The sequence below is a fragment of the Poromitra crassiceps genome (assembly GCF_964638095.1).
Source record: "Poromitra crassiceps genome assembly, chromosome: 27".
In the NCBI taxonomy this organism is placed as follows: Eukaryota; Metazoa; Chordata; class Actinopteri; order Beryciformes; family Melamphaidae; genus Poromitra; species Poromitra crassiceps.
This window is the reverse complement of record NC_139650.1, coordinates 10,159,532-10,231,620: the sequence shown is the minus strand read 5'-3', so window position 1 is coordinate 10,231,620 and position 72,089 is coordinate 10,159,532. Positions and strand designations below refer to the sequence as shown.

General features: G+C 44.3%; 2 protein-coding genes and 1 pseudogene across 3 annotated transcripts; all 3 read left to right on the top strand.

Annotated features, from left to right (window-relative positions):
* Positions 1-4,445: 4,445 nt before the first annotated feature.
* Positions 4,446-8,898, top strand: LOC310799033 (solute carrier family 2, facilitated glucose transporter member 1-like; annotated as a pseudogene). Its single transcript, XR_014553986.1, has 7 exons — positions 4,446-4,451; positions 4,993-5,197; positions 6,140-6,329; positions 6,827-6,931; positions 7,289-7,390; positions 8,044-8,247; positions 8,617-8,898. The product of XR_014553986.1 is annotated as a solute carrier family 2, facilitated glucose transporter member 1-like (transcript).
* Positions 8,899-17,596: 8,698 nt separating this feature from the next.
* On the top strand, positions 17,597-22,663 carry LOC310799431 (solute carrier family 2, facilitated glucose transporter member 1-like; the record flags this gene model as incomplete). Its single annotated transcript, XM_083662013.1, is given in 9 exon segments — positions 17,597-17,609; positions 19,813-19,895; positions 19,897-19,914; positions 19,917-19,988; positions 20,490-20,594; positions 20,951-21,052; positions 21,694-21,897; positions 22,267-22,428; positions 22,640-22,663. Coding segments are annotated over 9 exon segments (783 nt in total).
* A 25,414-nt stretch (positions 22,664-48,077) lies between these two features.
* Positions 48,078-71,279, top strand: LOC310799021 (protein-arginine deiminase type-2-like; the record flags this gene model as incomplete). Its single annotated transcript, XM_083661592.1, has 11 exons — positions 48,078-48,281; positions 49,362-49,533; positions 50,437-50,506; positions 50,974-51,035; positions 52,558-52,675; positions 56,428-56,580; positions 60,426-60,616; positions 62,550-62,653; positions 67,562-67,673; positions 68,991-69,098; positions 71,124-71,279. The coding sequence occupies exons 1-11, from the start codon at positions 48,190-48,192 to the stop codon at positions 71,277-71,279; spliced, it is 1,338 nt and encodes a 445-aa protein (XP_083517718.1). The 5' UTR covers positions 48,078-48,189.
* Between the last annotated feature and the right edge of the window lie 810 nt (positions 71,280-72,089).

The following is a 72,089-nucleotide window of genomic DNA, read 5'->3' as shown; positions in this document are numbered from 1 at the left end:
AGTCAGAGCAGGTGTGATGGGGGTGGCTCTCTTGCTCCTCCTGGTGGGAGTCCGGGGCTTTTCAGCAGAGATTTGCTCAACCACCTCACTCACTGTGCACCTCTGGGCGGTTGCATGACGTCTTCTCTGGGGTGTTGAAGTTGCTTCAGATTCGGCAGGCTGTTCAGTTGGCTTGTTCTCTTCTGCGACGACGAGTCCAGTCTTCTCAGAAGTAGGAACTTGGACGGACTTCCTCGGCTTCTTCGCCGAGTTCGGAGTCACCACGCTGTTGTTTTCATCTTCGGCATTGCCCTCAATCGCAGCGATTCCACAAGAGGCTTCATCTTCCACCTTTTTAGGTGTGCTCTTGGCTTCTGTGGAAACGACCGGCTTTCCAGCCACTTTGCTGACGGACCCGGGTTTGGGTGAGCAGAACCTTGAGGCTGGCGTTTGAGGCACGCTGACAGGTTTGGGTGTGCAGAAGCTTGAGGCTGGCGTTTGAGGCACGCTGACAGAAGGTTTGGGTGTGCAGAAGCTTGAGGCTGGCGTTTGAGGCACGCTGACAGAAGATTTCTGTAGAGCGATCATTTGTTTCATCATATGAACGAGGTCACTGAATAGGTCACTGGATGGTGAGGTGGTCTTGCTTTGTAGCAGGCTACCATCCTTCTTTGACTCCACCTCAATGTTTTCCTCCAGGGGGCGCTGGATGTTGTCATTGTTGCATCGTTGTGTTGTTCCATCTTTCAACTGGGGGTCTAGAAAGCAAGCAAGAACAAATTATTATTTTTTAGATCAAAAGGCAAGTCTACTTGACAGTCATTTTAATACAACTGAACTCCACAACAAAAACAGAGATGGTATAGCCTAGAGAGGTTTGAAATGCTTCACATTTTAGTTGTCAGAGATATGTAATGTCCAACACTCAGATATGAAGGGGAAGTTGAGTGCAATGACACTCAGGGATAACTTGACCCTACTGACAGCAGGACTGACTTCAGCTGACAGTCAAGGATTTTCTCTCATAACTGAATTGGATATAAAGTATGTCCAGAATATAAAATTGCAAGCGTTTTACAGCATTGCACATTTTTCCAATGGGAAAATTTTAAAACATTTCTAAGGTTTTGGAGGTAGGGAGCACAAAGTTCAGTTGAAGCCTTTGCTGATTAGACTCATGTTAAGTTCTTTAAATTAACAACACTGACACTGTGTGCTTTATAGGCTGTGTACCTTTTGGGGACATCTTCACAGGTGATGGAGTCTTGAGAGAAGGGGTCCGACCTTTCACCTTTGGGCTGCTGGCAAGGGCTGGATGCTCAAGTTCAAATTCCTATGGAGATTAAAATCCATTAAAATAAATGAATAAATAAATACATAAATACATAAATAAATAAATAAATAAATAAATAAATAAATACATACATACATACATACATACATACATAAATAAATATATAAATAAATAAATAAATAATGATAATGAGAGGTAAAACCCAACAATGCTCCTTCATAATCTTACCGTTATCGGGCCAATGGCAGATGCTGGTCTGAGGCACTCTGGGATCAGGTGACCTCTAAATGAAACCTGCTTCTTCTTCAGTTGGTTCAGGTGACCTCTAAATGAAATCTTCTTCTTCTTCAGTTGGTTCAGGTGACCTCTAAATGAAACCTGCTTCTTCTTCAGTTGGTTCAGGTGACCTCTAAATGAAATCTTCTTCTTCATCAGTTGGTTCAGGTGACCTCTAAATGAAGCCTGCTTCTTCTTCAGTTGGTTCAGGTGACCACTAAATGAAACCCGCTTCTTCTTCAGTCGCGGACTAGCCACGACTTCTCCACGTTCTCCACTTCTCTTACGTTTTTTGGCTGTCTCACATTTTTCTGAAGAATGAATTGAAAACATGTTGTACATCAATACACTGCAATACCATTTAAGACTAAATAAGACATAAGATGCATATAAAGCAATGGCATTTCAAATGATAGGTTGGAAAAGAGCTATTGAACACTGCAAAAGCCTTTTAAACAAACATGCTGGGATAAGTGTAATGTACAGACTAATTTAGTGACTTAACATAATTCAAATTGTGTGTGAAAATACAAAGATTACAATGCGTGCCGTTTACCATTTTTGAAAGGAGCAACATCCGGTTCACGAAGTACATCGTGGGTTTTGAGATTCTTCTCTTCGCTCCTTGGTGACGTCCTTCGTAGGGGCTCCGTTTTGGAAGCATCTGGCTTTCCAGCGACTTTCCTGACTGACCCAGGTTTGGGTGTGCAGAACGTTGAGTCTGGCGTTTGAGGCACGCTGACAGAAGATTTCTGTAGAGTCTCCACCTCAATGTTTTCCTCCAGGGAGCACTGGATGTCATCATTGTTGCATTGCTCCATCTTTCAAAAGAGAAACAAGCAAAGAACAAAAGATTTTTTTAGATGAAAGGCAAGTCCACTTGACAGTCATTTTGAATGTCTGCTTTGAATATATAAATTAGCCATTTTCACTTCCCACCCAATTCACCCATTCAGTTTGTGTAACACAGGTGGTCCAGTGCCATGCAGGGACCTCGTGAGTTTTGCTTGCATCTTAGACACAAAATGGGTCAATTGGGTGGGAAGTGGAAAAGGCTAATGGTATATTATAGGCTAAATAGTATGATGTCAATATTGATATGTACACAAGATAAAGTAAATACATTTTAAATGTAATTTAGAATATCGTAGGTTGCATTACGCTACAGCACACATGTTTATGCTGGTCTTTTGCACATGCTTCATTTGACTTCATTTGATTACATTTTTTTACTCTTGTGTTTGATAGGCCTCCATGCCAGACGGCTATTCTTATCATGTGTGCCGTTACTGGACTGGAACAGGGATTACAGAACAGCTGCCTGGACTGGGGAAAATGTAGAAAAAACTGTGGACTGGATTTTTTTAAATTAATTGTATATTTGATTTTAGAGAGATAAAATGTCTGCTTGTTGAAGCTTGGGGCTAAAGCACCTGGATTTTTTCATATTTTAAAATAAAGATGTTTGAAAAACGATTGCTTGTTACATGTTCAGTGCTGTACTTTTTCTCTGGGTAAGAATTGAGCTTGAAATTAACTGAGCCGCTCATTTTTGGGGACTGTGAGCTATAGCTCAAAGCTCAAAATATGAGCTATGAATGTGAACTTGTTCATTATAATCTGTGTGAGCTGAACTTTGAGCTAGCTCTAGTGAAGTGTGAGCTTGCACAACACTGTTTATATTATTGCATGTTGTTGGGACTTCACTGGCCTGGAACAATGATTATTATGCTTAAAAATCGATTGTTTTTGGTTTTGGTTGTAATTTGGTTAATATACTGGAACGTATGTGACCATGGATTCGAAATAACGCGTCAACATCTCTTTTGGTAAAACACAGACATAGCTGAATAAAGTGATCGGGTACTGCCCCCTCGTGGCGCCGGCCGACACTGCGGGCAGCCGCTATCATTTTGGGGGAAAACCCCCATCCACCTGTTTAATGCACATCTTCAAATTGCGCACACAAAACCTGCTAGAAACGCTGCAAAAACCGAAAAACTTCAAAATGCCGCAAAAAGGTTGGTAGAGGCAGGTGGAAAAGTTGCATTTTGAACAAACCTGACGATATTCTCCAATCAAAAACCATGCACTTTGCACGATGATACTGGGCGAGCACTTCCAGAATTGAATTAGTCTAGCGTTAGATGTGTTGAAACGTCCCAAAATACAGCTAAACATGTGTATCACGCAACTGCTCCGTGAGAAAGTGTTGATATTTAAAGATATAAACGTCGAAATATCGTCTAACCGTCGAGATATATCTTGCTGCTTGCACGAACTGCCTCCAGATGTACAGTAGAATGCCCGCAGCTTCGTTCTGATTCTGAATTAGTCTAGATGTGTTGAAACGTCCAAAATGCAGCTACACATGTGTCTCACTCACCTGCTCCATGACAAAGTGTTGGTTTTTCAGATATAAACGTTGAAATATCGTCTGAGCTGAAACTTGATGCTTGCACGTCCGCACGACTGTCTCCTTCAGGTGTCCTGTAGAATGCCTGTAGTGGACCGGCGAGAGGGGCATTTAAACCAGAGCGGGAACCGACCAATAAGTCGCGTCTGGTCAGACCAATCGGATCAGACCAGACGTCTTACGTCAGCTGAAGCCGGAAGGATTTTATTACTGGAGCAGGAAGCTAGCTAGCGTTAGCAAAACAGAGATCGATAAAATACTGAGGGATGCTTTTGCTCTTGTTGTGTCAGTGTGTAACTATCAGTCGAGTCGACTCATCCACTGACTTGGACAATTCTGGACTAGTAACTCGCTTGTTCACAGATAAGCAGTTGTCTGCCTGCAGCAGCAGCCAGTCCAAATGAGCAGCAGCTTGTCTGGTCAGAGAAGATGCTGCAACTTCTCCGCAGAATGAATCACTTCTATTCACCAGGTAGGAGCATGGATGTAGGCCTGACATCCGCATTAAAAAGTATGCTACTCCTGTGGTACTCGTGACAGTTCTGTCACAAAACAGTAGTTTCCAGTAGTACTCAAGCAGAGTTTTGCTGCTTGTTGTTAGTGGAAGAAGCTGTCAAAACACTACTGCTTTACTAGATAGCCTACTATTGTTTGTATAGTGGTCACAACACTACAGCAAGACTACACATTTTAAGTAGTGATCAATAGTGTTCTTTATTGAGTTGTTTATACAGTCATAAACTCATTCTTAGAAGCCATAACCATTTTGGAGAAAACGTTAATGTTTCCAAACTACAATGAATCAAATAAGCAAAGGTAATTTCTCATATATATCATCTCATTTATCTGGTAGATGTTGTTCATGCACCGATCATTCATATGCATTTTACAGTTCAATCAAATTGAATATAATTTGTACCAATGAGTGTTGTAGCACGACCACATAAAGCAAGACAGATAAAACAGACACAGGAGTAAGTGTCACAAGATTAGCGTCTGCCCTTAACTGTTCTGCCCGTCTCCACAGGCTCCTGTCATGCCAGCTGTTGTCGCTTTGAGGTCGCCGGACAACAAGTGGGTTGGATTCCTCCCCAGTTTGCAGTTTGGTGTTCGGCCCGACACAGGGCGGTGCCATCTTTCAGAGGCTGTGGATGCTGTGCTGCAGACTGTGAGACAAGAAGCCTCACTGAGAGCTGCCTCAGAGGATGGAGAGATGAGGTCAGCATGCAGGGGTGAACTCATCAATTAAACTGAGGAATTGGACTTGTGGCCAATGTGGGGGGGGGGGTCTACAGGAAACATAATTGAACAGGAATATCAGGAAGTTTAATTTAATTCTGTGTATTATTTTTGTGTTTTTAATACATAGATCTGAGATTATCAATACTATTAATTAATACACAGGACAAGATGTTACTATCCCGTGTGCCAAAATCCGAGGAAAAACACATTTAGAAGCCCATTCCAGAATAAAACAAGCTAACAGGCTAACAAACTAATAAACAAGACACAAATCACCAGTTACCTACCCTAGCCAACAGCAGTATGAAGCATGTCATTGGGGTTTTCAAGTGGGCACAATTCCTTCACCGATGTTTCGTTAAGTTAGGCCCACGACACCTCAAGAAGGCTTAACGGTGTAATACAGCGTCCTGCAACACCCCCCTCCATGCTACCACCGCACAACTGCATATTACCTCACTATCTAAGCCTTACACATGTGTCAAATTCAAGGCCCTGGGGCCAAATCCGGCCCGGCACCTCAATTTATGTGGCCCGCGAGAGCTAGCAAAGAATACAAATTTGCACAATACAATTCTCCGCAATACAGCTAAAAATAGCGATTGTTAAATAAAATAAAATTGTAGGCTACTAGTTGTCTGTTTGCCATTGTTTTCCCTATAATTCTGCTTTCAAAGCGAGTTAAGTTATTAATTTAAGTTATTAATTCAGTTATTACTAATGAACAATAATAATCGAATCAGAGGCAATATGAAATATGTAGGCTAGATACAATTATATCGCATTATATTTACGACCGGCCCTTTGAGGACAACCATAATGCTGATGTGGCCCAGGATGAAATTGAGTTCGACACACCTGTGTTATGGCATTATGATTATGACCAAGTTGAAATCCTATGTTTGTTTTTTGCTTTTTCCCCCTGCTCCCAGTCTTAGCGAAGCTGCGGGGCAGCGAGCAGGTGAGTGCAGCCATACAGGAGATGAAGGAGGAGAGCCAGCAGATGATGAGGGAGAAGAAGGTGACCATCCCTGAGTTGTTCCGCTCCCCCCTCTCTACCACCAGCCCATCTTCATCACTATCATGCTGCAGCTCTCGCAGCAGCTGTCTGGAATCAACGCTGTAAGTCAACGGGACAAAGAGAGGCCATTTACACCTGGCATTAACATGCGTTTTCTGTCATCAGATTGCAATCAGATTGTACTTGACCACTTGAAAGTACAGGTGTAAACGCCCCCCCAAGACACATTGAAGACGGATTGCAATCTGATCGGCCAAACCACCTCCGGAGGTGGTCAGGGACGCATTGTGTACGCATTGAACACAAGTGTAAATGCAATGTGTCCTCTCAATCTGGATACAGCAACTGTATGCAGATTGAGAGGACACCCATTTTGGGTGATCAGATTGCAATCTGCAATCAACCCAGATTGCAATCTGATGACAGAAAACGCATGTTAATGCCAGGTGTAAATGGCCTCTCTAGGGTTGGAAACTGTTACATCTTACTTCAATGCCAGATGAATGAGAGCCAGACAATGTACACAATCACAAGAACGTGTTTGAGTCTTTCAGTTTTGTTCTGAAACTAAACAAGTTGTCTCTGTGGTCGGCTGTAGGTCATCTACTACTCCACTGGGATCTTTGAGCGAGCAGGAGTGTCTCAGCCTGTCTCTGCCACCATCGGGCTCAGCGTGGTCAACACCGCCTTCACTGTGGTTTCTGTAAGTCCAAGGAGGAAGATGTTGACATTTAAGGGGCACGGTGGCGCAGTGGTAGCGATGTCGCCTCACAGCAAGAAGGTCCTGGGTTCGATTCCCGCCTGGGATGCTGTAGGCACTGAGGATGTGTCCCCATCCCCATGTCCTCAGTGCCTACTGCCCAGGTGGGCTCGTCAAAAGGGCCTTTCTGTGTGGAGTTTGCATGTTCTTCCCGTGCTCCCCTGGGGTTTCCTCCAGATAGGAACCCCCCGGCTAAAAACATGGCAAAAAAAGAAGATGTTGACATTTGAGGTATAAAATACATTAAACATTTCACTTCTCCATTTTAAAATGCTAATTTCTCCCTCTCTGTGTGTCCAGTTGTTTGTGGTGGAGCGTGCAGGCAGGAGGTCCCTCCAGATCATTGGTCTATTAGGAATGGCTGGGTCAGCAGTCCTCATGACCGTTGCCTTGGCATTGTTGGTAAGTGTGTGACAGTGGAGGTAAGACGACAGCATTATGTGCCAAAATATGCATCAAATTAAGTCACACTGTGCTGGTGCCGTGTGAATCTCTAATAGATAGTATAGCATGAATTTCCCCTCAGAGGGCTAGTATATATACTTTCCAAATTACAAACACTTTAGATCAGGCATGTCCAAAGTCCGGCCCGGGGGCCAATTGCGGCCCGCGGACAGATTTTAAGTGGCCCTCGGCTTGTCTCTCAAAATATACTCTATGTGGCTCCTCCTCCACACAGTATTGGTTAATCAAGCAAGTTCAATTTGCATTTTCTCCCTTCACCTAACAATGACAGCACTATCATACAGTTTGTACAACAAGCACCAAGTAGGAACAGCACATGCAGAACTAATGTTTTCAGATGGTAAACACAATCTTTAAAGAGTACATTTGTATGTGATTTTTTATTTTATTTTATTTATAACCCATATGATGTGAGAAGCACCTGGCCCCCCGGCATTTTCACATTATCTAATCTGTCCCCCATTCAAAAAAAAGTTTGGACACCTCTGCTTTAAAGGATGTAATTATCGATAAGACAAACTACTTTGATTTGAATCAAGCCCTTCATATCAAGTGGCTGAAGGCATCACTGTTGTTTCTGCCCTCCTCAGGACCAGTTCAGTTGGATGTCCTACGTCAGCATCGTAGCCATCTTCTGCTTCATAGCCTTCTTTGAAATCGGCCCCGGCCCCATCCCCTGGTTCATCGTAGCCCAGCTCTTCAGCCAGGGCCCGCGGCCGGCAGCCATCGCACTCGCTGGCTTCTCCAACTGCTCTGCCAACTTCACAGTGGGCATGGGCTTCCAGTACGTTGAGGTAAGGAGGCGCAAGGGTCAAGTCTGAAATATATGTATATTTTTTATATATTTGATCATAACCAGGTGGACTGCAACTCTAATTCTCATGTACTCTAACTTGTTTTGTGGATATAATGATATTAGAATGACTAAGTGGGTAACGGCCAATAATAGAACAGCTAGAACAATGGTTACAACACTTTGCTGTAATGCAGCTTTTAAAATGAGGAAAAGACAACATTTATGCCATATCACCATATATGATAATATCCCAAATCTAAGACAATATGGAGTCTCATATCACAATATTGATATCATATTGATATATTGCCCAGCCCTACCCAAAAGTGTAACAGTGGTTGTCCTTTGCCTGTGACCTTGCCTGTAGAAACTGTTCATCTTGTTCACCGTCCTGCTGCTGGGCTTCTTCGTCTTCACCTACTTCAAGGTGCCAGAGACCAGGGGCCAGAGACCAGGGGCCGCACCTTCGACGACATCTCAGCGGGCTTCCGTCAGGCGGCCGGTCAGTCCTCTGTGACAAGTACTCTGCCCCTGAGGAGTTCAACACCCTCACAAGAGCCGACTCCTCACTTTAAAGCTCCACTATGTTACTTTTGTTTTACCAGCTTTTAAATCGTGTTGATGCTACACTGACTTCTAATAGGGACAATGGCGCCTCTATCATTCCTACTCTGCACCCTGAACGCCTGTTACTGCGCCATGTAACTTTGAGGCTCCGTCCCAGAGCATGAAAGTTGGCGGCATGTAAATCCATTTCCTGCTGCGGCTCCATCACAATAAAAGCTTTCCGCTACCAAACTAACGGGAGGCTTTATTGTGAAGAACATATAGGAAGTGAAAGCGTGATTTTAGCGTGACTTGTTTTATTGAAACAACATTTGGGGATATTTGGAGCTATTTTCTTTGCAGCGAATCAGTTTAAAAACTGCAGAAAGTAGGAGTAGAGAGTACAAGCAGGAACAGTCAGGCTGATATCTGAACGTAGAAATGTGGAAGTGTAGTAATTATTAGCATCTGTAATTACCACTTGTGGTAGCAGAGGCAGCTGTTGCTGCTGCTCAGCATAAAGTTACATATTGGGGCTTTAACACATACGCTCTTTCATATGGATACAGTGGCATTTTACATTTAAATCTTTTTGATGGATTGTAAAAATGCACTGACGATGTCACTGTTTCCTATGGGCGGAGTTTGAAGTCCAAGAAGTCTGATTTCCACACCAATCATAGGCCTTTGGCAACATTGATGCCTTGTGCCGTGATCGTCAGTTCCAGTCCTCGAAGGCCAGTGTCCACCAGGTTTTTGTTTGAGCCACACCTGGTCTCAGGTAGACACAAGACTGTTTATAGAGAGCTATTCATCACGATTTGGTTCACCAAGAATTAGCCTGTGTTCACTTTGAAGTTGAGCTAGACTACCTCAGATCTGCCTCAAATAAATTATATCTATCAGCTGTAATAAGTTTATTTAGTCTAAAAAGTTTTTTGCTTATATATACATTCCACATTTCCAGTGTCAGTTCTTTTAAATTATTAAGAAACATAATTTATTTTAAATGTATTTTCTGTTGCTTTATGAAATGTTTTATTACCTGACTTGGCTTGTACAAATGCCATCTTACATTCATCTAATAAGGAACAATAATATGAACTGTCAACATGAATCTATTCATAAATGTATGAATACATTCAGGAAATTTTAAACGTATTATCACCATCTATCAACGTGATATATCATTTTGTAGTGACTAATGTATTAAGTTATTTGTTTCATAAGGTAGTCTACTTAATGACAGGACACACATTTGTAATACTTGTCTTAGGTTGTCATTAATTTTCTGTTGTGAGAAATTCCAATGACACATTAGTCATTAAGACCTGAATGGCCTCGTCATAATCTAGTCACTTTACTGAGAAACGCGAGTGTATTTGTTCAGCTGGTATTGATGATCGATCGTCACTCTTTAAATTCAGGTCAGTTTTTCACATACTGGTTCTGAAACACTGACTTCACCATGGCTCTACTGATGGAATCCAAACAGTGTGATTCCTGTGGTCATTCATCTTTATATATATATATATATATATATATATATGCGGGTGACAAAATTAAATACATTCCTGGGTATGAGTATCCCTGTGAATTATTATTTAGATTTATTAAGATTTTCAGAAAAGGGTTTAATCTGTTTATCATATTAAGTATTAATATAATTGACTGATATTTCTGCACCTAAAGGAGATTATTATGGGGTGTGTTTATTAAGCTTCTTTGAGTTTATAAAAGCGCTATATAAATCCAATCTATTATTATTGATATCATCTATTCTTTGAGTTAAGGATGGAATTTGACCCTGCACACTAACATCTGTGCACTGATTTGGTTTTGTTTGAAGAATGTACTTTTGTAGTTGCTTCTCTTTTCCTAATAAACAAACACTGTACGGGTAACAATCATAAGATATATTATAGATGTATTATATCATATTTTTCTGAAGTTTATCTATAGTGTTTACAGGGCTGTTTTGCAGAGACAGCTCATGCATTGAACAGTAAAGGTCTGTGCATGTAGCCTACTTTCAGTTACTCAATACTGAGCCAATGCTTTCCTGAGTGAGCATGATGTGTTAAAGAAGGGTCGTTTACTGCAGACAAAGGGCAAAAATATGAATCTATGCTTTAAGAGGGATGTGTAATAACTTTGTCAAATAAAAGTGCCAATATGTTTTGTTGTCATGAAAGATGAGTTGTATTGATAGTATAATAAATCAAAGAATCCACACACAAAATCTTGTCATTGCTGGTCTTGTTCCTGTAGTTAGCATGTAGGCTACTTCCTGCTGCATGTAGGCAGAGAAGGCCCAGGCAGCATGGACCTTGGCTGAGGAAAATGGCGTTTTACACTTTTAAGTATATAACAAGTTTATAACTGACACTGCTTCTCTAGCAGTCTGTGTAACAATATAGAGCAGTGGTTCTCAAACCGTTGCACGTCAAGGACCCCTAAACTGACAAATTAGACCACAGACCCCCATTGGATAAGCCTTTGTCCCAGGGTCCCCCATCTGATAACATGTTAGCGTTTGTGATGACTCCTGGCCCTGTCTTGCAGGAGCCATGGTTGGGGTTGTTAGGCTGTTTGGGTGAGCCTGGGCCTGGTGTACTCATTGGGCTCAGAGTGATATAGAAGAGAGAGTGGTAACAATGGAAGTCTAAAATGCGTGGCTCACTCGTGTGTTCCAGGAGGTATGTTTGAATGCATAAAATCAAGCTGATAATATACAATTTGATTCTTTAAATGTATATGTGCACTTTGGGGGTAACCTTACTGTAGGAGCCATTTATGTTTGTTGTTAGCATGTCACATTATTTTATTTAGATTATCTTGCAATATTATTTTTAGACACTTGGTGGCGACGTCATTAGGCACAGGTGAGGGAGAGCTCACAGAGTTCTCACCAGACCAGACAGACCTCAGACCAGAGCAGCATTGGAAACTTGGATTGGAAACAAATTGATATGTATATGTCTCTACAATACTGACTAAACTGCAATCATTGTCTGGAAAATCAGTTTGTTATTGGGTGTTAGATCACTCCAACCTACCTGTGTATTATGGGGAGTCTAATGGACATTGGAAAGTTCATAAATGGCCATAACACCCCAAAATGAAGGTGAGACATGGTATGACATGGTAGGTGAATAGGGTCAAAAGAAAAAAACGATATCAGCATGACACATCCCCAGTTGATTACTTACATTAAGACAATACTTTTTCAATAAAAGTTTTCTGAAAGCTTATGTTTAAATATGCAAATGAGACATCTACTTAAATATGTGCTAATTTGCATACATTTCCAGAACAGAAATGTGAACATTGGATGAAGCCAGGTTCAAAATTATTATTTCATTTAGTTGACATATTAGAGCCAAGGGTTTTTACAGAGGTAATCTCCTTTTATCTATCAAACAGAAAATACTGTCAAAAGTTATTAAAAAAAACACACATTTTCAAATGTTAAAATGGCCTGTAAAAAATCCAAACAAAGTCAATCAAATTAGTGAATTCAACAAGTTATTTATAAATTTTAAATAAATATATATTTACAAATTTACAAACAGGGCAGGGAATAGTGACTCATACAATACAATTACAAACACATTACAAAACTATTTACATTGGAGCAGTGTTGAGACTTAACTACTTTTTGCAGTAACTAGTAATCTAACCAATTACTTTTTCAAATGTATTAACTCAATTACAGTTACTGAAATAGTAACTGGGCTAGTTACTAGTTACTTTAGGACATGAAAATAATGGACAACTTCATAGGATTATCCACTTTCTGATCCTTAGACCTAGTCCAGAGAGAGAAGCCACCTCCCTGCCTGGAAAAAATGTTCCACACGCTGCAGCTGCAGCCAGAGCCCCAGAGGCTAATGACCTTGAGTAGGCTATAAGCCTCCCCAATAAGCAAATGTTCAAGTATCCCATGCAGGTACAATGATAGATACAATTTGACAGTATGTCTTGTCGCACACTGTGCCACAGCAACACTAAATAATGTGTACATTAATAAGACAATTTAACAGTATGTCTTGTCGCACACTGTGCCACAGCAACACTAAAATAATGTGTACATTAATAAAACAATTTAACAGTATGTCTTATCGCACACTGTGCCACAGCAACACTAAATAATGTGTACATTAATAAAACAATTTAACAGTATGTCTTATCGCACACTGTGCCACAGCAACACTAAATAATGTGTACATTAATAAAACAATTTAACAGTATGTCTTATTGCACACTGTGCCACAGCAACACTAAATAATGTGTACATTAATAAGACAATTTAACAGTATGTCTTATCGCACACTGTGCCACAGCAACACTAAAATAATGTGTACATTAATAAGACAATTTAACAGTATGTCTTATTGCACACTGTGCCACAGCAACACTAAATAATGTGTACATTAATAAAACAATTTAACAGTATGTCTTATCGCACACTGTGCCACTGCAACACTAAATAATGTGTACATTAATAAAACAATTTAACAGTATGTCTTATTGCACACTGTGCCACAGCAACACTAAATAATGTGTACATTAATAAAACAATTTAACAGTATGTCTTATCGCACTGTGCCACTGCAACACTAAATAATGTGTACATTAATAAAACAATTTTAACAGTATGTCTTGTCGAACACTGTGCAACAGCAACAGTAAAATAATCTGTACATTAATAAGACAATTTGACAGTATGTCTTGTCGAAAACTGTGCCACAACAACACTAAAATAATGTGTACCGGTACATTAATAAGACAATCAAAGCAGACTCTTAAGAGTAACGCAGAAGTTACTTTCCCTAGTAACTAATTACTTGAAGTAACTAGTAACTCTAAAGTAATTAAATTACTTTTTGAGAAAAGTAACTAGTAACTGTAACTAATTACCCATTTTCAAAAACTATTTACATTGGAATATGTCCACATGTGGGAAAGGGGGGACACAGGTGCAGCGCACAGCGGCAGCACCTGGTGAGACGCAGGAGAACTCCAGGCATTAAGTGCCCCACAGCACTGGAGATCTCTCAGTACCTGTGTCACCTCAAGTCCTCAGGTGGAATCCACCTGATACCTCTCCAGAGAGCCAAACCTGCCCTGCGAGGGAACGAATCAAAATGCCCGAGATGAGCAACACCAAGGAATGGAACCAACTAGACGAAGACCTCGACAAAGTGCTAGGGGCCACGCTAGCAGGAACAGCTGAGCAGAAAGTCAATACACTAATGGCTCATTTCCACCGCAGGTAGAAGCGCGATCCTGCTCCGCTCGACTCGATAAATTGTCTCATCCCACCGGTTTAAACTGTCCCAGCCCGGGTTGTATTGGAGTCGAGTCGTGCTACTTTTCGTACCTGCCTCGTCGGGGTTCTATTCTGTCAACCTGGGTTCATACGGTGACGTGAAAACATTGTAGACGACTGATTGGCCAGGCAGAATCGTGTTTACTCTATCTACTGACTGTCAATGCGCTGCATACCAGTTTAGTGGGCTTACATTCTCTTCTGTTATGTTATTTCCATCAGTCTTTGTGTTGCTGCCTTCGCCTTTGTGAAATAAAGTCGTGGCGGTGGTTTCAATTGTTTTCAGAGTGAAAAAAGTCCGCTGCTCAGCAAGCTCCTGTAGTTAGTTGAGCTGCAGCGCTCCGCTAGGCCGCAGCGGGTGTTTGGTGAAGCCGCGGTCTTGCCTGAGAGGCCGCGGGGTACAGGGCAGGCTTCACTCTGTTGCGCCTCTTCCGTCCGCGCGCAGCGCAGCGCATGCCTGAGTTTGACTAACTACAAAGTGATATCCATTTTCCTGGCCGATTGTCACATTCGCCCATGTCCACTGTAGGTCATTTAGAGAGGTGGGTGGGGGCAGATGATCCGCGGTGGAAGCAAAACGTCCATCGAGCCGAAACGATTAGAGCCGAGTGGGGACGAGCTGTGCAGGGCTGTTAAATGTGGTGGAATTGAGCCATAAAGGATGGCGAGCATGGCTGTTCCCGGTCGAAGTCGGCTGCAGAGGATTCCCTGCCCAGTCGGTAGGGAGAATGCTCACAGCCTTGGGAATAACGGGGAAGGAGAGAAAGACAGCAGCTGGCAGGATGGGGGAGGCAGCAGAGAGAGCCTCTTGCTGGCTATGGAGCAGGAGAGAGGAGCTGAGCCGGAAGCCAGGAGGAGGGGAGGGGCAGTGATTTGGACACCACTGACGACCCACCAGCGGGAGGGTGTCTCCCGGAGGGTCTCCATCGGTTCAGGGTCTAAACACCCAGTGACCTCAAGGACGGGGCTGATGCAGGATTGAGCTGGCGTATTTCTCCCTGATTGCCTGGAGGGACATACAAGGCATTAGATTAGGTCACACACACACACACACACACACACACACACACACACACACACACACACACAAACACACAAAACATTTCATCTTATCGACACTGCACTGTTGGCAACCAGCTCACCTTGAACCCTGGTTCTCCCTGATTCGCAGCCACGACATTTCCGGTGATGCGCCGCATGATCGGTCTGAGGTGGGCGTCATCGTAACCCGAGTAGTGCTGGTCTGTGGGAGACTGCAACAAGAGAGGAGAGATCGAATCACTCGTGTGTTGGTTGATTCTTTAAAATCCTATAATTTACCTTGTGAACTAATGTTTACTTGCTTCAGTCAACCTTCGCCTCCATATGTAGCCCTATGAACTTCAGTATAAACTCACCCATGAGCGGCGTTCACGCAGCAGCTGGGCGAGGCAGAGCGAAGCTGCGGCTACTTCCGAGGGCCGGTAATGCACCATCTCGTAGTCTGGCAGGGTTAACTCCATCAGGTATTCTGCCAGCAGGTGCGTCTCTAGAGAGGACTAGACAGACACAAGACAGTCATAAAGTACTAGCCTGGTAACCAGCCCAAATTAATCCTATTCATTGTGTGTGTGTGTGTGTGTGTGTGTGTGTGTGTGTGTGTGTGTGTCTGTGTGTGTAACTGTTGTAACTATTTAGTAGACAAACTCACCTGTGCAGCCTTTGAAGCCCTCTTCAGGAAGTGTGTTGGCAGAGGGCGTCCGAGGTCAAAATGTAGGGTCCTCAGTATGATCCGCTCCACTTGGCGAATCTGTGGCCCTGTGACCGTGTTTTTGGTCATGGAGGCAAGTTCCTTCACCTTTGGCCTGGAGATGCGCAGTTCCTCGTATTTCGAGGCCAGCAGCATGGCGGCCAGACCAACAAGCTCCAGCTTATTGGGAGCCACTTGCTTAACCTGCAACACATTAAAAAAGAGTGTTAGCTAGTTCACAGAAACATAGTTGACAGAAAGCGAAACCAGAAACCTTTTTAAAACAGTTTGTAGCCTACCTGTAGAAAACGGTCCAAGATGGCAATGGTGAGATACAAAGTCTCCTGCTGCAGCCCCAAGTTGTAGTGACCCTGGATCAGCCAGTTAACTAGATCGGCTCGCATGCGTTCATTGATGAGGTGACCCTGCAGATAGTCAGCCCGCACAGCCTGCTGCTCCTGTGTGGAGACACAACCAAATGGTCATATAAAATACACCGTCCACATCTGAAGAAAGAGCATAGCAGCTCAAAATAAACTCATCTGGGTGGTATTAGATTATAAATAAACTAATCATCCATCAATCAATCAATCAATCCATCAATCCATCAATCAATCAAAAGCAAAGTAAGGAGCATGACTTACCTCAAGGAGGTGCAGATGGTCATAAATGTCTTTGACATATTCCGAGCAGAGCTGTGGCATGTCTGCATCATACTCATCAATATCCATTATGACCGTCTCATCGTGCTTCATGGCCACGTCAGCTGTTTCCCCCTCCGCCACCGGGGGCAGCGGCTCTTCCCGTGCTTCCACCTGGACTTGACCATGGACGGGTTGAACCCGTTTTCGGTGGACTTGGACTGGTCTGCTCTTCTGAAGGAGCAAAGTACAGTTAAATGTCACCCAGAGTCAAACATGCATACAACATACTGCTAGCTAGTTCAACACCACACATGTTACTGTTCTGTGCCCCTAAGCTGTTAGGAAGAACCATTCAAAACAAAGAAAAGTCAAAAAAATACTGTCAGGATATGGCAGCTTTTCTCAACACATAGGGTGACCAGAGACAGACAGAGAGAGAGAGTGTGTGTGTGTGTGTGTGTGTGTGTGTGTGTGTGTGTGTGTGTGTGTGTGTGTGTGTTTGCGTGCGTGTGTGTGTGTGCGTGCGTGCGTGCGCGTGTGTTCTCTACCTGGCATTGCTTCCTGCCTTGATGGATGACCAGGCCTCTGGCGCTGGTCATCCTGGTCCAGCCACATGAACAGCGCCGCAGGACGAAGGAGCCGTCATTAGGCCTCCTGGCACGTCTCTGAGTCTGATGAGGAAAGACAACAGCACAATGACAAACACTTCCACTGCATTTTGACATTTCAGCTACGCAGCAGCTACATCTTCCTCACAATAAACCCTTTCCACATGTTACATCCACAGTAGGCTATACACAGAGAAGCACATACAAAGTTAATTTAGCCTGAATAAATTAAAATCACTCAAAAATAAAGTACATGAAAGTAGGCTGCATTAAACAGATAGCCCCCTGTGTCAACATCTCTTTTGGTAAAACACAGACATTAGCTGAATGAAGTGATCGGGTACTGCCCCCTCGTGGCGCCGGCCGACACTGCGGGCAGCCGCTATCATTTTGGGGGAAAACCCCCATCCACCTGTTTAATGCACATCTTCAAATTGCGCACACAAAACCTGCTAGAAACGCTGCAAGAGCCGAAAAACCTCAAAATGGCGCAAAAAGGTTGGTAGAGGTAGGTGCAAAAGTTGCATTTTGAACAAACCTGACGTTATTCTCCAATCAAAAACCATGCACTTTGCACGATGATACTGGGCGAGCACTTCTAGAATTGAATTAGTCTAGCGTTAGATGTGTTGAACCGTCCAAAAATACAGCTAAACATGTGTATCACGCAACTGCTCCGTGAGAAAGTGTTGATATTTAAAGATAAACGTCGTCTAACCGTCGAGATATATCTTGCTGCTTGCACGAAGTACAACTGCATCCTTCCATCTACAGTAGAATGCAGGCAAAATAAACTTCCATCCACCTGTTTAATGCACATTTTCAAATTGCGCGCAGAAAACATAAACGCTGCAAAAATCGAAAAATATGCCGTTTGGACGATGCAACGCACTTCTACAATTTAATTAGTCTAGATGTGTTGAAACGTCCAAAATGCAGCTACACATGTGTCTCACTCACCTGCTCCATGACAAATTGTTTATGTCTAAAAATAAAACCGTCGAAATGTAGTTGAAAAGTCGAGCTGTATTTTGCTTCTTGCACGAAATCGAGCTGTAGGGAGCTGCTTGCAGAAGTGACTGTCTTCTTCAGGTGTCCTGTAGAATGCCTGCAGCTGACCGGAGAGAGAGGCTATTTAAACCAGAGCGGGTTAGGCGAGCCTGGTCAGACCAATCAGCGCGCTTCCGGCAGCTGAACCCGGAAGGATTTTTATTACTGGAGGCTGTAAGCTAGCTAGCTAGCGTTAGCAATAGAGATTGATAAAAAAAATATTGCGATAGGCAGGAAACCGTAGAACATGTAATGATTGATTGTCCATACTACCAACAGGAAAGACAGATACTCAACAACAGATTGGAGAGCAATCGTATCAAGCTAGATTTAAAAGAAATATTGCAGTTGAATTCAGGGAATGTGGGATATAGGGATATATTTTTATTTCTAGAAGAAACTGGACTGTAGAAGAATATAGTCAGGATAGTGTAGTGTTTCAGAAAGCCATTCTGATCCACACTCCATTTCAGAAGGTGGCGGTAATGCACCATAAGTTGTTTGCCAACCGCCATAAAACGCTAGAAGAAGAAGAAGAAGAAGAAGAAGAGGAGGAGATTGATAAAATACTGAGGGATGCTTTTGCACAAAAGTTTTGTGCAAACTCAGACAATTGAGTGATAGTATGGACAATAATGTATTATGATCTGGAGCACGTTGGGTGGACACTTTATTTTTTATTTTTGGCATATAATTGAAATCTTTCACCTGTGGAGGGCAGATACAGGTGGCGGTAATGCACCATTTAAGGATGCTAACCGCCATAAAACCCAACAGAAGAAGAAGAAGAAAGCAAAGAGCGTGGAAGGAAAGAGACGTCACTCCGGCCATTTTTGGAAACCGAATGCGATGGGGCAATATGGCGATGGGGCAATATGGAGCTGCCATTTCTTTCCATAAAAGTTCTTTGGCGTTAGCAAGCAGTGCCAGCCGTAGGTGATTAGAAGTTGATATTAACTAGTAACTATTCAGCAGAAAGGAATCAGATGAAATGGGATTTCACTGAAATGAGTTACTGTATTTTCGTTTAAAAGGGAAGGGAAAAGACTGAATTGGAGAGAGAAAATACTGCACAATCCAAGATCAAATTAATGAAGTAGCCTGCGTTATCCTGTCTGTGGAGGGCAGCAACACTCCCAGTCTACCGCAAAATAAGGCAGAAGAAGAGGCCAAATATGGAATAGAGTAGACAATACACCTAGACACGTATCAGTTTTGTTATGATATAATATCTGTTGTTCGATATTCTGTGTATTATTTTTGTGTTTTTAATACATATCTGAGATTATCAATACTATTAATTAATACACAGGACAAGATGTTACTATCCCTTGTGCCAAAATCCGAGGAAAAACACATTTAGAAGCCCAATCCAGAATAAAACAAGCTAACAGGCTAACAAACTAATAAACAACTACCCAGTCGAGGTGATACAGGACCACCAACTTGGACACACCACATGAACATTGGACAGGTAATTGTGAGCCCACAAACAGAAGGAGAACCAACCAACCAAGAACTGTTTTGCACCTGTGTTAAGAAATTCACCCTTTGCTGTTATACCTGAGCAGCTGGTTCTTGTGTTATGGCATTATGATTATGACCAAGTTGAAATCCTGTTTGTTTTTTGCTTTTTTTCCCCTGCTCCCAGTCTTAGCGAAGCAGGTGAGTGCAGCCATACAGGAGATGAAGGAGGAGAGCCAGCAGATGATGAGGGAGAAGAAGGTGACCATCCCCTGAGTTGTTCCGCTCCCCCCTCTCTACCACCAGCCCATCTTCATCACTATCATGCTGCAGCTCTCGCAGCAGCTGTCTGGAATCAACGCTGTAAGTCAAAGGGACAAAGAGAGGCCATTTACACCTGGCATTAACATGCATTTTCTGTCATCAGATTGCAATCAGATTGTATTTGGCCACTTGAAAGTACAGGTGTAAACGCCCCCCAAGACACATTGAAGCCGGATTGCAATCTGATCGGCCAAACCACCGGTGGTCAGGGACGCATTGTGTACGCATTGAACACAAGTGTAAATGCAATGTGTCCTCTCAATCTGGATACAGCAACTGTATGCGGATTGAGAGGACACCCATTTTAGGTGATCAGATTGCAATCTGCAATCAACCCAGATTGCAATCAGATTGCAATCTGATGACAGAAAACGCATGTTAATGCCAGGTGTAAATGGCCTCTCTAGGGTTGGAAACTGTTACATCTTACTTCAATGCCAGATGAATGAGAGCCAGACAATGTACACAATCACAAGAACGTGTTTGAGTCTTTCAGTTTTGTTCTGAAACTAAACAAGTTGTCTCTGTGGTCGGCTGTAGGTCATCTACTACTCCAATGGGATCTTTGAGCGAGCAGGAGTGTCTCAGCCTGTCTATGCCGCCATCGGGCTCGGCGTGGTCAACACCGCCTTCACTGTGGTTTCTGTAAGTCCAAGGAGGAAGATGTTGACATTTAAGGGGCACGGTGACGCAGTGGTAGCGCTGTCGCCTCACAGCAAGAAGGTCCTGGGTTCGATTCCTGCCTGGGATGCTGTGGGCACTGAGGATGTGTCCCCATCCCCATGTCCTCAGTGCCTACTGCCCAGGTGGGCTCGTCAAAAGGGTCTTTCTGTGTGGAGTTTGCATGTTCTCCCCGTGCTCCCCTGGGGTTTCCTCCAGATAGGAACCCCCCCGGCTAAAAACATGGCAAAAAAAAGATGTTGACATTTGAGGTATAAAATACGTTAAACATTTCACTTCTCCATTTTAAAATGCTAATTTCTCCCTCTCTGTGTGTCCAGTTGTTTGTGGTGGAGCGTGCAGGCAGGAGGTCCCTCCAGATCATTGGTCTATTAGGAATGGCTGGGTCAGCAGTCCTCATGACCGTTGCCTTGGCATTGTTGGTAAGTGTGTGACAGTGGAGGTAAGTGTGCCAAAATATGCATCAAATTAAGTCACACTGTGCTGGTGTCGTGTGAATCTCTAATAGATGATATAGCATGAATTTCCCCTCAGAGGGCTAGTATATATACTTTCCAAATTACAAACACTTTAGATCAGGCGTGTCCAAAGTCCGGCCCGGGGGCCAATTGCGGCCCGCGGACAGATTTTAAGTGGCCCTCGGCTTGTCTCTCAAAATATACTCTATGTGGCTCCTCCTCCACACAGTATTGGTTAATCAAGCAAGTTCAATTTGCATTTTCTCCCTTCACCTAACAATGACAGCACTATCATACAGTTTGTACAACAAGCACCAAGTAGGAACAGCACATGCAGAACTAATGTTTTCAGATGGTAAACACAATCTTTAAAGAGTACATTTGTATGTGATTTTTTATTTTATTTGATTTATAACCCATATGATGTGAGAAGCACCTGGCCCCCCGGCATTTTCACATGATCTAATCTGTCCCCCATTCAAAAAAAAGTTTGGACACCTCTGCTTTAAAGGATGTAATTATCGATAAGACAAACTACTTTGATTTGAATCAAGCCCTTCATATCAAGTGGCTGAAGGCATCACTGTTGTTTCTGCCCTCCTCAGGACCAGTTCAGTTGGATGTCCTACATTAGCATCGTAGCCATCTTCTGCTTCGTAGCCTTCTTTGAAATCGGCCCCGGCCCCATCCCCTGGTTCATCGTAGCCGAGCTCTTCAGCCAGGGCCCGCGGCCGGCAGCCATCGCACTCGCTGGCTTCTCCAACTGCTCTGCCAACTTCACAGTGGGCATGAGCTTCCAGTACATTGAGGTAAGGAGGCGCAAGGGTCAAGTCTGAAATATATGTATATTTTTTATATATTTGATCATAACCAGGTGGACTGCAACTCTAATTCTCATGTACTCTAACTTGTTTTGTGGATATAATGATATTATAATGACTAAGTGGGTAAAGGCCAATAATAGAACGGCTAGAACAATGGTTACAACACTTTGCTGTAATGCAGCTTTTAAAATGAGGAAAAGACAACATTTATGCCACATCACCATATATGATAATATCCCAAATCTAAGACAATATGGAGTCTCATATCACAATATTGATATCATATTGATATATTGCCCAGCCCTACCCAAAAGTGTAACAGTGGTTGTCCTTTGCCTGTGACCTTGCCTGTAGAAACTGTTCATCTTGTTCACCGTCCTGCTGCTGGGCTTCTTCGTCTTCATCTACTTCAAGGTGCCAGAGACCAGGGGCCGGAGACCAGGGGCCAGAGACCAGGGGCCAGAGACCCTCAACGACATCTCAGCGGGCTTCCGTCAGGCGGTCGGTCAGTCCTCGGTGACAAGTACTCTGCCCCTGAGGAGTTCAACACCCTCACAAGAGCCGACTCCTCACTTTAAAGCTCCACTATGTCACTTTTGTTTTACCAGCTTTTAAATCATGTTGATGCTACACTGACTTCTAATAGGGACAATGGCGCCTCTATCATTCCCACTCTGCACCCTGAACGCCTGTTACTGCGCCATGTAACTTTGAGGCTCCGTCCCAGAGCATGAAAGTTGGCAGCATGTAAATCCATTTCCTGCTGCGGCTCCATCACAATAAAAGCTTTCCGCTAGCAAACTAACGGGAGGCTTTATTGTGAAGAATGTATAGGAAGTGAAAGTGTGATTTTAGCGTGACTTGTTTTATTGAAACAACATTTGGGGATATTTGGAGCTACTTTCTTTGCAGCGAATCAGTTTAAAAACTGCAGAAAGTAGGAGTAGAGAGTACAAGCAGGAACAGTCAGGCTGATATCTGAACGTAGAAATGTGGAAGTGTAGTAATTATTAGCATCTGTAATTACCACTTGTGGTAGCAGAGGCAGCTGTTGGTGCTGCGCAGCATAAAGTTACATATTGGGGCTTTAACACACATACACCCGCGTACAGCAATGTGTCCTTGCTCTGTCATATGGATACAGTGGCATTTTACATTTAAATATTATTGACGGATTGTAAAAATAGGTGTATTGTATGCACTGAGGATGTCACTGTTTCCTATGGGCGGAGTTTGAAGTCCAAGAAGTCTGATTTCCACACCAATCATAGGCCTTTGGAAACATTGAAGCCTTGTGCCGTGATCGTCAGTTCCAGTCCTCGAGGGCCAGTGTCCACCAGGTTTTTGTTTGAGCCACACCTGGTCTCAGGTAGACACAAGACTGTTTATAGAGAGCTATTCATCACCATTTGGTTCACCAAAAATTAGCCTGTGTTCACTTTGAAGTTGAGCTAGACTACCTCAGATCTGCCTCAAATAAATTATATCAATCAGCTGTAATAAGTTTATTTAAGAGTCTAAAATGTCTTTTGCTTAGATATACATTCCACATTTCCAGTGTCAGTTCTTTTAAATGGTTAAGAAACATAATTTATTTTAAGTGTATTTTCTGTTGCTTTATGAAATGTTTTATTACCTGACTTGGCTTGTACAAATGCCATCTTACATTCATCTAATAAGAAACAATAATATGAACTGTCAACATGAATCTATTCATAAATGTATGAATACATTTCAGGAAATTTTAAATGTATTATCACCATCTATCAAGGTGATATATCATTTTGTAGTGACCAATTTATTAAGTTATTTGTTTCATAAGGTAGTCCACTTAATGACAGGACACAAATTTGTAAACTTGTCTTAGGTTGTCATTATTTTTCTGTTGTGAGAAATTCCAATGACACATTTGTCATTAAGTCCCGAATGGCCTCGTCATAATTTATTCACTTTACTGAGAAACATGAGTGTATTTGTTCAGCTGGTATTGATGATCGATCGTCACTCTTTAAATTCAGCTCAGTTTTTCCACATACTGGTTCTGAACAGTGTTGGGAAAGTTACTGAAAATTGGTAATTAGTTACAGTTACTAGTTACGTCTCTCAAAAGGTAATTTAATTACTTTAAAGTTACCAGTTACTTCAAAGTAATTAGTTACTAGGGAAAGTAACTTTTGCGTTACTTTTAAAAGTCTGCTTCGATTGTTATTAATGCACACATTATGTTAGTGTTGCTGTGCCACAGTGTGGCGTTGAACATTCGCTTATTGGGGAGGCTTATAGCCTATCAAGGTCATTAGCCTCTGGGGCTCTGGCTGCAGCTCTCTGCCCGGACTAGGTCTGAGGATCAGAAACTGGGTAATCCTCTGAAGTTGTCCATTATTTTCATGTCCTAAAGTAACTAGTAACTAGCCCAGTTACTATTTTAGTAACTGTAACTGAGTTACTGAATTTGAAAAAGTAATTAGTTAGATTACTAGTTACTGAAAAAAGTAGTTAAGTTACAGTAACTAGTTACTTAGTAACTAGTTACTCCCAACACTGGTTCTGAAACACTGACTTCACCATGGCTCACTGATGGAATCCAAACAGTGTGATTCCTGTGGTCATTCGTCTTTATATATAGATATAGATATATATAGATATGCGGGTGACAAAATTAAATACATTCCCGGGTATGAGTATCCCTGTGAATTATTTATTATTTTAATTCAGGTAATCATGTGCAATATTGAATGGCACTGGAGTGTAAGATTTTCAGAAAAGGGTTTAATCTGTTTATCATATTAAGTATTAATATAATTGACTGGTATGTCTGCACCTAAAGGAGATTATTATGGGGTGTGTTTATTAAGCGTCTTTGAGTGTTTAGAAAAGAGCTATATAAATCCAATCTATTATTATTGATATCATCTATTATTTGAGTTAAGGATGGAAATTGACCCTGCACACTAACATCTGTGCACTGATTTGGTTTTGTTTGAAGAATGTACTTTTGTAGTTGCTTCTCTTTTCCTACTAAACAAACACTGTACGGGTAACAATGATAAGATATAAATGTATTATATCATATTTTTCAGAAGTTTATCTATAGTGTTTACAGGCCTGTTTTGCAGAGACAGCTCATGCATTGAACAGTAAAGGTCTGTGCATGTAGCCTACTTACAGTTACTCAATACTGAGCCAATGCTTTCCTGAGTGAGCATGATGTGTTAAAGAAGGGTCGTTTACTGCAGACAAAGGGCAAAAATATGAATCTATGCTTTAAGAGGGATGTGTAATAACTTTGTCAAATAAAAGTGCCAATATGTTTTGTCATGAAAGATGAGTTGTATTGATAGTATAATAAATAAAAGAATCCACACACAAAATCTTAAATCAATCTTACCCCATCCACTCACTTCTCCCCACCCCACTCCCTATCCCCAGAGGTGCACAATGGAAGTAAGCCTTTTGGCTTTATTGTCTTTTTAACCTTGATGATTCTGTATGTATTCCTGCTGGGCAGATGTATATGTTATCTTTTTATAATGATCAAATAAATCCAATCCAATCCACTGCTACTGTAGGACTTGCCTAAACCTAACCTTTGACCCTAGCTCTACCCTAAGCTAGACACCCAGGACCTACTCACACATCACAGAGTGTCATACCTGAACCCTTAACCCCCTTACAGACTCGAATTCAAAGGCTAGGCTCATAGACCCCCCATCTATATAGCAACTACTCACTACAGTGCAAATCAGGAACTTTTTCAGTGTTCATTTTGGCTTTTAATAGCGCAGCCTATGGGCGTAGTAGTGATCTATTCCAAGGGTTCCCAAACTTTTCAGTCCCCGACCCCCCAAATAACGGTCCTCAGAGGTGCTGTTGAAGGATACAAACGTTTGTGCGCACTTGCACCAAATAGAGTCAACAAAACAAACAAAAACCTCACAATTATGGTTAAAATGTGCTATTTTTAATAGTTTTGACATTATGTATTGACATGTACTTCACACATTCCCACCCATCAGTGTCCCGCGACCCCCCCCCCCCCAAAGTGGGGGTCCCAACCCCCACTTTGGGAACCACTGAGCTATTCTTAATAGTAGTTATCTATTCTCTTGTACAGTATGTCTATTTTTATTTGATAAGCCTATCTAAAGAATTATTGCACTGTTTAATATAATCAAAGAATGGGCTATGTTGTGTAGGCAAGCGTAGGCCTGGAGAGTAATAGATGGTTGTATTTTTGTAGAGGTGGACATCAGTCATCAGTCTAGCCAAGGCTATGTCTTGTAGGCTAGAGACAATTAAATGTGGTACACAGTTCACAGTGTATTTTTCTCTGGCTATGCCAAAGCTGTCTTTGTGTTCATATTTTCACTTACTTTGACATTTCTCTGACATGTTTCTTGAGTGACTTGCCTTAAAAGAAAATGTCAAAGCAAACATTCAACAGCAAAATCATCCCCCCCCCCCATTTCCAAAATGACTGGTGAAAGTTAGCTGCCCGTTTCTCTCTCTCTCAATTTCCAAGATAGATGATTGGTTTGAAGTGGTTGGCTCTCACACTGAAGCAGTGGTAAACATGGCCTGTAATAGGCAGTGTGTTAAAAACACACACACGCACGCACACGCACGCACGCACGCACGCACGCACGCACGCACGCACGCACGCACGCACGCACGCACGCACACACACACACACACACACACACACACACACACACACACACACACACACACACACACACACACACACACACACACACACACACACACACACACACACACCCTGACCCTGTTCCAACCAATACAGTATAAGGCGGCACGGTGGCTCAGTGGTTAGTACTGTTGCCTCACAGCAAGAAGGTTCCGGGTTCGAACCCCGGTCCGTCCCAGGTCCTGTCTGTGTGGAGTTTGCATGTTCTACCCGTGTTCATGTGGGTTTTCTCTGGGTGCTCCGGTTTCCTCCCACCACCTAAAGACATGTATGTTAATACTCCTGTCAGTGCTCCTGACCCAGGCACTGGCAAAAGAACTGGAGTTGGTCCCCGGGCGCTGCACTGTGGCTGCCCACTGCTCCTAGTTCTAGGAAGGTTCCTAGTAGACTAGAGGATGGGTCAAATGTAGAGGATGAATTTCCCCATGGAGATAAATAAAGGATAACTTCAGGCCCGTAGCTACCATTGAGGACACCGAGGTCATGACCTCGGTATTTTCCACACCAGATTATTATTATTATTATTTTTTGAAAAATAGCCCCGGTCCCCAGATCTATTAATCTGTCATTGATGTTTTAATGCGACAGTTGATCGGAAATGCAACAATTTGCTTCCTCTCTGTGTGCTATAGAAGGAAGAGAGATAACTCACAACATTCAGATTTTGCATTGAGGCTAGATTGGGGCTAGACTGGGGCTAGACTTTGGGGACAGTTCTATTGAAGTGAATGGGTAAGTAACTCCCCTGTGTGTGATGTTTGTGTATATGGGCCATTGTATTTAATTGAGCAGTATTCTGCCATGTGACCTGTATGCAGAATATCAATTATATCATATGGGGAGACATTTATTTTTTTGTATCATTTTAAAGCAAAAGCACAGTAAAGAGGATATTAATCTAACATGATGTATGTAGTTCTTTATAGATCTAGCCTCTTCATTTTGCCTTCAAAGTGCACCAGATCGAAGCATTTTACTTTAAAATTGACAAAATGTTCTATCTGGGGGGGCACAGCCCCCCCTGGGCCCCCCACGTCGTGCAAAAATGACCTCGGTATTTCTCAAACCCTGGCTACGGGCCTGCTAGCAGGTGATTTGATTTCAAAAGAAAATAGTTCCTATACATGAAACTGCTCGAAACAAGATCTGTGGATTATCTGTTGTAATCTATACATCTCTACGGCCGATATCTCCTAAACTCTGCAACGCGCACCAAAACGATCTAGAATGGAGCACTACAGGTAAGAGGAAAAATATGTATTTTTGATTTTTGTGGTAAACTGTCCATTTAAGATGGGGCAACAACCTGATGTATTGGTTCTATGGGTTGACTTCCTGTACTGATGACCAGGTGGTGCATGACGTCAGTGCTGAGAAGCTCTTCTTGAGGGACCTGGCGGCTGCAGGAGCTGTGACCGACCTCACAGGAGCGCTATAGAAGATGGTATAATGAACTCTACATGCACTCCTCCTCCCCTCTCACTGTGAGCCTGTACAAAAAATTTACATTTCAAATGTAGCTGTTTTTTTATTTTGTTTTTGTAGTTTAGTCTTAGTCTTGTGGTGCTTTAGGGCTCTCTCTCTCATTTATGTATTATGCAGAGCGCAGCAATTCAACGTAACATTTGAGTCTGGGGAGGGGAGAGACTACGTTTAGGATGGAATTTTCCTTTTGAAAAGGGACACTCACCAGCTACCTAGAAGCTACACTCACTTGAATATTATCTGGATTCATAGGCCTATGTATAGTCTGCTGCCCAAGTCTGTCTTGCACTGTCACTTTGCACAGTAGCCTATATGTAGGTCCATGATGTCACCTCCAGACAGATCCTGTACTTGACTGGAATTTGTGCCACGGTCGGCAGCTTTGCTGGGATGCATGATCATACTAGACTAGTCCTCTGTAAGCCATCGATAATTTGGTGTGCCTTGGATGTAGTTTGTATACAGTGTGGGGGGTAACTCATTACAAAAGTAACATATTACATGTAATATATTACTTTTAGCAGTAACTCAGTAATATAACTTATTACCAATAGGATTCCAGTAATATTATACCAGTTACTTTGTCAAGTAACACAAGTTACACATTGAGTTATTTAAAAAAAAATCAAAGCACATATTTTAAATAAAGATACAATCATTTCCGAATCAAATTGTGTGTTTTTATGCAAATAAAAACACTATAGATGACAATAACAAAGGAAAAGGATAACATTTACAATTTTGGATGCTGTTATTACGGTGAAAGTAATGCAAAAGTAGTGTAATAAGTAACAAGTTACTCTACACAGACGGTAATATTGTAAAGTATTGTATTACTTCCAAATTAAAGTAACTAGTAATATGTAGTATATTACATTTTGAAAGTAACTTGTAAAGATGAAGATTAATCATTTTATAAATGTTTTATAAGCATGCAAAAAACAGCCAAAAATGCATCGATTGTATCCCTTTTATTGAGTTGGATATGTGCACCTATAAATGCTGTTTTGATATTGTAATAAAACCAAAATGTAAACTTGTACTTGAGTAGCCTACTTGTATTTGAGTTATTTCCACCTCTGCTTAAAACATTACTTTTAGAGAGCACACACACAAACACACACACACACACACACACACACACACACACACACACACACACACACACACACACACACACACACACACTTTAGTATTGTTATGAGCAGGTTTGAGCCAATGGCAGATGTAAAAGGCGTCATGATAGCGATGCTGCTATGAAACATGTATTGCTGGATACCTAACAGGAGTGTTATGCTGAGTAAGCTGAACTGGCCCTCATGGTGCTGGAGGTGACTGGGTCCATCGCGGCCCCTGCAGAATAGCAACATAACACATATTACAAACTGTTATTCACACACTCAATAAAGCCCCCGATCAGTTTGACAGCACAGGTTGTTATTGATTACCGGGGGAAGAGCTGGGCCCAGCGGCTGTTGGCGAGGTCCTCAGAGGCCCAGAGATGCACCAGAGATGGAGGTGGCGAAGAGAGGGGGTGGCCGCCGAGCCTCCGTGGGACCCCCACACACCCAGGACAGCCCCGAGAGCGCGAGGGGGGGGAGGTGCGGCGGAGGCGCTGGGCCCTGAGGTCTGACTCTGGGGGGGTGGAGGCGGTGGCTGGCGGGATGGAGCGGGGCTGAGACAGAGGCAGAAGGAAGCCGGGGTACGGTGCGGCGCCCTGCTTCTGGGCCAGAGAACCCAACGCGCTCAGCACGGTACTGAGCTGACCTGAGATCTGCTGCAGGGACTCCACCAGCTGCTGGACACGCACTCAGCACGGTGCTGAGCTGACCTGAGATCTGCTGCAGGGACTCCACCAGCTGCTGGACACGCACTCAGCACGGTGCTGAGCTGACCTGAGATCTGCTGCAGGGACTCCACCAGCTGCTGGACACGCACTCAGCACGGTGCTGAGCTGACCTGAGATCTGCTGCAGGGACTCCACCAGCTGCTGGACACGCACTCAGCACCGCGCTGAGCTGACCTGAGATCTGCTGCAGGGACTCCACCAGCTGCTGGACACGCACTCAGCACCGTGCTGAGCTGACCTGAGATCTGCTGCAGGGACTCCACCAGCTGCTGGACACGCACTCAGCACGGTGCTGAGCTGACCTGAGATCTGCTGCAGGGACTCCACCAGCTGCTGGACTTTGGCCGGGACGGTAGGATGGCCTCCTGATGGGGGTGGGGGGGGGGGGTGGAGGCACAGAGTCAAGCGTGGGAATGGTGTTGAAGGACAGGAGGTGAAAAGCAAGCACAGAAAAACTTATTCTCTAGTGAAATAGATGAGTTAACAGACAACAAACAAAGCAGTACTACTGGATTTAATCATTAGGTAGATAATGCCAAAACAGATATTCCACAGTTTCCACAACATTTGCTCTCATATAGTAGAGTTATGAATCAATATTAAAAAATAACAGTACTGTAAGGAATGTGTTTGGCTCCAGTGTTAAAGCACAGAGCATGGAGCAGGTGATTCTACTGTGAACAGCTGTGTATTTGTCCATGTGTTTTGGTCAATCCCAGTGAGTCTTACCTGTCCCATCCTGCAGGTCCACGGTGCTGCTGAGGTCCGACTCGCTCACCTTCCTGCCTGCTGCCAGCCGAGACAGATCCTCAAACAGAGAACAACAAGACACACTAGAACAGCAGCTAACAGCACCTCTATCGTTTATGATTCATGCACTTGATTTGTCTTTGCAAAATACTGGGAATGACAGAAATGAATCACGTTCACAGAATCAAACGCAGCTCACGTTGATCAAACATTCTATATGAATTCAATGGCCCGCCCATTCTGTATCAACTTTAGTGTTGAAGTGATCTTTGTTGTTGATATAACCATTTTACTCTTCATCATCGCCACAGAGACCCTGGGCATTTCCTGTGAACACATGACTTCAGCTGCATTCAGACACTAGACCCAGAGCAGCCAGTATTGGTGGTAGAACATGCCCAACCAAAGTGAGATATCACTTTAACGATACAGTCAATGCTTTAACCTGAGACTACAAATACACTTTTTTAGACAATCTTTTCTGCTGACCTCCTCGGCTATAGACAATCTTTTCTGCTTTTTTCAAAATCACATTCATAAATCGAAGTTTTCCCTTCAAACTTTTTGTGAGAAATCTATCAAAACAATACATTACAACAACCCTATTCAAAAAAATATGAAAGCTATTAATCAATCATAAAGATAATTTAGGCTTAGTCTGTAGCTATAAGCGAACCTACATTTTGTGAAGTGTGTGAAGCACTGCCAAGCTGGGCCTGGCAGTGTGTGTGTGTGTGTGTGTGTGTGTGTGTGTGTGTGTGTGTGTGTGTGTGTGTGTGTGTGTGTGTGTGTGTGTGTGCGTGCAACGAGGGGAGACGCCTCACATTTGCTCACATGTGCAATGATTGATGGATGGAGTTGTATTTGGCTTATAATTGACATTCACAAAGCTTTATTGAGTTTAGTCTTGCACTTCTAACGACTTAAACATTGATACTAATGTACAAAATAGGCTATTGATATATACATCACCACACGGCCATCTTGGTAGGAAAATAACAGGTGATTGTAATCGATTATCAAGTGATTACAATCAAATGACACGACAACAAATCCGACTTCGGGTGGACTCTGCGGTGTGCGAACCACAGCGCAAATCCATACAGGAAGTTGCGTCACGGCGGCGTCACGGCATCTGTGCGTGAGAACCAATCAACTCATGCACGCGCATCACCCGAGATTTGAATTGAGTGAAGGAGAGACTGACGACACAGCTGCCCAGGAGACGACTAGACCTGCCCAGGACCTGTCGTTTTTTTTCTTCTTGTACGCTAGTTTAGATAAGAAGATTGCTCTGGGATTTAATGTACGATTGTGTTATGGAGCTGCAAGAGGTAAGGCAAATATTGTTCATGTTGTCATTTTCAGATGCAACTAGTTTAGCTAACTGCTTTTTCTTGTTGGGTTCAGCTAGCGAGCAGCGAGCAGTCACCTGCCGTTACCGTTAGCTAGTTGCTCGGTAAAGATGGACGGGGGAAGAGTAGCCGCTTTCGGGACTGTTTTTCGGGCAATGTTTTTACGTGTCGAATTTGCCGAGAATGTGCAGCGTGATTTAGCGCTGGCAGGGAGTTAAAAAGGGATAACCGTCGTCTAAAATCTCTTTCTTGGATTTACGGACGGGGGCGCTGCTGTGGGGAAATGGCGGCCGGGGGAGATCAGAGCCGGGGCGCTTCTTTACGGGCGCTTGTAGCCACCGTGTGTGAACTGTAGGCTGGCTGTTGTTGCACCGAACGCGGTCCAGTTTTTAGCAGAAAATTCTGCAAAATGTAAAGCGGCAGAAAAGAGAAAACCCTTGTTGAGAGCACTTAGCAACAGCAGGCTCAAATTGCTGACTTAGCTCAAAAAGTGTCTTTATGCAAACAACGAAATGGTAAAGATGGCGTTTTGCCAATCTCCACTTCAGCACTTTGGTTAACTAGCGTTAACCAAACTTTCCCGTTTCATGGCTAACTGACGTTTTTCTTTTTCTTACTTTTGACTGAGGGCTTTGCTTTTCGGGCTTTGCTTTACGTGACCAATTTGCAGAGAATGTGCAGCTTGATGATTTAGCGCTGCGCAGAAAAAGGCTTGTCCGTCGTGTCTGTCATCATCACTTTCTTCCATTTACGAACGAGGCGCTGCTGTGTGTGTGGGGAAGACAGCCAGCCAGGCAGGCAGGCAGGCAGGCAGGCAGGGGGAGGTCAGAGCCAGGCAGGCAGGGGGAGGTCAGAGCCAGGCAGGCAGGCAGGCAGGGGGAGGTCAGAGCCAGGCAGGCAGGCAGGCAGGGGGAGGTCAGAGCCAGGCAGGCAGGCAGGGGGAGGTCAGAGCCAGGCAGGCAGGGGGAGGTCAGAGCCAGGCAGGCAGGGGGAGGTCAGAGCCAGGCAGGCAGGGGGAGGTCAGAGCCAGGCAGGCAGGCAGGCAGGGGGAGGTCAGAGCCAGGCAGGCAGGGGGAGGTCAGAGCCAGGCAGGCAGGCAGGCAGGCAGGCAGGCAGGGGGAGGTCAGAGCCGGCGGGTAACGAGGCGCTGCTGTGTGGGGAAGACAGCCAGGCAGGCAGGCAGGCAGGCAGGGGGAGGTCAGAGAGGCGCTGCTGTGTGTGTGGGGAAGATAGACAGCCAGGCAGGCAGGGGGAGGTCAGAGCCAGGCAGGCAGGGGGAGGTCAGAGGCAGGCAGGCAGGCAGGCAGGCAGACAGGCAGGCAGGGGGAGGTCAGAGGCGGCGGGTAGCCACCGTGTGGGAATTGGGGGCCGAGGCTGTTGTTGCATCAAACGGTCACGGGCCATGGCTGCTGGGCTTCCAGAACCAGACCCAGTTTTAATTCTGCAAAAATGTAAAGCAGCAGAAAGCCCTTGTTGAGAGGACGCTGAAGCAACAACAAGCTCAAATTGCTGACTTAGTTCAGAAAGTGTCCGAGTTGACTAGTGTGGGGGCCAGCTGATCTGTCAGTCAGACACAGGCCTATAGGTGCTGTCTGGTTGTAAACACACCTGCCTACATTTTGACATGTAGCCAGTATCTCTGTGAGAGCAACTGTGAATATCTGTGGTGCAGATCATCAACTTCCAATAATTAATGACTGAGGTCACCTCATGATGAGGGCGCAACAACAAAGACAACGACAACACTGACTGGACTGAGTTGAAACTTCAAGGGAAGCTTACATGTCTCCCTGCAGCAGGTCACTGTCTGTCATGCAGTATTTAAAAGTGTAGCTCTTGATGAGAACATTGTCATCTTCTTCACTATAAAAGCTAGACTGGAGGTTTTACCAACCAAGCTCCATCTTTCCATCTGGCTTACGTCATGGTCATGAACAGATAACTGAAACCATGTCTCACATTAAATGGTTGCCCTGCATACAAAGGGTTTTCATATTTGGCAGCCTTTGTCACGTACATAAGCTGGTTGTGAGAGGCCTTCAGATGGCTGCTCTCCCAAAGAGAAGGGCCAAGCAGTTAGCGAGGTATTGTTCAATATCTGCTATAACCGCTCAATATGTAGGAGACGCTGCTTTTTGTACCCATGAAGTGGATACTGACCATTACAGTATCTTGTCTTACAGTATAACTGTATTTGTCGACCTGCCATTGTCCTGTGTATTGCTATGCATGCATTATTGTGGTTGCGGATTGGACACTTATGACTCCCAATATCTGATTGCATTATTAGGGTTTATGTCCTTGGCATACTTGTATTCATGTGGACATAAATCATTAATTCAAATGTGCGTGTGTGTGTGTGTGTGTGTGTGTGTGTGTGTGTGTGTGTGTGTGTGTGTTTTTTTATTAGTCATTAATTTGAATTACATTATTCCCCTCTTCATCAGCTTGTGATGCATCATACGCCTCGTGGCCAGTTCCACCCCCTCTCCACCAGGAGACAGCAGAGTGGAGCTGGAACACGAGCCTCCATCCTGGAGGAAACCCCTCCCAGGAAGGTCAGTCCTCATAACTACTCTACTCACTCACTAAAGTCATTGAGCCATGAGCAACATGGTATGTGAAACATTTTAGAAAAGTTAAAAACACGCACATCCAGGTGGAATCCGGCCGGTGCAGAGCTGGAGAGAGGCTGGAACAGTGAATAAATAAAACAGCTCGCACACTGCATGGGCTCCAGTGAAAATATGTATTGCACCGTTGCTGGTGATGTTTCGAGCAGACTGCTCTTCATCAGTCTGATGAAGAGCAGTCTGCTCGGAGCAGTCTGCCCGCCCATAAATCCACACAAATTATTTCCTAGTATTTATAGATCTGCGCCCGCTATAAACGCTATAAAGGAGCGAGTCTCGCTTTGGGGAGACGTAACATACTTATGGTTTCTGCTGCCGTCAGTGTGATCGCTGCAGTCCAGAACTCCTTTTCACCCGCCCGCTGCCGCAACCCGTCCGCTATTAATCTCACAATGTTTATTTTTATGATTTAGGATATCTGTGCTCAGTGCGGTTATAACGGCGGCCCACGCATCACTGATATAGAGTAATGAAGTGTATCACTCTTTGCTGTTGGCCTGACTGACTCTGTTCTGCTCTCCTCTTCCCATCCCAAATGCTAATGTTAAACACAGCAGCGATACCATAGCCTGCACTCGTGCTTCATAGCCACTTGACTGTGCTAGATGTCTGACTCAATAATAGTGACAATGTGTGCGGTGGAATTTGCTTGTTTAATCAGAAACAAACAAGTTGTTTTCTTTATTTTCAGACGAAACAAGCTCTTAAGAGTTTGACCACGAAGGCCAAACTTTCTGTGCAGCTCAGGTACTGTGAAGACATCCTGAAGGAGATGCGTGAAAGGAGGCACATAGAGTATGCGTGGCCCTTCCACTACCCTGTGGATGTCGTTGCTTTGGGCTTGTACGACTACCATGACGTCATCCGGCAGCCAATGGATTTGAGCACCATAAAGGTAAGATGCTGCTGATGATGATCATCTAAATGGAGAGTTTGACATTCTGCTCTATACAAATGTGGCAATATTTACATCATGACACGTTAACATGTTTCCTCAGAAAAAAATGCATCGCCGAAAGTATGCAAACGCCAAACAGTTTGCTGCTGACGTCCGACTGATGTTTGCCAACTGCTACAAATACAACGCACCTTCGGACGATGTTGTCTTAAAGGCAAGACGACTGCAGGTATACTTTCATCTATATTGTTTAAAAAAATATATTTCTTGCATTAATTATGTTCAACAGTAAATATTTAAAATGGGAATTAAATGGTCACACTGCTGGTGGTGGTGGTCAGTCCAAAAGCGAATAATCTGCACGAATAATGCAATAAAATAAAAAATAGCTTACTGTAGCTGTTGTAAAATCAGTGCAAACCACGACATCTTGGGGCTTAGTACTGTAGTAATATTACAGCTAGTACTGTACTATAGTACGGTAGAAATATTACAGCTAGTATATTGTTTAAAAAAATGTGTTGTTTGCACTGCCAGGTTGTGTTTGAGGCCAAATATTCAACGCTCCCAGAAGAACCACAGAGTCGCTCCCTGCCGGTTCATCGAGTTGAGAAGGGAAAAGGAGGTGGAAGTCGCTCAACCACAGCGACTACGGACAGAGAAAGCTCCTCTGATTTGCAGAGTTCGTCCAAAAGTCTGGCTGCTCAGGTGGCCGATCTAAAACAACAGGTTGGTGTTTGTGTCTGTAAAAGTGAAAAGCCCTTTTGAGAGTTTACTCACCACTTGACTCTTTTGCTTAATTGCCTCATCTCATTAATGGCTGCCTTTTCAGTTAAAGGCACTTGATGACCAACTGCAGGGACTCACCCAGGCACGGGGGAAGGAGAAGGAGAACAAACAAACAAAAAAGAAAGTGTTCAGGACGGGGCTATATCACCCGACGGACACATCGCTGTTTGCCCCTCTGCCACTTGTCGCCTCACGCGTCCGAGAAAATGAGGTGAGAGAGGACTCGTCATTAGACCAGTTCATACCTTTATAAAAGTGTGATTTTTTAGATTGAGAGAAATGTGTATCTACAGAGATTTGCTTCAGCAAGTGCAGAAGATATCACACATTCTCCCAGATCTTCTCAAACCTCCTCTCACTGTTATTTAAAATCTGACCTGTGCTTTGTTGCTTTTCTCCACAGCGTCAGAAGGAACATGTCCGAAGCACGGCTGTGAAGAAAGGTAAATTGTAATTACTAGGACAACATTTTGGGGGGGGATTAAGATCATCTTTGCACGTTGATCTGAGATAAAACACTGCGACCTTGTCTGTTTTGGTATAAATATATATATATATATATATATATATATATATATATATATATATATATATATATATATATATATATATATTTTAAACCACCCCCCTACCCCGCCCCCGTTGTTGTTGTTGTGTGTTTTTTTGCTCCAAACCGAATGTTTCATGATCACTCAGGATTCAGTAGGTCACAGGTTGGCTTGGTTCCAGTCTTAAAACTCTTTAGATAAGGATTTCTCTAAATGTCTCTGGAGAAAATGAATGGGGAACTTACTTCTGGGGCAAATGACGATCAGGAAAAAGTAAAGTCACGTGCCTGTTGACCTCTATTTCCTTCAAGCTTTCCTCTTTGAACAAATGCATCTTTTTAGATGATAAATGGTAAATGGTAAATGGCCTGCATTTATATAGCGCTTTTATCCAAAGCGCTTTACAATGAGTAGATAGTCTACATTCACCCATTCATACACCAATGGCGGCAGGCTGCCACGCAGGGTGCCTACACACCATCGGGAGCAATTTGGGGTTAAGTGTCTTGCCCAAGGACACAACGACAGCAGCTGGGAGGGAGCGGGGATCGAACCGCCAACCCTTGCGTCATTGGCCGACCCGCTCTACCTCCTGAGCTAAAGCCGTCCCTAGATGATGAGTTTCATTAAATCCATCTCTTCTTGACTTGGCATTTTTCTCTGTCATCCCACAGGAAAAGGCAAAGGAGTGCAGCAGGGTGGTGTTGAGCGCGCTGTCAGGACTGAGTCAAACGGTGAGAATTCAATACCCTTATTTACATACCAGTATGATTTCATCTCCGCTTCAGTGCTTCCACAAGTGAGGCAACAATTCAATTCACCTGTGTGTGGTTTATCAATATTTTGACAATGTCTCTCTGTAACTGTGTTTTACTGATGCGCTCCTCACATATTGTGTGAAAGGTAACTTACTTTATTCCTTCAGCAGATGAGCCTCCAGCATGGTCTGCACTCATCAAAGGGGGGATGTCGCCGTACTCTGCGTGGCATGCACTGTTAGCCAAGGAAATGGCTAACGTGCGTCCACTAATATCCCCCCTGACATCCCCTGCACAAATTGTGCTGGACCGCTTCACTGCCAACCCGCTGAAGGTACTTCTGATGAAACTTTTAGTAGACTATTCATAGTATTCCCATGACGGCACAAGCATTTTCCTACCAATATGGCGCTACAATACACACAGCTCATTGGCTGGTTGTGTCACTTGATTGTAATCACCTGTTAATTGATAACAATCACCTGCTATTTTCCTACCAAGATGGCCGTGTGGTGATGTAACAGAATACTATCAATAGACCCTTCTCACGGGGGCCATTGTGTGTCGAAAAGGCAGGGTAAACACAGGTGCGAGCAAAACACTAATGAGGGTTTCCAACTTCCATGATTGTAATTTGGAAACCCTCATTAGTGTTTTGCTTGCACCTGTGTTTACTCTGCCTTTTCGACACAAAATGGCCCCCGTGAAAAGGGTCTATTGTCTGTGACATTAAAATGTGCATTACAACATTTTGTACAGTGCGACTGCTGCATCTGAACTGGGCCTTAAAGGGATACGCCAACATTTTTGAGAGTTGCCTATTTGCTGATATTAAATGTAGAATATGGATGCCTTTATGGTCACTGTGCATCTCGTACAGCCCTCACGGCTACTTAGCTTAGCACTACAACTACTGCTACTTTTACCTCAGTACTCCCGTTCAGTCGCCCAAAAGACACATTCCAACAGCGTCAGAAACACTCACATGTACATGTGTTACTCACCATTCGGTGAAATAATAATCCAACGTTACTGGAAACGGTCATTTTCAAAGTAAATCCATAGCGAGAACTAACAAAGAGGGTTCCAAGAGGGTTCACTCTGTGACCAAAGTCACTTCCTCGTTTGCTCGAGGAGCACATGTGCCTTAGGCAAACGAGTCTGTCTGTCTGTCCGTCCTTGGACAGAGTCGGGCCTGACAGCATTCATATTTGGCACGGGTACTAGCAGAGGTCCCAAGCAGACGGTGACACGACCAGAATTTTTAATTCGGTTATTATTATGATTTTAATTGAGGTCATTATGGCTGATTAAATGGCCAATTAGTCATAGCACAATACCCACAGTAGCCAGCAGTCACACACACAAACGCACTGACAGATAGATGGTGATGGTGTGCTCCATTGGGTATCAGAACTAGTAATACAGATATTATTATTCTTTGTATGGTATCTTTTATATAGGGTGAAAAGAAAAAGTGAAAGGTCACTTTGAATTATTTTAACTAATGATATTGAAGATTTTAAATTTGGGAGGGCCCACATTCATTTTGGGACAGCTTAGATTGTATTTCACGACAGTTCGGGGAGGATGGGGAAAAAGGTTAGTGAAGAGCCCTACATGTAACTGCAGCAAAAACATGCTGGAGTGAAAGTAAAATGACTACACAAGTACATGGAAAGCTAGAGTCATGTGACTAAATGTAATGATAGTTCAGTAGTTACTTCAATACTTGAGTAATGGATCTCCATATTATGGTCTTATCCAGTTCAATGTTACAGTATCACGTTATACTGACATCAAATGTTAAAACTGACATGATGAACGTCTGAGTTATTTGCACATCTCTTTATGCAACATCAGCCTGAAGAAGTTACAAAATGCTAAAATCTGCAATCTCTCCTTTCAGCCACTGCTGTCCCCTCTGCAGGACACTCCATTGCAGCCCCCAGGAGTTCAAAGAGCTCAGAAGAGGAGACGAGTGGAGTTGGATGGAGAGGACGGTCCTGAACCTAAAAGGTATTTGCAGAGAAACGGCCTGATGTGCATCCTGAATTCACACATCACTGAGTTCATCTGAGTCAGGCTACTTACACACTGACCCCAATGGCAACATTTTCAGATTTCAGATTAGGATTGATGTAATAACTCTCTAAAAGGTGCCATCTTTAACAATAGAAATGACAGTTATATTTGCACTGATGCAGCACTGTCAGAATTGAAAGTTGAGTCTAATTTCAAGTTCACCTTTGTGTGAGTCCTACAGTTGACAGTTGTGTATGACAAGCTTTTTAGTGTTTTAATAGATTTATGAATACATTCTAATTAAAATGCCACCCCTGACTTGTTTGCTGAAATGTGTCATTGTATCTAATGTGCAGGTCAGCACCATTCAGGCCCTCAAACATCCAACCAGACCATGGACAAGCAGTGAAGAGGAGACGGGAGGTGGAGGGTCCTGCACAGAAAAGGTATTTCCAGAGAAAGGGCCTGTTGTGCATCCTGAATCCACATGTTGTGAAAGCTTGCCGACTGGCCTGGCTCCAGACTCCTGATCAGGCCAACCGGCGCCCTTGTGGTTCACGACTAAGCTTGAACCGTTTATATACCAATATATTTTCTCTAAGACAATATTTTTGTCAAAAAATTCCCTTCTTGGTGAAGTTAGTAAATGGCCAGGATCAGTGATTGGCTCACGGAAAATCACATTGAACGGCATATATGTATATATATATATGCAATATCTGGAGACATATCTGTATAAGCCTTTGTTTACAATCCTGTGCGGCTCGTTTTTATATTACATGTACATTCTCTCATATATACATATATGAAACGGACACTTTACATATCATATAAGGACGCTTCCGCATAACGTCATTTTGTAAGCATCTTTCCGTTTTAGACCCGGAAGTAGATTACTCCCCCCTGTATCATTTTTAGACTTGCCAAAAAGCTGTTTTCAAGCAAAAAAAACAAACAAAAAACGATTAAGTTTAAAAAAGAAAATCGGAAGAGAACATAACATTCCAAATAATGTGACCAGTTTATTAGAATAATGCCTATTTGGACATTGTTAACGAGCAGCGAGGAGCGCTGGCTGTGTGACCAGTCAGACTAGCTAGTATCTGTCAACCTCTACTGTAGGCTACTGGCAGTGAGAAAACACTGTCGACATGCTTTTGTAACTAACGTTAAATGCCGACCAGGTACAGCCACCGGCTCCTCGCAGCAGTAACGCTATGAGCAGTGGTTCTCAAATGGAGGTACGGGGACCCCCAGGGGTCGGTGGCACTTTGCCAGGGGGTCCGCAAAGAGTTTTCAGGAAAGTAAAAATACAAACTTTTTTGCAAAAGCTTCATAGTTCAATGAAAATATTGCATGCTTTAAATCTAAAATGGTTCATGGATTACATTCTAATCTAACAAACCTACCGTAAATTCCGGACTATAAGCCGCGGCTTTTTTCCCGTTTTTTGGCCTTTTTTGCCCCCTGCGGCTTATATAACGGTGCGTCTTATCTATGGATTTTTCCAGCAAACGGCCACTCGGGAACCTCCAAAATCTATGGATGTTGGTATGAGGCAGAACGAGAGCAAGACAGACATTATGAGAGCGAGACCCTGATTGGATGATGTTGCAAAAAATGTGCCTCGCGACCTGATTGGAGCACTGTGCCACTACTCTCTCTCAGCCACTACGGTAAAACACCCTCCCTCCCTCCTCCCTCGCTCCGGGGGGAAAAAGGCAGCGATGGAGCCTGAAAGACAGTCTGAATGAAATTGAATGTAACATTCCCAATTCTATGTATTACATTCTAAAAAACTAACAGCAACATTTTGGAAGGCTAAGCCACACAACTAGCTCGTTGTAATCTAACATCATGCTTCAAAAGATGGAGAACTGGCTGTGTTACGACGATGGCGGCGATTGAGCCTGAAAGCCATGTCTGAGACAGTAGCGAGACAGGAACAACAACAGCAGCAGCAGCAAAGGATCATGCACAAACCCGAGACGAAAGGGACTGTCCGTCAGGGCGCGGACGACTGTGTGTCAGCAACTCCCTCCCGACTACCAGGAGAAAATTACAAACTTCGGCGAATTCACACAAAGAAAGATCAAGGAATATTCCATCGGACCGGAGCAGATCATAAATATGGATGAAGTGCCTTTGACGTTCGACCTGCCTCTCACTAGGACTGTTAACAAGAAAGGTGAATCGTCCATCACGTTGAGAACCACAGGTCACGAGAGAACGAATTTCACTTGTGTTCTTGGCTGCACAGCAGCTCCCGCCGATGGTGATTTTTAAGCATCTCACAATGTGTGATTTTGTCTGGGGATTAGTGACCTGACTTTTGTTTTGTTGAAATGTTAATAAATGGGAGCTTCCCCAAACAGCCATCTCTTTCCCGACAATCCCCTCTGTGCACGAAGCCTTACATATGGTAATTAAACATCAAAACACCCGCGGCTTATAGACCGGTGCGGCTTATAGAAGAAAAAAATAGTCACCTTTGAAGGTGCGGCTTATAGTCCGGAATTTACGGTATTTAAAAGTCAAGCGCGTTACCGTGGAAACAATTAAGCTTAGCCCAAAATCACAAATCAGAATGAGGGGGTCCCCGGTATACTGTATTTTCCATCTTGTAAGGGGTCCTTGGCTGAAAAACATTTGAGAACCTCTGGCTATGAGCATGTCTGAAGTTGGCCGCAGTGTAGCTGCTGAATGTTGCTTCATTCATAGTTTACAGTTTATCAATGTTTACCGGCCGGCTAACGCTGAACCAGAAGAACAAATATAATTGTGTCTTACATAAGGTGAATAGTAGTTACTGTAAAATGTGGCTAATGTCTAAATGTTCCATTTTGCCCTGCCTGTTTTTAACTTGTGCATAACGTTCGTTCTTTTTTGCTATGGGAGTACTATGAGAGCAAAGCAAACCCCAGTCACATTCCTTGTATGTGTACATACTTGGCCAATAAAGCTGATTCTGATTCTGACAATATTGGTCAGGCCCAAGGATTCTGATATTCAAGTCATCAGTATAATGTGAAAGCACATGAAGACTAGCTGTATGGATGTGGATTCTGTTATCTGGAACATCGTCTAAATCAGCCTGTAGACACAATCATGACTGACTTGACCCATTTGGCTTTGCCCAACCCAGAGTTTTTGAAAGAAAGCTCTGAAAGGCAGAAGCAAATTTCTCTCTTCCAAGTTTAGTAATTGAAGAAAATTCTCCTTCTAGCCTCCCAGGTCCAGACAGAGGAGCCAAACGTCCCCGGTTTGACGTGCTGCCTGTGACCACGCAACGCCATCCTCCACCACAGTACCTGGTGCAAAGAGAGATGGCAGCTAAACGGCGCAAACGAGAGGCCGACGTGAGTACCTCTGTCTTTGTTTCAGTGCCTCTTTCTTCTTCCTCTTCCTGCTAAGAGTGACATTTTTATTTGAGAACCTTCCTACATGTATGTTTTCTGTTTCTCCCTACAGCTGTCCAGACCAAACCTGCTCTCCCACCTGCACAGAAGGGACATCTTGGCTGATTTTGAAAGGGAAATCACCAGTTGCCCATACATACGGATGCAAATTAATAATTATTATCCGTAATTATTAATTTGTATACCCCATCGAGGTCTTGCAGGAGGACACATGGTGACCTGTGAGACCAACACTGGAGAGGTGTACAGGGGCAAACTCATCGAGGCCAAGGACAACATTAACTGCCAAATATACAACAGCACAGTGACTTATCACGATGGTCGGATGGCACAGCTGGAGCAGGTCTACAGCAAGATGTAGAGCCTCCTGATCCTACCGGGCATGTTCAAAAACGCTCCTATGTTAAAGAGCATGAAAGGTCAAGTTTCACGTTCAAGTTTCACGTTTAAGTTTCAAGTTCAACTTTGACATTCAAGTTTGACGTTCAAGTTTGACGTTCAAGTTTCACGTTTCACGTTTAAGTTTCAAGTTCAACTTTGACATTCAAGTTTGACGTTCAAGTTTCAAGTTTCCAGTTCAAGTTTCAAGTTCAAGTTTCACGTTCAAGTTTCACGTTCAAGTTTCAAGTTTCCAGTTCAAGTTTCACGTTTAAGTTTCAAGTTCAACTTTGACATTCAAGTTTGACGTTCAAGTTCAAGTTTCCAGTTCAAGTTTCAAGTTCAAGTTTCACGTTCAAGTTTCACGTTCAAGTTTCAAGTTTCACGTTCAAGTTTCAAGTTCAAGTTTCCAGAAGAGACGATAATAATTTCTGCAAATGTCTCTGCCTTCAATAGGTTGTACGCAGCAGTAGTGGTAAATGGTAAATGAATGGGTCAAGTCAGACTCACTCGAGCTTCCGGGTCTCTGGACACATTTGCCAACCGAAAGCCAGTGTTGTAATTTGCTATCACAGTGTCCAGCTACTTGTAGGCCTCTCTGCCTTCATGGCTGAATGGCAGGTCTGTCTTGAGGAGGAACCCAACTGTATTTTCTGTCTCAAAGTGGTCAAGGTTCACATGGTCGGGTTACAATGGCACGCTGTTCTTCCTATATCGAAGGCTGCAGTTAACGTAAATGAAAGGACTTGTATTTCATAATGGACTTTAGAGTGCCTTTTTTGTCTGTTCCAAAAAATATTCTTGTTGCTCCTTGTCATCATCAGAATGAAAATATGTTTTTGTGTTGAAGTCTGTCAACGCCCTGTTCTAATAACTTATTCATCTAAAGCCTATTAGTCTCAACCTGCCAAACAGGATGGCTTTCAGTTTGGACATCATTGTATAAAGTGTCACATGGTCACTCAGAATGAACCATTGAATCTATATTATGTAAACAAAGCATCTCTTATATTGTTTTATGGTGAGAGCAGTTTACTTTTGGATTCTCTTATCACACCTAAAGGCTCTTTGAGAAGACCGTGTTGTAAAAGAAGACACACTTTTTTTTTTTTTTTCTTTTCCGATTTTTTATCCCATTTTATCCCCCATTAGTGCTCATTTGATTTCTCAATCCTGGTTGCTACTCCATCCTCTGCCGATCTGGGGAGAGCCGAGACTGGCTCCATGCTTCCTCCGAGACATGGGCAGTCAGCCAGCCGCTTCTTTTCACCTGACAGAGGAAGCTTCACCGGTAGGACATAGCACGTGGGAGGATCACGCTATTCCAACCAGTTCCCCTCCCTCTGAACAGGCGCCCTTAACGATCAGAGGAGGAACCACATTAGCAACCAGGATATTGCATGTTTTTGTGAAGGGGGTTCCTATATGAAGGAAACCCCCGGGAGGCACGGGGAGAACATGCAAACTCCACACAGAAAGGCCATTTTGCCGACCCCACCCGGGCGGTGGGCACTCGAGGACATGCGGACGGGCACGCATTCCTTCAGTGTTCACCTCGTCCCCAGGTGGGAATCGAACCCACGACCTTCGAGCTGTGAGGCGATAGTGCTTACCACTGCATCACCGTACCTCCAGAAGACAAACCTTTAACCATTCTCTAATGTCACATTCTGCCAGTGGCAATGCTACTGCTGTGCACCTGTGTCACACCTTCTGAATCTTTTGTCTTGTGGGACAGTGTGTATATTGGTCTATGTTATACAAAGGGAAATGCATTGTTCCTTTGGTGAAACATAACAGGTTTATGAGCTCACCAACCATGAATGATGTCTTGCTGTCAACAACTTTTTGCACTAACCGCCATTGTGGAAGTCATTCAGTAATTGCCATAAAACAGACGACTAACGGTTTTGTGCATGCTGGGAGTGTTTGCCCATAGTTCTTCTCTGTCAGTCTGCAGCATACCTGTCATGTCATATATCACGTAATGTCTCTGACTTTATGTGGCTCCATGTCTCTGTAAATACATTTCATTGTTGCTCTGCTGACAGGGATTGTGAAGAAGTATACTTACAGTATGCCAAGAAAAACAGATCAGAAGCACTAAATTATGCAAATACTATGTGTTTGATGTCCAAATTCATGTTGAATTCAAAAACATTCCTGTGATCACAGGTGGAGCACTAAATGAGGCTCTATTGGCTGAGCACATGTATGCAATACAAAATGTATTATAAATGTGAACAAATATCTGCTTTATTGTTTTGTATTTTTATATACTGCCTTTCATGTGCCTGGAGCACTACTGTAATATGAAATAGCCTTTTTCTATGGTGCAAAAATATTAAATAAATGGTTGGAATTTTATATAGTGTCAAACTGTTTTCTATTTTTTCTTTTGGTCTTGTAAAAGTAGGAGTACCAACAGGTTTTTGTGTGTGTTTTCATGTCACTCATGGTAAAAAATAATAATTTGTGAACCATAAATGAATAATCACAGCAGCAGCATACTGCATTTATTATTTCTGTTTTCCCAACACTCACCCCCAGTGGACGGGTGGCTTGTTTGTAGACTTCGCACAGCAATAGTTTGAGGGTATTTCTGTTTATGGACTGTTTAATTAATATTTTCACAACACTTACATTAACCAAACATTGAGGAAGTCTCAATTTTCTAACCTATACATCACATATGTCAGCACAGTAGTCTTTCTAACCAAGTCAGTACAGGATGTACTATACAGATCACAGGCACTTGGTGGTGGTGGTGTTCCAGCACAGGTATTCACAGACCTTGGCCACTGGAAGAATGCTATACAGCACTGCCTCCTGCTGGAAGAATGCTATACAGCACTGCCTCCTGCTGGAAGAATGCTATGCAGCACTGCCTGACCTTTACTTTGCATGCACTGACTCACACAGGGTGCTACGAAGCAGCAAATAGAGAGGCAAAGTGAACGTCACTTCCTGCTTCAGCACTGTACCAGAGATTTTCTTCCGCAATTTATTTTCCCATAGACATTTCGTAAAATGCTTATAAAAATAGTTTTACTTGGTCAAATCGAACGGTTCAGCTATATTTAGAATTGGGAGAGACCATAGAACAACTTTCACTTGGACCAAAACCACAAAAAAAACATCGATTTTTTTTTTTTATGTTTTGGTCCGAGTGAAATGTTATGTGATCTCCCCTGTCTTTTGTAATCTGTACTCTGTACTACTGTAGAGTTTCAGAAGACAGTGATTGTTGTCTTTTCATATCGGGCAGTGAGAGCGTTTACGAGGTTCTCCCTCTACTAACCTTTAGAAATAATTTGCTTTTGTGGTTTTAAAATAAATGTAGGCTACATACTGTAGGCTATATAACTTTATTTTTTATAATAAATAATTATGAAATGGGTGCGCTCAGAATGTCTGCATGTGACTGAGGCTACTGTAGCATATGGACCCATTACCATACACACACAGACTTGACTGTACATGCTTGGGGGTCTTGGGAATTCTAGACGCCTCTTCACCACACCCCTCCTCACCTGGGCGTGGGTGAACTAACTCTCCCAGGGGATCAGATCAGAATCCGCTCTTTTAGTGCAAACTGCAAAATAAGGTGCATGCTTGAACAAGCTTCGATCGCCTCGGAGGCCGCCAGGGTATTATAGGCTATTCTGTCTCAAATTACAAACAGGAAAAAGCACATCTCATTTTGCACTCTCCAGCAAACAACTATCACCATGTTTCAAGAGCAGGTCTCAGAGACAGAGGCGGCGACGGAGGTTTTACAAAAGAAAAGAAAGATATTCGACATGCAACATGTCTACCAGCGGACACTGCGTCTGACTCTGGACACGGAGAAAGCCGTGCGTGCGCTGCATGTGGTTGGCACCGTTTCGAAGGTGAACCTCAACAGGTAGGAAAGCAAACTACACAAAAACCCGACGTCTTTTCTTCTCGGGTCTTTATCTCGACTCCCATCGCATCACGTCGACTGTTGTTTTTAGAGACTGTCATCCTGCTAAAAGCTACTGTGCGTGCGTGTGCGTAATATCACAGGGTGCGTTCGGAAATAGCACTCAGAGCGCCCAGAGCGCACACTGGAGCGTTCGTAAATTGGGAGCGCCGTTGTAATGTCCCGTACCTTCGCGCTCTCATTTCTGTGTAGAGCGTCAAGAGTGGATTTTACGAACGCACCCACAGCAAAACTAGCCTATAATTCCCAGCACGGGAATGTTAGATAAGATTACTAGTCTACATCCACCGTTAGGTTACAATAAAGTAGGCTAGAAATAGTTAGGCTTATTATTGTCTATAATAAGGATATAAACGTTATAAAACGGCTATGTATTTTTATTCGTGTATTTATTTTTGCTAGGATCTGGGAGAGGGGAGACGGAGAGAGAGAGAGAGAGAGAGAGAGAGAGAGAGGGAGGGGAGGGGGGGGGGTCAGTTCTCAGTTGTCTGGCCAATCACCATCTCGAGGCTAAGCACCTGCAGCGATCATAATCAGCTGCTTGGACGCGTTGCTTTCCGGGTAGACGGTGCTGGCTGTCGCAGCCTGGTGGTATTTAGCCTACTGACCTACAGCAGCTCTGTCTGACACACGATCTGCGGCGCGACACAGTGTAGCATAGACTGTATATTAGCATAATACTACAGTTACTGCAGTGTAGCTGGTGGCAGCAGCCATGCTTCACCCCCGGACGCTCAGATTAGAGTATGGGAAAACGACTAAAGTCATCTGCGTGGTCGGCACGGAGCTTAACGCCAACATCAGCAGGTAGGCTACTGTATCAGCAGGTAGGCTACTGTATCAGCAGGTAGGCTACTGTATCAGCAGGTAGGCTACTGTATCAGCACGTAGGCTACTGTATCAGCAGGTAGGCTACTGTAACTATCAGCAGGTAGGCTACTGTATCAGCAGGTAGGCTACTGTATCAGCAGGTAGGCTACTGTAGGATGCGTGGGATGTGCTGGATTTCGGCTTTGTTGTGGGTGACTCGCACAATTTTGGGCATTTGAGTTGGAACTGTTGTTATCCATCTGAGTACCATACCTTGTTTTTGTTGGACTTGACAAGAAAAACAATGTACATGTAGCCGGTTTATAGGCTATAATATAAGTATAAAGCCTAGTCATCAATAGTTTCTCTTGATTCATAATTGGACTTTGCAGCTTTAGATGTGACCACATTGCTGGTTGGTTTTTGTGTGTGAGCTAGTCTACTGCAAGAAGAATGGCCTTGTCAGCCCACAGCACAGGCTGGACTGGGTGGATGCCATGATTAGTATTCCGGTCCTGGTGGTGGCAGACCTCATGGTGCTTTGTCCAGAGGACAGAGAGACTCAACATTAGTCCATTGTTGCTGCTGTCCAACAGAGCAGCCTTTGTTGTCCCAAAGATGTCCAAAGATGTCACATGAGCCTGTCTCTGCCAGGATATAGAGTCAAACACAGAGTGTTTGATTAGTGGATGATTACAATAAACAAACATCCATCGTTCTAATTCATGTCCTATTTTGTCTGATTTCTATTTGAATCATAGATGCTCTGCAGTTGGCATTTGAACTAAGTCGATTTATTAAGCACTTATTATCCTAATTGGTTGTTTTCATGAAACCTATATTTAAATCAACGCTCCCTGCTCTTCTCTGTACTAGTACTGCACTTTATTCTGACTGTAACTGTAACTTTAGAGCTAACTTGCCACCTGTTGCCTGTTGAAATAGGAGCTTGCATACACTGTCAGTGCTCAACAACACTCAGCTGCTTTGAGATGCCAAATGTTTCATACCATACATCTGCTTTGTTTAAACAGGGCCCTCGCATGAGTCACAATGTGCTGTTTGTCTTGTTCTCAGGAGCGCCCCTCCCAGCTCCAACTTCTTCTCTGTGAAGTGCAGCCCCAGTGTCCAGTACCGGATCAGCCCGGCGGGCCAGGAGACCGCCCCGCTCTCTCCCAGCCCTCTCAATGGGAACTCGGTACTTCTCATCAGCATGGACCACGCCAGTCAATTTGAAAATGACAGCAAGGTAACATTAGAGTAGACATGCCCGGCCTTCGGACCTGACATCACAGTCAACTGAATTCTACTTGTTGCTAGTAGGCAACAATATGGTCCTGATACATTATGGTCTTTTCAAAAGACCACACATCAACAAAAACAACCTTCAAGCAGATACTGGACCAGTATCTGCCTTGAAGGTTTTTATTTGGATGTCATAGTTTGATCCTGAAGATGGTGCAGCTGAAAGCTCACCTGGCTGGTGCACATATGGTTCTGCCGTAAAATCCTGTCAACAAACACTAAATAATGTATCGCGATTCGTTACTCAGGTGAAGTCATGATGTGCTGATGGGTCTTTTTGTGGCTAGGATAACAGAGTGTCATTTACAAAAGCAACACATTGATTGGTCAATGTACAGATACCTGACCTTCAAACCTGATTGGTCAATGTACAGATACCTGACCTTCAAACCTGATTGGTCAATGTACAGATACCTGACATTCAAACCTGATTGGTCAATGTACAGATACCTGACCTTCAAACCGTCATCATATCAGAAGGAGAATTGTTTGGAAAAAATGGATGAGCCACAATCTGAACAGAATGATATTATTCCAAGAAAATTGCAGATTCATAAATATTTTCGACATGAACAATTCTCTTTCAAACCTAGAAACCAAAGAACTTATTGGACCTTTTGGATTTCATAGTAGATTTGACCATTTTGGTGGGATTTTCTTTTACTGGAAATGTGTTAACGACAATGACCATCAGTGCTGGATTCTATATCCCCTTTATGATCTTTCTAATCTAGTGGCGTAAAAGCTTTATTTGATGCAGAGTCTATCACCCTTCTTTTAACAAGAAGACATGTCATGTTGAATTGTGTGTAATACAGTAAGTGATTGTTGTTGTTATTGTTTGAAGCTATCTGTCCAGTACTATGGGGAGAAGACGGAGGTCTTGGGGAGAGCAATCCTGCACCTGACAGCTGTTGGTATGTTACAGTCTGATGAAACAGCATGCTTATATTTTAACATTTTTACACGCTGTTCTTTGTCCAGCATAAAATTATATCATAATTATTACTATTATTAATATTATTAGTAGTACTAGTAGTACTACTACTACTACGAGTATCAAGGGCGTGTTTAAATGCACACCAAATTGCCAACGTGATTTGTGATACTGAATGACTACTTTTAAATACATTTGTTTAAGCATCACATTCAGTTTTCAATCACCTAGATAAGCTCTTATCACAATTCTGATCAATCCAGGCATGATAGGAGGTGTAAAGCTGGATGGCTCTGTCAGCTCAGCTTCCACGATATGACCATGGATACTGACAACACAAACACATAGACTATGGGGAATACTTTGCCAATGCAAACACACTGGGTGGTGTCCAACATGTGTCTCTCATACAGAGATCTCTCTGTCCAACATGTGTCTCTCATACAGAGATCTCTCTGGATGTGGATGCTGACAGAGACGGCCGTGTGGAGAGGAACAACGCTAACAAGGTGAGCTCAAACAGGTCTAGGTAGGTAGGTAGGTAGATACTTTATTTATCCCGAAGGAAATTCATGTACCAGCAGCTCACATACAGTTAATAAAAACACACAGTAGACAACATTAGAAAAACACAGTAAAAAAAATATATAAAAAGATACTAACAGACCGTGTGCCAAGCCAAAACCTAAAGTGACCGAGTGCCTAATAGAGAACATTTAATAAATAAAAAATAAAAACAGGCAGGGCTAAAAAACAACAACAACACATGCAGCAGAGACAACAGAGCGAAGGCATACATGACCTCACTTCCCCCGCTGGGAAGAGTAAAAAAGTCGAACGGCCCTGGGGACAAATGATTTCTTAAGTCTGTCTGTAGAGCAGCTCAGTGACAGCAGCCTGCCACTGAACAAGCTCCTCTGTCCTACTATGGTGGAGTGTAGTGGGTGGCTGTCATTGTCCATGATGGACAGCAGTTTGTTGAGAGACCTTCTCTCCGCCACCTTCACCAGAGAGTCCATCTCTCCACCGATCACGGAGCCCGCTCGCCTGATCAGCTTGTCCAGCCGCATCGCATCTCTCACTTTGACATTGCCTCCCCAGCACACGACAGCATAAAAGAGGACACTAGCAACCACAGATTCCTGTCTGTTTAGACAACAGGATGTAACAGTCCACACCAGCTGAGGTTGTCTCTGTAAAAACCACCAACAGACAGATGGCCTGTTGCCTTGTTTGACTTTCGTTGTTGCCATTTACCGGTAGTTTACACTGTTTCATTTCGACCCCCCTCCCCTTTTTGGCCAGTGCAAGCGGGCCCTAGATCTGGCTTTGTCCAGTCCAATTTGAGTGCCGATTTGAGTGCCGATGCTCGTGAACGCTTTATCGCGCTGGCCGATATGCTAGGTTCTGACCTAGCCTTGTTTTTCTCCTTCAGAGGTGAACTGAAATGTGTCTCTGTTCCTTCTGTGTTTCAACAGTTTTATATGTGCAAATAAACAAACTCTGCCTTCTAAACTCCAAGCTGGTTGACCAAAAAAAAAAAAAAACATTTTGATCTTCCGGTGACTTGCCAGTCTTATCAGATTCACACACACACACACACACACACACACACACACACACACACACACACACACACACACACACACACACACACACACACACACACACACACACACACACACACACACACACACACACGTGTTGATACAAGCCTTTTTCTTTTTTCTTTTCTTTTTGTTATTGTGCTATTACAGATACAGGCTTCATGAACAACATTCAGAGAGCCTAGCATTGATCTGCTGTTACTCATAAATATAATGTGAGACTGATTAAGTATGATGAATAGAAGTCCTTGAGTTTTAGGGTCTGGTGCTGAGGAGGTGTTTGTTCAGTCTCTTCTTGAAGGCATCAACACTGCTTGATGTAATGTCTCCAACAACCGCCGGGGAAAAGGCTGTTCCATGTTGCTATGTCAGAGTGGAGAAAGCTCTTCTTATTGGTGGATCTGGCTTGCTCAACCCTCCTTAGGGATCCTGGACATGGGGTCCCAGTGGGCATGGAGCCATCCTGTTGGTCAACTGTGACTCAGAGCGCACCTACTGGAAGAAACCGGACAGCGAGCAGGACACCATCTCCAGGGTCTCAGGTAAAACAATAGTCTCTTGGTCTCCTCGCTCTCTTCTTATCTCTCTCTCCCTCTTCCATGAGTTTGCTCCTGGATGTTGTCCACCAAGACGCAGCCTGTATTTGCCTGGGCAAAGTCAGCAGATCCAAGCAGTGATATGGGGAAACTGGTTTGATAACAGTGGTGTGTGTGAGTGATGTGGTGGCTGGGTTGAATAAGTAGACTCCTCCCCTTTCTTCCCAGGAGAGAAACTACTTAGAGCTGAAATGAGATCGCAACATGTGCACGAGGTCTCCATGTGTGAAATACAATCTAATCATATAGGCCACACAGTCACTATTCATACTGCAGTCTTGTGTTTGTGTTTTCCATGTACTGTATGTGTGGCCAGCAGGTGGCGCTGTGCAGTGAGCAAAACCTCGCTCCTACTACACATCATACTACACATCATACTACACACACAGGAAAAAGGGACTCGCAGAGTAGGAAGTGACTCAGGTAGAGCTGAAGCATGTAAGAGCACTCAGAGAGCATCTCTCAGGTGCATCAAATGTTGGGGGATACCTGAGTAACTAAGAAGTTGCATATTTTGTTTCTAAAATTCATGTCCTATCATCTCATCTCTACAACACTGTTGATTGTCTGGCATGTTATGTACTGTACTTCTCAGGCCTCTTGACACAGGTCTGGCTGGGAGTTTAGTAAAGTGTCTCCAGATGTCCTGTATACAATACATGTTGTTATCCAGTCCTCCCTCCAAGGCCCCGACCCCGCAACAGTATACTCTTATAACAAAAACAAACAACTTTTTTTTAGGCCCTGGGCAGACCGGGAGAGGCTCAGCAACTTTCTCTATTTAACTTCGATCTGTTTCTAGTTGTGACCATAGACATAAATAATATGGACGTATCTATCCCATTAAACTTCGTTTTCCTGGAGGCGTTCAAACGGTGGGTGTCACCATCTTGATTTTCCGTCAGCAGAGTGGGAGGGAATGGGTTGAGTCCTTCCGCACCTCACCTGAGATGAGAGTTTCCCAGAGCCACAGCTCCGCCTGCTATTGGTCTGTGATCGGCAAGCTGCGTGATCACTGGACAGGCGATCTGTCAATCAACCCCTTTTCTATCATCTATTTTACTCCAAACGGGCGAGTTATAGACAAACGGACCCACCTACATTTGTTATGAAAAGGTGAAATTAGCTCTATAGACCAAACCAGTCTTTCGCCCCTAACTGGAAAGATGTTTAATCATGTTACAAAGTCGGGCATTTTAACATGGGGGGAATGCCGACTGCCCCCGACGCCTAGTGGCCATTCGAGGAACTGCAGATTTTCAATTAATTTCCGCATCCTCAGAGGGAAGGGGGTGGGCTTGCCCACTGCTTGTGACTTAAGCGGGTGGTTTGTTTGTGTATTAAAAAAGGCTCCATGTTCTTAAGTTAACGTTAGCTAGTGATCTAGCTGCTCAGCTAGCTTGTGTCTGTCACTGAGGCAAATAACACTAGTAGGAGGAGGCGGGGCTTGTGGAGGTACGGATGCCTAGCTGGCCATTTTCAAGTCACGCTTTGCAATAGTAACGTTTGAGCATTTAAAAGCCTCCGTCATCTCAATTCCTAGGGCAAATTTAGATTTTCTTTGCAGGCATTTTGCGCCGAGTCCCTGTTAATTTCCAACCCTGCTCTCCGTGGTCCACGCTGCTTGGGTTTGAATCCTATATAGCTTCTCTGAGCCAAACCAGCCAATCAGGTCAGGTCTCTGTAACAACATAATTAAGATCAGGTGCCCCTTTCCCCCATTCTACACCAATGTTAGTCAATTTACCAATAATTATGCATAACAGAATGATCCAATATTGAATGCAATAGAGAATATAACAATCAAATAATCAAACCTTATTCCATTATTAGGCTATTTACATAAAAGCTTTGTTTACTTGTCCTGCACTGAACAAAGGGAAATATCAAAGATCATAATCAAAGGCCTGGCTGCCTACTCATGCCTCACATAAGCAGCCAGTCATGCAGTCCTGTGCTTCCCCTCCAACACAGACTCCAACACACACTGTTCACAAACAAAGAAACAAAGAAACAATGATTTGTAAATCATATTTGAATCCAGATTCATGTATAAAAACAAAAACACTATTATGCATAACCGAGTTGAATCAGCACGGATTCCTCGTGAGTCCCGAGGTAGCGAGTGGATTGGTTAAACTCACTCCCCAGGTATAAAGGCATGTTGACCAGCTCCGCCAAGGGAGCTAGCTCTCTTGGTGTTGCGGTTAACATGCTGGACTCCCAAGCCGAGGGTCGGCAGTTCGAATCCACCCTTGGACAAGCCCTTAACATGGGTTGCTGCAAGTACCACCTACACACGCCGTTACATTGGTGCCGTGACCCGGATGTCCAGTGGGTGTGGAGTGAGTTTAAGGGGGTGAGCTTGGCGGAGCTGACTGTCAACTCAGTTACACATACGTAAGAGTGAATGCTCACTTTACTTTCAGAAGGAGGTTTTCAAAATTATTTTGTGAATGCTCCATTACAGTTAAAAGTCCAATCTAAATCCCGTCTCGTGACATATCTCTGTCAAACAGGATACAGACACATCTCTCTGTCAAACAGGATACAGACACATAGTCCTTTGCATTTACATTAAATTAAGATATCCCCCCTTTTTTATTTTCCTCCTTTTTGCATGGTTATTTGCAGAGAGATATTAACATTGATGGGCTAGCAATGTGTTAACCCATGTGGCCATGTTCTTCTAGTCCTGAAGGTTGATTGGCAGGTGAATGTCATGATATTATTGGTTGAAATTGGTTAGTACATGCTTACGTAAGCACATTGCATATTTTATTTTACAGGAAGAAAATGCGTGATTTTTTATATGAGAATACGAAGAAATTATTTGGGGGGTACTTTTTTGGCATATATTTAAGCAATATCACACGAGAGGGAGTGCGGTTGTTGGCTAATATTGGCACTGCTCTGATTCGGTCGTAGGCACGAGGCCGTAGGCCGAGTGCCGAAGATAATCACAGCATTCATAGTTTAAGTCAAAAGTTATGTTAGGAAAAAAATCCATCTTTGCGCTCTCGGTTACGCTTTGAATGACGTTCAATGTAACGTGGCTGGTGTTTGTTTTGTTGATTAGAGCAGCTGTGAAGCTTGTTGATTAGAGCAGCTGTGAAGCGGAGTGATATAGCCTACCCTACACACAGTGAAGCGCCAGTGAATTATCGTGAAATATAGGCACTCGTAAGATCCCTCTTGTCCAATCAAATTGCTTGGCCGGAACTACCTGTTGTATAATGTTAAATAGGTGCACAATATGACCGGGGATATAATCCGGTATATAAGTTAAAAAGTCACTTTTCATTTCAGCTCAACTTTAAGGTTGATTTTAAGGACTTTAAAGTTCACACCATACACCGAAGCAACGCTCAACCTACGCTCAACCCAGAAGTTTCATTTCGGGCGTCCTTGTTAACAGGCGAAGCCGTTCACACCAGCCGTGCGCGCGCGCCTTGCTCAAGCCACACTCAAGCGATCGTTCAGGATTCAGTCCTATTTTCCAAGCATGAAGCGTGAAGCTACCAGGCATGAAGTCAATGGAAGTTGTGGGCGGGGTCAAGGCGGGGTCGTGAGCTCAGCTTCAGCGTGGCTTTAAAGCGTGGCTTTGGTCTAAGACCAAAATAGAAAGCTGATGTATGGAGATACTAATGGAATGACTGGCTCTCCCAATAGTAACATGAGTATTTGTGGGTTTCCAGATCTGAAGGACATGTCTCTCATGGTGCTGCGGACCAGAGGCCCAGCCAAGCTGCCAGAGGGATACAAGCTGGCCATGCACATCTCCCAGGGCCACGCAGAGAGCCTTCGCATCTTCAGGACCAAGAGCCCTGAACTCACAAAGCATCCCCTGAGTGAGTAAACACTCTCTCTGCATTAGGACAGTCCCTACAAAGCATCCCCTGAGTGAGTAAACACTCTCTCTGCATTAGGACAGTCCCTACAAAGCATCCCCTGAGTGAGTAAACACTCTCTCTGCATTAGGACAGTCCCCACAAAGCATCCCCTGAGTGAGTAAACACTCTCTCTACATTAGGACAGTCCCCACAAAGCATCCCCTGAGTGAGTAAACACCCTCTCTGCATTAGGACAGTCCCCACAAAGCATCCCCTGAGTGAGTAAACACCCTCTCTGCATTAGGACAGTCCCTACAAAGCATCCCCTGAGTGAGTAAACACTCTCTCTGCATTAGGACAGTCCCCACAAAGCATCCCCTGAGTGAGTAAACACTCTCTCTGCATCAGAACAGTCCCTACAAAGCATCCCCTGAGTGAGTAAACACTCTCTCTGCATTAGGACAGTCCCTACAAAGCATCCCCTGAGTGAGTAAACACTCTCTCTGCATTAGGACAGTCCCTACAAAGCATCCCCTGAGTGAGTAAACACTCTCTCTGCATTAGGACAGTCCCTACAAAGCATCCCCTGAGTGAGTAAACACTCTCTCTGCATTAGGACAGTCCCTACAAAGCATCCCCTGAGTGAGTAAACACTCTCTCTGCATTAGGACAGTCCCTACAAAGCATCCCCTGAGTGAGTAAACACTCTCTCTGCATTAGGACAGTCCCTACAAAGCATCCCCTGAGTGAGTAAACACTCTCTCTGCATCAGAACAGTCCCTACAAAGCATCCCCTGAGTGAGTAAACACCCTCTCTGCATTAGGACAGTCCCTACAAAGCATCCCCTGAGTGAGTAAACACTCTCTCTGCATTAGGACAGTCCCTACAAAGCATCCCCTGAGTGAGTAAACACTCTCTCTGCATTAGGACAGTCCCTACAAAGCATCCCCTGAGTGAGTAAACACTCTCTCTGCATTAGGACAGTCCCTACAAAGCATCCCCTGAGTGAGTAAACACTCTCTCTGCATTAGGACAGTCCCCACAAAGCATCCCCTGAGTGAGTAAACACTCTCTCTGCATTAGGACAGTCCCTACAAAGCATCCCCTGAGTGAGTAAACACCCTCTCTGCATTAGGACAGTCCCTACAAAGCATCCCCTGAGTGAGTAAACACTCTCTCTGCATTAGGACAGTCCCTACAAAGCATCCCCTGAGTGAGTAAACACTCTCTCTGCATCAGAACAGACCCTACAAAGCATCCCCTGAGTGAGTAAACACTCTCTCTGCATCAGAACAGTCCCTACAAAGCATCCCCTGAGTGAGTAAACACTCTCTCTGCATCAGAACAGTCCCTACAAAGCATCCCCTGAGTGAGTAAACACCCTCTCTGCATCAGGACAGTCCCTACAAAGCATCCCCTGAGTGAGTAAACACTCTCTCTGCATTAGGACAGTCCCTACAAAGCATCCCCTGAGTGAGTAAACACTCTCTCTGCATTAGGACAGTCCCTACAAAGCATCCCCTGAGTGAGTAAACACTCTCTCTACATTAGGACAGTCCCTACAAAGCATCCCCTGAGTGAGTAAACACTCTCTCTGCATTAGGACAGTCCCTACAAAGCATCCCCTGAGTGAGTAAACACTCTCTCTGCATTAGGACAGTCCCTACAAAGCATCCCCTGAGTGAGTAAACACTCTCTCTGCATTAGGACAGCCCTACAAAGCATCCCCTGAGTGAGTAAACACTCTCTCTGCATTAGGACAGTCCCTACAAAGCATCCCCTGAGTGAGTAAACACTCTCTCTGCATTAGGACAGCCCTACAAAGCATCCCCTGAGTGAGTAAACACTCTCTCTGCATTAGGACAGCCCTACAAAGCATCCCCTGAGTGAGTAAACACTCTCTCTGCATTAGGACAGCCCTACAAAGCATCCCCTGAGTGAGTAAACACTCTCTCTGCATTAGGACAGTCCCTACAAAGCATCCCCTGAGTGAGTAAACACTCTCTCTGCATTAGGACAGTCCCTACAAAGCATCCCCTGAGTGAGTAAACACTCTCTCTGCATTAGGACAGCCCCTACAAAGCATCCCCTGAGTGAGTAAACACTCTCTCTGCATTAGGACAGTCCCTACAAAGCATCCCCTGAGTGAGTAAACACTCTCTCTGCATTAGGACAGTCCCTACAAAGCATCCCCTGAGTGAGTAAACACTCTCTCTACATTAGGACAGTCCCTACAAAGCATCCCCTGACTGAGTAAACACTCTCTCTGCATTAGGACAGTCCCTACAAAGCATCCCCCCTGAGTGAGTAAACACTCTCTCTGCATTAGGACAGTCCCTACAAAGCATCCCCTGAGTGAGTAAACACTCTCTCTGCATTAGGACAGTCCCTACAAAGCATCCCCTGAGTGAGTAAACACTCTCTCTGCATTAGGACAGTCCCTACAAAGCATCCCCTGAGTGAGTAAACACTCTCTCTGCATTAGGACAGTCCCTACAAAGCATCCCCTGAGTGAGTAAACACTCTCTCTGCATTAGGACAGTCCCTACAAAGCATCCCCTGAGTGAGTAAACACTCTCTCTGCATTAGGACAGCCCCTACAAAGCATCCCCTGAGTGAGTAAACACTCTCTCTACATTAGGACAGTCCCTACAAAGCATCCCCTGAGTGAGTAAACACTCTCTCTGCATTAGGACAGTCCCTACAAAGCATCCCCTGAGTGAGTAAACACTCTCTCTGCATTAGGACAGTCCCTACAAAGCATCCCCTGAGTGAGTAAACACTCTCTCTGCATTAGGACAGCCCTACAAAGCATCCCCTGAGTGAGTAAACACTCTCTCTGCATTAGGACAGCCCTACAAAGCATCCCCTGAGTGAGTAAACACTCTCTCTGCATTAGGACAGCCCTACAAAGCATCCCCTGAGTGAGTAAACACTCTCTCTGCATTAGGACAGTCCCTACAAAGCATCCCCTGAGTGAGTAAACACTCTCTCTGCATTAGGACAGCCCTACAAAGCATCCCCTGAGTGAGTAAACACTCTCTCTGCATTAGGACAGTCCCTACAAAGCATCCCCTGAGTGAGTAAACACTCTCTCTGCATTAGGACAGTCCCTACAAAGCATCCCCTGAGTGAGTAAACACTCTCTCTGCATTAGGACAGTCCCTACAAAGCATCCCCTGAGTGAGTAAACACTCTCTCTGCATTAGGACAGTCCCTAAAACCCATCATGTAATATGCCTGTAATTCTGCTTTTATGTTAGCTAAGGTCTTAAGCTGCTTTATAGCCATCTGCAACTGGTTCATATGAATTTTAATATATTGTGAAAAGTTACACTGTTATGTATGACATCTTTTTCTGGACATATTTCAAAATCAGTGCATTTACTCTATACTAGGGATGGGACGATATGCTTATCTCGCAATATGATTCGCTACCCGCTGTGGGGTCCATGTTTCATTTATACAACTTTTCTTTTATTACATAAGATGCAATACATGAAAGTTCTTGACTGACAACTATAAGTCTGTCTGTGCGAAATTATGTTTATTATTTCTGAGACACAAATCGTTCTAACAATGACACCGACTTGGTAGAATGTAAAGATTTAAAAAATGTCATTACAAAGAGCAAAGAATATTTGGATGGAGAGTTTGTGAAATTGTGATGAGCAAGCTGTCTCATTTGTGGTGACTACAGCAGAATAGAATCAAGCTAATATTGCGATTGGTGTTTCTGCTCACATTTTTGTATTGTGATATATTGAATCCCAACATATCCTCCCATCCCTAATTTATTTATTATTATTTATTTATTTATTTTTGACCCTTGTTTATATCAAAAGTTGTCTTCCTTCTGCAGCCAAGCTGCTCTATAATGCGTTTGTGAAGGACTTCCCTCTGGTGCTGAGCAGCGAGGTGCTGTCCCAGGAGGTGCCGTACCTAGGGGGCGCTGCAGAGATGAACTTCTATGTGGAGGGTCTCAGGTTCCCCGACAAAGACTTTGATGGGCTCGTCAGCATCAACCTCAGTCTGTTAGAGCCCGTCTCTCCGGTAAGACCTGCAGCAACCTCAGTCTGTTAGAGCCCGTCTCTCCGGTAAGACCTGCAGCAACCTCCGTCTGTTAGAGCCCGTCTCTCCGGTAAGACCTCCAGCAACCTCAGTCTGTTAGAGCCCGTCTCTCCGGTAAGACCTGCAGCAACCTCAGTCTGTTAGAGCCCGTCTCTCTGGTAAGACCTGCAGCAACCTCAGTCTGTTAGAGCCCGTCTCTCCGGTAAGACCTGCAGCAACCTCAGTCTGTTAGAGCCTGTCTCTCCAGTAAGACCTGCAGCAACCTCAGTCTGTTAGAGCCCGTCTCTCCGGTAAGACCTGCAGCAACCTCAGTCTGTTAGAGCCCGTCTCTCCGGTAAGACCTGCAGCAACCTCAGTCTGTTAGAGCCCGTCTCTCCGGTAAGACCTGCAGCAACCTCAGTCTGTTAGAGCCCGTCTCTCCGGTAAGACCTGCAGCAACCTCAGTCTGTTAGAGCCCGTCTCTCCGGTAAGACCTGCAGCAACCTCAGTCTGTTAGAGCCCGTCTCTCTGGTAAGACCTGCAGCAACCTCAGTCTGTTAGAGCCCGTCTCTCCGGTAAGACCTGCAGCAACCTCAGTCTGTTAGAGCCCGTCTCTCCGGTAAGACCTGCAGCAACCTCAGTCTGTTAGAGCCCGTCTCTCCGGTAAGACCTGCAGCAACCTCAGTCTGTTAGAGCCCGTCTCTCCGGTAAGACCTGCAGCAACCTCAGTCTGTTAGAGCCCGTCTCTCCGGTAAGACCTGCAGCAACCTCAGTCTGTTAGAGCCCGTCTCTCCGGTAAGACCTACAGCAACCTCAGTCTGTTAGAGCCCGTCTCTCCGGTAAGACCTGCAGCAACCTCAGTCTGTTAGAGCCCGTCTCTCCGGTAAGACCTGCAGCAACCTCAGTCTGTTAGAGCCCGTCTCTCTGGTAAGACCTGCAGCAACCTCAGTCTGTTAGAGCCCGTCTCTCCGGTAAGACCTGCAGCAACCTCAGTCTGTTAGAGCCTGTCTCTCTGGTAAGACCTGCAGCAACCTCAGTCTGTTAGAGCCCGTCTCTCTGGTAAGACCTGCAGCAACCTCAGTCTGTTAGAGTCCGTCTCTCCGGTAAGACCTGCAGCAACCTCAGTCTGTTAGAGCCCGTCTCTCCGGTAAGACCTGCAGCAACCTCAGTCTGTTAGAGCCCGTCTCTCCGGTAAGACCTGCAGCAACCTCAGTCTGTTAGAGCCCGTCTCTCCGGTAAGACCTGCAGCATGGGCTCCACACTTTTTACATGGCTTCGTTTTTATCTTTTTGACTTTTTTTCTGTAGTTTTCATGTTACGCACTTCCTGCTTTGCATACATTTTTGTTGGTTAGTAAATGTAGTAATAGTAGTAGTATTAGTAGTAGTAGTGCTAGTATCAGTATAGTTTTAGATTACATTTTAGTATTCTGGTTACTTTTTCATTACATTCAGATTACATTTCTATAATCCGAATAATTATAGATTACATTTAGATTACATTTTTTTTGTATTGAGATTACTATTACATTGTATTTGTATTTAGATGAGTCAGTATATTTTCTGATTGCATTTAAATATATAAAACATAATAAAACATATCTTATATTATATATCATACTGTATTCTGTATCTGTATAGTCAGATTACTCTTAGATTAGATGTAGTGTAGTTAGATTACTCTTAGATTAGATGTAGTGTAGTTAGATTACTCTTAGATTAGATGTAGTGTAGTTAGATTACTCTTAGATTAGATGTAGTGTAGTTAGATTACTCTTAGATTAGATGTAGTGTAGTTAGATTACTCTTAGATTAGATGTAGTGTAGTTAGATTACTCTTAGATTAGATGTAGTGTAGTTAGATTACTCTTAGATTAGATGTAGTGTAGTTAGATTAGTGTTCTCATCATTTGAATGAGCCTGTGTTGTTTTGACAGGGCTTCCCTGAGACGCCCATCTTCACAGACAGAGTGGTGTTCAGAGTGGCCCCATGGATCATGACCCCCAACACGCTTCAACCTGTGGAGGTGTTTATTTGCAGGTGAGAGCAGACAGGTGAGAGCAGACAGGTGAGAGCAGACAGGTGAGAGCAGACAGGTGAGAGCAGACAGGTGAGAGCAGACAGGTGAGAGCAGACAGGTGAGAGCAGACTGTTTACAGGTGAGAGCAGACAGGTGAGAGCAGACAGGTGAGAGCAGACAGGTGAGAGCAGACAGGTGAGAGCAGACAGGTGAGAGCAGACAGGTGAGAGCAGACAGGTGAGAGCAGACAGGTGAGAGCAGACAGGTGAGAGCAGACAGGTGAGAGCAGACAGGTGAGAGCAGACTGTTTACAGGTGAGAGCAGACAGGTGAGAGCAGACAGGTGAGAGCAGACAGGTGAGAGCAGACAGGTGAGAGCAGACAGGTGAGAGCACACAGGTGAGAGCAGACAGGTGAGAGCAGACAGGTGAGAGCAGACAGGTGAGAGCAGACAGGTGAGAGCAGACAGGTGAGAGCAGACAGGTGAGAGCAGACAGGTGAGAGCAGACAGGTGAGAGCAGACAGGTGAGAGCAGACAGGTGAGAGCAGACAGGTGAGAGCAGACTGTTTACAGGTGAGAGCAGACAGGTGAGAGCACACAGGTGAGAGCAGACAGGTGAGAGCACACAGGTGAGAGCAGACAGGTGAGAGCAGACAGGTGAGAGCAGACTGTTTACAGGTGAGAGCAGACAGGTGAGAGCACACAGGTGAGAGCAGACAGGTGAGAGCACACAGGTGAGAGCAGACAGGTGAGAGCAGACAGGTGAGAGCAGACAGGTGAGAGCAGACAGGTGAGAGCAGACAGGTGAGAGCACACAGGTGAGAGCAGACAGGTGAGAGCACACAGGTGAGAGCAGACAGGTGAGAGCAGACAGGTGAGAGCAGACAGGTGAGAGCAGACAGGTGAGAGCAGACTGTTTACAGGTGAGAGCAGACAGGTGAGAGCACACAGGTGAGAGCAGACAGGTGAGAGCAGACAGGTGAGAGCAGACAGGTGAGAGCAGACTGTTTACAGGTGAGAGCACACAGGTGAGAGCAGACAGGTGAGAGCAGACAGGTGAGAGCAGACAGGTGAGAGCAGACAGGTGAGAGCAGACTGTTTACAGGTGAGAGCACACAGGTGAGAGCAGACAGGTGAGAGCAGACAGGTGAGAGCAGACAGGTGAGAGCAGACAGGTGAGAGCAGACAGGTGAGAGCAGACAGGTGAGAGCAGACTGTTTACAGGTGAGAGCACACAGGTGAGAGCAGACAGGTGAGAGCAGACAGGTGAGAGCAGACAGGTGAGAGCAGACAGGTGAGAGCAGACTGTTTACAGGTGAGAGCACACAGGTGAGAGCAGACAGGTGAGAGCAGACAGGTGAGAGCAGACAGGTGAGAGCAGACAGGTGAGAGCACACAGGTGAGAGCAGACAGGTGAGAGCAGACAGGTGAGAGCACACAGGTGAGAGCAGACAGGTGAGAGCAGACAGGTGAGAGCACACAGGTGAGAGCACACAGGTGAGAGCAGACAGGTGAGAGCAGACAGGTGAGAGCAGACAGGTGAGAGCAGACAGGTGAGAGCAGACAGGTGAGAGCAGACAGGTGAGAGCAGACAGGTGAGAGCAGACAGGTGAGAGCAGACAGGTGAGAGCAGACAGGTGAGAGCAGACAGGTGAGAGCACACAGGTGAGAGCAGACAGGTGAGAGCAGACAGGTGAGAGCAGACAGGTGAGAGCAGACAGGTGAGAGCAGACAGGTGAGAGCAGACAGGTGAGAGCAGACAGGTGAGAGCACACAGGTGAGAGCAGACAGGTGAGAGCAGACAGGTGAGAGCAGACAGGTGAGAGCAGACAGGTGAGAGCAGACAGGTGAGAGCAGACAGGTGAGAGCACACAGGTGAGAGCAGACAGGTGAGAGCAGACAGGTGAGAGCACACAGGTGAGAGCACACAGGTGAGAGCAGACAGGTGAGAGCAGACAGGTGAGAGCAGACAGGTGAGAGCAGACAGGTGAGAGCAGACAGGTGAGAGCAGACAGGTGAGAGCACACAGGTGAGAGCAGACAGGTGAGAGCAGACAGGTGAGAGCACACAGGTGAGAGCACACAGGTGAGAGCAGACAGGTGAGAGCAGACAGGTGAGAGCAGACAGGTGAGAGCAGACAGGTGAGAGCAGACAGGTGAGAGCAGACAGGTGAGAGCAGACAGGTGAGAGCACACAGGTGAGAGCAGACAGGTGAGAGCACACAGGTGAGAGCAGACAGGTGAGAGCAGACAGGTGAGAGCAGACAGGTGAGAGCAGACAGGTGAGAGCAGACAGGTGAGAGCACACAGGTGAGAGCAGACAGGTGAGAGCAGACAGGTGAGAGCAGACAGGTGAGAGCAGACAGGTGAGAGCAGACAGGTGAGAGCAGACAGGTGAGAGCAGACAGGTGAGAGCACACAGGTGAGAGCAGACAGGTGAGAGCAGACAGGTGAGAGCACACAGGTGAGAGCAGACAGGTGAGAGCAGACAGGTGAGAGCAGACAGGTGAGAGCAGACAGGTGAGAGCAGACAGGTGAGAGCACACAGGTGAGAGCAGACAGGTGAGAGCACACAGGTGAGAGCAGACAGGTGAGAGCAGACAGGTGAGAGCAGACAGGTGAGAGCAGACAGGTGAGAGCACACAGGTGAGAGCAGACAGGTGAGAGCAGACAGGTGAGAGCAGACAGGTGAGAGCACACAGGTGAGAGCAGACAGGTGAGAGCAGACAGGTGAGAGCAGACAGGTGAGAGCAGACAGGTGAGAGCACACAGGTGAGAGCAGACTGTTTACAGGTGAGAGCAGACAGGTGAGAGCAGACGATGATGATGATGAATGTGTGAACAGGTGTTTATTTGCAGGTGAGAGCAGACGATGATGATGATGAATGTGTGAACAGGTGTTTATTTGCAGGTGAGAGCAGACGATGATGATGATGAATGTGTGAACAGGTGTTTATTTGCAGGTGAGAGCAGACGATGATGATGATGAATGTGTGAACAGGTGTTTATTTGCAGGTGAGAGCAGACGATGATGATGATGAATGTGTGAACAGGTGTTTATTTGCAGGTGAGAGCAGACGATGATGATGATGAATGTGTGAACAGGTGTTTATTTGCAGGTGAGAGCAGACGATGATGATGATGAATGTGTGAACAGGTGTTTATTTGCAGGTGAGAGCAGACGATGATGATGATGAATGTGTGAACAGGTGTTTATTTGCAGGTGAGAGCAGACGATGATGATGATGAATGTGTGAACAGGTGTTTATTTGCAGGTGAGAGCAGACGATGATGATGATGAATGTGTGAACAGGTGTTTGTTTGCAGGTGAGAGCAGGCTGTTTGCAGGTGAGAGCAGACTGTTTGCAGGTGAGAGCAGACAGGTGAGAGCAGACAGGTGAGAGCAGACAGGTGAGAGCAGACAGGTGAGAGCAGACAGGTGAGAGCACACAGGTGAGAGCAGACAGGTGAGAGCAGACAGGTGAGAGCAGACAGGTGAGAGCAGACTGTTTACAGGTGAGAGCAGACAGGTGAGAGCAGACAGGTGAGAGCAGACTGTTTGCAGGTGAGAGCAGACAGGTGAGAGCAGACTGTTTGCAGGTGAGAGCAGACTGTTTGCAGGTGAGAGCAGACAGGTGAGAGCACACAGGTGAGAGCAGACAGGTGAGAGCAGACAGGTGAGAGCAGACTGTTTACAGGTGAGAGCAGACAGGTGAGAGCAGACAGGTGAGAGCAGACTGTTTGCAGGTGAGAGCAGACAGGTGAGAGCAGACTGTTTGCAGGTGAGAGCAGACTGTTTGCAGGTGAGAGCAGACAGGTGAGAGCAGACAGGTGAGAGCACACAGGTGAGAGCAGACAGGTGAGAGCACACAGGTGAGAGCAGACTGTTTACAGGTGAGAGCACACAGGTGAGAGCAGACTGTTTACAGGTGAGAGCAGACTGTTTGCAGGTGAGAGCAGACAGGTGAGAGCAGACAGGTGAGAGCAGACAGGTGAGAGCAGACTGTTTACAGGTGAGAGCACACAGGTGAGAGCAGACGATGATGATGATGAATGTGTGAACAGGTGTTTATTTGCAGGTGAGAGCAGACAGGTGATGATGATGAATGTGTGAACAGGTGTTTGTTTGCAGGTGAGAGCAGGCTGTTTGCAGGTGAGAGCAGGCTGTTTGCAGGTGAGAGCAGACGATGATGATGATTTTTTGCAGGTGAGAGCAGACAGGTGAGAGATGATGATGATGATTATTTGCAGGTGAGAGCAGACAGGTGAGAGCAGAGAGTTGAGAGCAGACAGGTGAGAGCAGACAGGTGAGAGCAGAGAGTTGAGAGCAGACAGGTGAGAGCAGACAGGTGAGAGCAGACAGTTGAGAGCAGACAGGTGAGAGCAGACAGTTGAGAGCAGACAGTTGAGAGCAGACAGTTGAGAGCAGACAGTTGAGAGCAGACAGGTGAGAGCAGACAGGTGAGAGCAGACAGTTGAGAGCAGACAGGTGAGAGCAGACAGGTGAGAGCAGACAGGTGAGAGCAGACAGGTGAGAGCAGACAGGTGAGAGCAGACGATGATGATGATGATGATTGTGTGAACAGGAGTTTACAGTGCTGCCATTTTAGTAGCAGTATGCTCCTAAATATCAGCTCTTGCTATCTAAAAAAAACTAAAAATGTACATAATATGTGACTGTGGCATTTTTGACCACATTGAGAATCATGTCCCTACATTTGGTCACTGTGATCTTAAATATTAAATTCTTAATATTTAAGATCAAATGGGTATTCATTTGTTCTTGCTTTACCGTCGACAATTATGGTCATCTTGAAATGTGGATGGTGCTGATAATAAAAATGTGGAAATGCAAAAATGCAGAAGCATTTGCAGTCTGCAGTGACTTTGACATTTCAAGATTGCTGTTTCACGTGTGGTTAACGATAACGATAACGATAACTACCAGTTCCTAAAAGGAATGAGGAACCTTGTCCAGAAGAGCGGGTCCAAGCTGAAGGTTTGCCATGAGTACATGAACAGAGGAGATCGCTGGATGCAGGTAAGGAAACTCAGGCCTAGCCTGGGTAAACCCAGCCCCCAGTGACCTGCTCTCAGGCTCACCCTGCTTACAGTCACAAGTGGCTGGGAACTGAGAGAGCAGGTCACGTGGGGGCTGGGTTTACCTAGGCTAACTCAGGCCCCCCTCAGGCAGAACATGATCCCAATGGGCCCTTCTGATCAACACCAAGGCCTAATAATCACATACAGTATCAATATCAAGATGTAGTCTATATTAACAGCAAAAAGTAAATGTCATAAATAAACTTCATAATAGAAACTTGGTTACAATAAATACATAAAAACATTTATCTTATAAGTAATATCTGAAAATTCCTATTCATTTTGCACGGTAAAATAAACCAATCAGGTATCTGTGCTGGAACTTTCTGTAAATTACCGGTAATGATAAGAGATTGGAGATATGAGAAGTGTTTACATGTGTTATTTTATTGCTCGTGAGCAAAAGGCAAATAATCATCATTATTCTATGTCTATCTTCTACTGGTTTGGATTGAAATGAATGTCTAATACTTTTAAATGCTTACCTTTATGCACATAAGACCCTAAATTACATAGTTGGAACTTGGAAGGTTATTGTGTATTTGGGTTTCCAGGGGCTTTAACCTTTAACCTCATAATAAATACAATGGAAATGATAATTGCATGTAATATTGTCTCTTTGTCAAGTTTGTTTGTATAATCCTTAATAACAGTTAGAGCTTCTCAACGCTCAGTAAAAGCAAGGAAGATGGTCAAGTCAGTTTTATTTGTATAATTAATTACAGGGGTATCTAGTTAGGGCAACGTTAGATTCCCTGCCTACCAACATAAGGGTCGCCGGTTCGAGCCCCCGTGTTACCTCCGGCTTGGTTGGGTGTCCATACAGGCACAATTGGCTGTGTCTGTGGGTGGGAAGCCAGATTAAGGGTCTGTGTCCTGGTTGCTGCAGTAGTGCCCTCTCTGGTTGGTCGGGGCACCTGTTCAGCCTGGGGGAAATAGCGTGACCCTCCCACGCGCTACAGTACGTCCTGCCGGTGAAACTCCTCGCTGTCAGCTGGAAAAAAAAGTGGCTGGCGACTGCACATGTATCGGAGGAAGCATGTGAGAGTCTACTACATCTCTCTCTCCCAGATCGGGAGTTGGGGGTGGAGCAACGACCAGGACAGTAGGTGGGATTGGCCAAGTACAATTGGAGTAAAAACGGGAGGAAATCATAATAATAATAATAATGAGTGAAGTGAATGTTAAAAGACGGTGTGCTTCAGCACAACAACAGCACAAACGGTCTGAATGGTTGGACTGTTTTCAAATCCAGGATGAGCTGGAGTTTGGTTACATCGACTCTCCTCACCATCGCTTCCCTGTCGTTCTGGATTCCCCTCGAGATGGACAACTCAAGGACTTTCCATACGATGTGCTGCTGGTGAGAGACACGTGCCTTCACTCAAATCTATGGAGACTAAATATGCTTATAAGATTATTTATTTATTTATTTATTTATCTATCAGGGACAGTGTACATTCATCAACATGTCAGTTTGCACATCATGTAAATGCAGCAGAGTTAGCGAGAGAGCTAATTTTCATCTGTAGTCCCTGAGCATGATGGTACAACAGTACCAGAGTACAGTACAGCAGTACAATACAAAACAAGACCTTACAGGACATAAATACAATGCAAGTCGCATTTATAATTAAGAAGTGTGTGTGTGTGTGTGTGTGTGTGTGCGTATGCCTGAAGAGACAATTTTTCGTGATTGCAAATTTGGTTAGCTTTTTTTTTTTTTTTTACCATTATTTATACAGGGGGAGTCTCTCTATTTTTCAGGAGCGGCCTGTTCACATTCACACACACATTCATACCTGGAAGATGACCAGTACAACCACAGTCTGATCTGATCTACTGGCCACTGATCAGCTCCACTGGAGCAGTTGGGGTTAAGGGCCTTGCTCAAGGGCACCTCGGTGGTGGTAATGAGGGAGGGGCAAGCGCTGCCTTTTCACTTTCCCCACCCAGATTTATCCTGTCGGTCCCGGGGATTGAACCGTCGACCTTCCGGTCACAAGCTCGCTTCTCTAACCTTTAAGCCACCCACGCTCTCTCGTGTCAATGGGGAGACTGTTCCAGTATTGGGCGGCACTGACTGAGAACATAGTTTGCCCAAACTTGCTGCATCTAAATGGAACAGCACAGTTAAGCTGCCCTTAAGCTGCCCCTGTTGCCCTGCTGCTGTTGGAGGAGGTGCGAGCCCATACACGAGTTAAAAAATGAGGCAGGCATCTGCAAAATGACTATCCAAATGAAAAAGATTCAAAGTCGAGCTGAACCCAAAAATGACTTTTCTTTTCTTTTAGTTCAAACACCTAGGTATTCAGTGCACCTATTTAACGTACCGGTATGCCAAGAAAAAAATCACAAAAATCTCTTTAGTTTTTCACACTTTTTCACATCAAAAGTTCATTTTTCAAGATTTCATTCATAACAGTAATCTACAGTTTGCTGACGTCACCTAGTACTATCAAATTTCTACCCCATTTCAACCAATCATATCATGACGTGGCAGCTGTCAATCAAATCTTCATTTCAGGATAATTTTCTCTTCCAAATGAAGGGGAAAATGGCACCTAGTGCCTGTCATCAGGCAGAATTTCTAGCCGATAAACTAACTACTAACTTGGCCAATTATGCAAACTAAATCAAACGGTAATGTCTAAGAATGCAAAGAAATCTAACTGGCTCGTTAAAACAACAAGCATTCCAGGAATATTATTTACTGCAATAGCGATAGTGGCGCGCGCCTCAGAGAGCCTGGTTGTCAGGGGTCGCACCTCGGAGATTCCAGGCCGACGGGCTGCACTCTCCGCTCCGGCAGCTGGCTGCCTGCGGCTCGCTGAGCTCCACTCAGCCACTAAACCTCGTGTCACCAGGCTCTTCCCGAGGGGAGCGCCATGACACGACTGAATCCCACTCGATTTGGAGGCGGAACACGCCAGGATTGGCCAAAGCCCAATCCAGTCCCCAGAATTGTCAAATAAAATCATCGACAAGCTACTGTGACACGTCTCTCAACCTGTCATCTCAGACAAGTTATGTTTTCAGTCTGAAACGGACTCTGACGCATCGCGACCAACGGGTTCAGTTCGACTTTAAGCTTTTGTACTATATGGCAGTGGTGGGTGCTATTGGGCTTTTGATCAAGTGTTTTGAGTGTTTTTTTTTGTAAAGGGACTCAAGTGGTTTCAGAGTTGTTGTATTTGCTTGAGACCAGCTTGTAAAACAGTATGAAATGTGGGAGAAGGTCATGGCATGCATGAACAGGTTATTAAGTTGTTAAGTAGGGGCCAATGTGTCGGATTGGAAACGTGCTGACAGCAGCACTTTTGTGTGAAGGGCGCGTGGGGGCACGGTTGTCTCTCTCGACTTAACCAATCACACTCCACCTCCTCAGGGCCCGGACTTTGGCTACGTGACGAGAGTAGCCAACAACGAGGAGGTGAGCAGCTTGGACTCGTTTGGGAATCTGGAGGTTAGTCCTCCTGTCAGTGTGAACGGCAAGAACTACCCCCTGGGCAGGATCATCATCGGAGTGGCCTTCCCTACGTAAGTGTGTGACAGTGAACGACATATAAAAGCCACATTGGAAATAAATGTTATAAACTTACGTAATGATATGTACATTATTTATTATTTTTGATGATCAAATAAACAAAACAAATCCAGAGCTGGAGACTCAGGGCCATATCTTACGCTCAAGTGCAAGGGCTAATCTTTGCTAGTTTCTAGCACTCCAAATCTCTCTTTTTCTTTTAATTGCTACTAGGTCAGTAAATCAAAGCATGTGTTTCAGCGTGGTAATGAAAAGAAAAAACTGAGATTTTCAGTGCTAGAAACTAGCAAAGATTTGCACTTGGGCGTAATATAAGGCCCTCAGTGACTTATACAGTATACTGTATACAGTGTTGGGGGTAACTCATTACAAAAGTAACATATTACATGTAATATATTACTTTTAGCAGTAACTTAGTAATATAACTTATTACTTACAAATTGAGTTAGATTTTATTAAATCAAAGCACATATTGAAAAAAGATACAATCATTTCCTAATCAAACTGTGTGTTTTTATGCAAATAACCACTACAGATGACAATAACAAAGGAAAAGGATAACATTTAGAATTTTGGATTGTTTACACTGACTTCAAGGCGGTCAAAATGATTTTTCGTGATGTTCCGGGGCGGCGATGTCATTCTGCTGCTGCTGTTGTTTTGGTCAAAGTAAAGCAAAAGTAGTGAAATAAGTAACGAGTTACTCTACACAGAAAGTAATATTGTAAAGTAACTTATTACTTTCAAATGAAAGTAACTAGTAATATGTAGTATATTACATTTTGAAAGTAACTTGCCCAACACTGA